The sequence below is a fragment of the Lotus japonicus genome, chromosome 2 (assembly GCF_012489685.1).
Source record: "Lotus japonicus ecotype B-129 chromosome 2, LjGifu_v1.2".
Classification (NCBI taxonomy): Eukaryota; Viridiplantae; Streptophyta; class Magnoliopsida; order Fabales; family Fabaceae; genus Lotus; species Lotus japonicus.
This window is the reverse complement of record NC_080042.1, coordinates 56,855,271-56,926,518: the sequence shown is the minus strand read 5'-3', so window position 1 is coordinate 56,926,518 and position 71,248 is coordinate 56,855,271. Positions and strand designations below refer to the sequence as shown.

At 35.8% G+C, this 71,248-nt stretch overlaps 6 protein-coding genes and 1 long non-coding RNA gene across 7 annotated transcripts in view; 2 read left to right on the top strand and 5 right to left on the bottom strand.

Annotated features, from left to right (window-relative positions):
- The window catches only part of LOC130738479 (pentatricopeptide repeat-containing protein At1g33350), a 2,682-nt gene extending 168 nt beyond the window's left edge, over positions 1 to 2,514 (bottom strand). Inside the window, exon 1 of the mRNA XM_057590464.1 lies at positions 1 to 2,514. This exon is cut by the window's left edge and continues 168 nt beyond it. Within this exon, the coding sequence (XP_057446447.1) occupies positions 755 to 2,368 (1,614 nt within the window). The 5' untranslated portion in view covers positions 2,369 to 2,514 and the 3' untranslated portion in view covers positions 1 to 754.
- Positions 2,515 to 6,193: 3,679 nt separating this feature from the next.
- Positions 6,194 to 10,188, bottom strand: LOC130738478 (uncharacterized). The gene is made up of 3 exons (XM_057590463.1): positions 10,055 to 10,188; positions 9,726 to 9,823; positions 6,194 to 8,799 (listed from the first exon to the last, which is right to left on the bottom strand). The coding sequence occupies exon 3, from the start codon at positions 8,632 to 8,634 to the stop codon at positions 6,436 to 6,438; it is 2,199 nt and encodes a 732-aa protein (XP_057446446.1). The 5' UTR covers positions 8,635 to 8,799; positions 9,726 to 9,823; positions 10,055 to 10,188; the 3' UTR covers positions 6,194 to 6,435.
- A 14,205-nt stretch (positions 10,189 to 24,393) lies between these two features.
- Positions 24,394 to 33,584, top strand: LOC130738477 (CLP protease regulatory subunit CLPX3, mitochondrial-like). Its single transcript, XM_057590462.1, has 15 exons — positions 24,394 to 25,718; positions 26,013 to 26,074; positions 26,305 to 26,402; positions 26,720 to 26,799; positions 27,101 to 27,151; positions 28,054 to 28,128; positions 28,269 to 28,346; positions 30,009 to 30,065; positions 30,532 to 30,602; positions 30,721 to 30,820; positions 31,274 to 31,378; positions 32,348 to 32,410; positions 32,599 to 32,721; positions 32,822 to 32,974; positions 33,182 to 33,584. Exons 1-15 carry the CDS (start codon positions 24,504 to 24,506, stop codon positions 33,254 to 33,256), a joined length of 2,406 nt encoding a protein of 801 aa, XP_057446445.1. The 5' UTR covers positions 24,394 to 24,503; the 3' UTR covers positions 33,257 to 33,584.
- A 5,749-nt stretch (positions 33,585 to 39,333) lies between these two features.
- LOC130738476 (uncharacterized) lies at positions 39,334 to 41,147 on the bottom strand. Its single transcript, XM_057590461.1, has 2 exons — positions 40,826 to 41,147; positions 39,334 to 39,757 (listed from the first exon to the last, which is right to left on the bottom strand). Exons 1-2 carry the CDS (start codon positions 41,011 to 41,013, stop codon positions 39,550 to 39,552), a joined length of 396 nt encoding a protein of 131 aa, XP_057446444.1. The 5' UTR covers positions 41,014 to 41,147; the 3' UTR covers positions 39,334 to 39,549.
- Positions 41,148 to 43,110: 1,963 nt separating this feature from the next.
- Positions 43,111 to 46,717, bottom strand: LOC130738475 (APO protein 1, chloroplastic-like). The gene is made up of 4 exons (XM_057590460.1): positions 46,350 to 46,717; positions 46,187 to 46,257; positions 44,373 to 44,740; positions 43,111 to 44,263 (listed from the first exon to the last, which is right to left on the bottom strand). Exons 1-4 carry the CDS (start codon positions 46,396 to 46,398, stop codon positions 43,429 to 43,431), a joined length of 1,323 nt encoding a protein of 440 aa, XP_057446443.1. The 5' UTR covers positions 46,399 to 46,717; the 3' UTR covers positions 43,111 to 43,428.
- A 9,852-nt stretch (positions 46,718 to 56,569) lies between these two features.
- Positions 56,570 to 57,187, bottom strand: LOC130736692 (15.7 kDa heat shock protein, peroxisomal-like). The gene is made up of 3 exons (XM_057588490.1): positions 57,088 to 57,187; positions 56,740 to 56,805; positions 56,570 to 56,694 (listed from the first exon to the last, which is right to left on the bottom strand). The coding sequence occupies exons 1-3, from the start codon at positions 57,185 to 57,187 to the stop codon at positions 56,570 to 56,572; spliced, it is 291 nt and encodes a 96-aa protein (XP_057444473.1).
- Positions 57,188 to 66,653: 9,466 nt separating this feature from the next.
- The window catches only part of LOC130738474 (uncharacterized), a 5,270-nt gene continuing 675 nt past the window's right edge, over positions 66,654 to 71,248 (top strand). The window contains exons 1-2 of the long non-coding RNA XR_009019422.1: positions 66,654 to 67,821; positions 71,210 to 71,247. This is a non-coding gene — a long non-coding RNA (uncharacterized LOC130738474). The remainder of the gene's footprint in view (positions 67,822 to 71,209; position 71,248) is intronic.

Below are 71,248 nucleotides of genomic sequence, written 5' to 3'. Positions count from 1 at the left end.
GTCCAAAATAAAAAGAGAAAAAACAAAATGTGCACTTCCACTCATCAAATAATCTTATATCTGACAGACAACCAAATATATAAGGTTGTGAATGAATCGGTCATGTACAAACCTTTGACAATACCCTCCAGTGAAAAAAAAAATTGCAACTGGACAAGATTCAGAAAGCATGTTAGTATATGATCCAGTAAGTGAGTAAGCTGCAAAATCTTGAAAATTTAGCAAACACATGTTTGTCTATCCTCCAACACCAAAAAAAGATAGAAGTGGTGAAACTGAAATGAAGAAAACATGTCCAAGACACGGGCTTGATTTGGAATGCTTCATTCTGGTTCTGCAGATTGTTATATTGAGCTGTCTTTTCACGAGGTATACTGGACCAAAAGTTTCAGTTTTTCTCTGCAAACTTCGTTTTCACTATGAAGTCCTTCAGACAAGAATCATCTTGCTGAGCATTAACTTAATCACGGTGAGTACCAAACCAACAGAAGTAGAATTTGTTTCTTTCCTTTCACTTCTCTTCTCTTGACAAATCTTCAAAACCGCAATACACCAGAGAATAATTCCATAAAACAATTAAGCGTCCCCTCAGAATCCTTGGCCACGTGACTACATGTACCAGGAATTAGTAGATAGCACCGGGATATGGTTTTTCTGATCAGTCTTGAGTTTCCCTTTTCTGAAGTACACTGCCTCTTCCTCTCTTTGTTTAACATGGTCAAATCTAGCCAGGTGAATTTTGAAAGTTAAGCAATTAAGTGGTTAAGGCCTGTTGTTCGATCATAACTTCATTTCCAAAACCAATGAGACTTTCCAAGACGCTATACAACTCCTCTGCTTTCGGGCTAGATTGATCAAGAGAAAAGAACTGATGAACCTGGTCATCAATCTCAATCCAGCTGCAGCCTGGAACTTTATAAGACTTCTGTTGCTTCAATATCCTCCACACATTCCTCACTTCATCCCACTTTCCTAACTCCCCGTATACATTAGCCAACATTATGCCATAACCACCATTATGGGGATCTATTTCAAGTAGCTTTTTGGCTGCAAATTCTGCCAAATCTGTACGGCCATAAACCTTACATCCATTAAACAGAGAACCCCAAACCACCTCATCTGGTTCCATGCTCATACCCCTAACAACTTCCATTGCCTCATCAAATCTACCTGCTCGACCAAGAAGGTCTACCAAACACCCATAATGCTCAATCTGAGGCTCTATCCCATATTCCCGAGTCATCATCTCAAAATAGGAACACCCTTGTTCAACCAATCCACCATGAGTACAAGCATTCAGTAACCCAACAAATGTGACCCCGTCCGGTCTCACGTCACCGCCACACTCCACCATTTGCTCAAAAACCGCAATGGCGCCCTCACTTTGCCCATGGAGCGCAAAACAGTTAATCATCGAATTCCATGAAGTCAACCCCTTATCGGGATTCATCTCAAAAACCTTCCTCGCCAGTGCAAGATTACCACACTTCCCATACATATCCACAAGGGAATTCGAGATAAACGAGTCAACGAAAAAATCATTCTTGTAAACATAACCATGTATCCACTTCCCAAGCTGAAGCATACTAGTGTGGCCACACGCCGAAAGTGCACAAACCAGAGTAACCGGATTCGGCTTGTTACACCTATACCCTCTCTCCGCAGCAAGAGCCACCATTTCTCTAAACAACCTAATCCCCTCAGAGAAGAACCCATTCTGAGTGCACCCGGCAATGAGAGCGTTCCAAGACGGAACATCCCTCTCCGGCATTTCATCAAACAACTTCAAAGCACTATCAACATCCCCAACCCTCGCATACCCAGAAATCATAGCAGTAAAAGACACAACATTTCTCTCACGCATTTCATCAAACACCTTCTCCGCATTCCCCAAACCACCCAAACCCCTCGAGTAGGAGTCCACGAGAGCCGTTTGCACAATTGGGTACTGCTCAAAACCGGTTTTTACGATCTGGGCATGCACCGCTCCGGTTGATCGCGGTTCATGGCATGATTTAAGGACGTGGGGGTAGATGAAGTTGTTGGGGCGAGTGGTGGTTGGGTTGGAGTTGCAGAGCATGCGGCGGAAGAGGGAGAAGGTGGAAGAGTGGTTGTTGGGGCGAGAAGCATAGGCGGTGATGATGGCGGTGTAGATGTAGATGTTGGGGGAGTGAAGGTGGTCGAAGATGCGGCGAGCGTAGGGTAGATTGGAGAGGGTGAGGGCGCAGAAGCGAACCAGTTTGAAGGCGTAGAAGTCGGTATGGGCGTGACCGAGGGTGGTGAGGTGAGCTTGGAGTTGCTTCAGGTGGTTGAGGTGGTTGCTTTTGCCTAGTATCGTCAACACTTGTTCGTTCAGGTTCGGCTTCATTTGCTCTTGGTTTACCTCTGCATAGCATTGTTTTTAAGAGAGTGTTGTACTGTTCTACTTCTCATGGTAAACAACGTGAGACTTGCATGACTACCAAACAAGCCTGCTCCTAAGTCCTAACACAATCATTCTAACATGGCTTCTATGTAAATGTTTCTGTGTGGAAAAATTGGTTATGTATTGTATACTACACATATGAGAAAATAAGATATGCGAAAAAGTAATTAATGTGATATATATTAAAATGTAATAAGAAGAGAAAAAGAGACACCATATGGAGTAAAACCTTATCAAACAAATGGACATATTGAGGTGTTTCAAGTGATCTTAAAATTTTATCAAACAAATGGATACCTCACGATTTTTTCTCTCTTTAACCTTTTGTTCTCCTTTTCTTACTCCATCGATCTCTCCTATTTTAGACTCTCGTTTCATCTAACAGTGAAGGTGAAGATGAGGTGTGACCTATTTCCCGCATTTTGTTCACGGTATGCCAATTTGTTATATATTCCACAAAATCATGTTTGTAGAATATATTGTAGAGTTCTGCATTTAAGATTGCGGTATGTGTTGTAAGTTCTGCATTTTAAATTGATGTGAAAATATAATATTTTGTTCTGTTTTTTTTTGTTTGAGGTAGCTAATAAACTTACATGCTACACTTTAAGCTAACATGAAGACCTAGTAATGAGGAGGGAGGTTGAAAGTATTATGTGGTATCCATAACCATGAAAGAGATTGGACTATTACTTAGTCATGCATATGTTGGTCGATTAACAAATCAAAAAAAGTTTTGGATAAGGATATGGTTGACAAAGTGGCTTGTCAAACCAAGCACAATGTTGATATCATTAAAGGAGAATAACACCGATAACCTCACCACCATCAAACAAGTATATATACAATGTTTATCTAGCGTGTTGTGCATCTAAGAGTAGTCAATTAACATAAATGCAACATATAATATGAAATAAACAGGTATAGGATTTCATTACTTGAAATAGTAGGTGCCAGATCAACTGACGTCACGTTCTTTATGGTTTTTTCTTACTTGCATTCTGACGTAAAGATGAAGTTATTTGGACATTGGATATTGATAGAGACCTTACGTTGATAAATATTGTGGAATATGTTTTTCCTATGTCAAAACATTTGTTATGACAGTTCCACATTGCTAAGAATGTGAAGGGAAAATGCAAGTTGCATGTATGTCCATCCACGTGACTACGTGAGCATTGGGACATAGTTAAGGCACATGAAATGATGTCATGGGTTCTCCAGCTAAGGACAAGTATGGTAATCGACTCAAATGCATCTAATTTCTGGATCATTTCCATTTTCTCGATGTATCTCTACAATACTTGGTCAAATTTGTATAGGGAAATACTTGTGAAGGTTTCGATTAAATATCGTCATGTATTTAGGAAACATAACAACTAACACATAGTTAAAATATTTTGTACATTTTATAATTGCTACATTTGTTTTTAAACAATAACTAAAAATATTCCATGTAAACCTTTACAAGGTTGAAGGTTTACATGCATGCTTGAAGGTGTTGCTTAGAGATAGCAATAGTGACTTGTATACTTCTTGAGATACCATAAACAAGTTAACAATTTTGCAACACACCAAGCATCGGTCCTTTTTTCAGCAATGTATATTTGTTATGGATCACAAGTTCAATTGCAATTTTACGCTAATTTGTGAGGATTTGTGTAAAAAAAGCACTAAAATTAACTGTTGGAGAATGAGCAAGTTCAGTATGTCAGAATTTATTGTTCCGAATGTGGGTGTACAGTCAGAGCAACACGTGTGTTACCTTGTGCTTGTGAATTTGCAAGGTATAATTATATCCCTCTACTATCAACTCATAATTTTTTTTTGGAAGAAGCTTTATTGGGCACAAGAAAATTCTGAAAACCCTATAATGGACTTGACACTAAAGCATGAGTGAGAAGCTTTGTCACATAGATTCGAGCAACTCGGTCTAGTGGGGAAACTAGCAATAAAAAGCTAAGGGCATGTTTAATTGCAGTTTTAGTTTTGAATTTTTAAAACAATTTTTAAAAACAATTTTTAAAAACAGTTTTCAGAAGAAGAAAACAGTTTGAATGACATGTTTTCCAACATTTAGAAAACTGATATTTGAAAACTAAAAACTGAGGGGTCTGTTTGATAACTGTTTTCAAAACAGTTTTCAGTTTTTAAAAACTGAAAACTTGTTTGGTAAGACTTGTTTTCAAAAACTGTTTTTTAAAACAGTTCTCATTTTCAGTTTTTAAAACTAAAAAACCAAAGCAGGTAAAAGATGTTTTCAGTTTCAGTTTTTAGTTTTCAGATATCAGTTTTCTAAATGTTCGAAAACATGTCATTCAAACTGTTTTCTTCTTCTGAAAACTGTTTTTAAGAATTGTTTCTGAAAACTGTTTTAAAAACTGAAAACTAAAACTCAAACAAGAAACTGAAAACATCTTTTACTTGTTTTTCTTTTTTAGTTTTAAAAACTGAAAATAAGAACTGTTTTCAAAAACAGTTTTCAAAAACAGGTCGTACCAAATAGATTTTTAATTTTTGAAAACTGAAAACTGTTTTGAGAACTGCAAACAAATAGGCCCTAAGTTCGGGAGATTGCATTCTCTGATAGCACTTCAATGTATCCTCCTCCTGACAAGGTTAAAACAAAGGGTAGAACAGAGGTTGTTGAAAACAAATCTACAAAACCATATCCTTCATATTTTGATTTAGTAGATGATTAGATCTACTCACTTCTAGCAATTCCATAATTCTTTCTGCAAACGCCTCTAAGAGAACCAAAATTCCATCCAGTAAAGTCAACTCATTCCTTGAACATTTTCTTTCAGTTATATTGATGTCATTATTGATGTTGCATCATATGGGCATTGTAGATTTAAGGTTGTTGCATCATTATTATGTATGAGTAAGACTTAGCTTGTGGGCTCACATTCGAAATGAATTGATTAAGGAGTTCCAACAATTTTAGGAAGACTATGTTGCACTTTATGGGTCTATGGCAGGAGTCATAGAAGTACTTGATACATTGTACACCGTTCTCGGAATGTTGCTAGCTCCAGCAAAACTATATGTCAATTCCTGATATTGGGTATCTTATTGCTACAAAGCTTAAAATTATTTGTCTTCTTATCAAATATTGGATGTATGATCACTTAGGGGGTTCAGTATTACCTTTGTCTAACCAGAAAATTATACTTGTTGGGTTTGTTAACAACTGTCACTTTATGCATGTATAACTAGTTTCCATTACATACAACCACAAATATCTGATGCTATTTTGTATGGTTCACTAACATGTTATGTTTTCATACCTATAGATGGTAACCAAGAGTAAACCACTGAGTCTAACCTAACGAAAAGTGGAAAACGAGTCTAGTAAAACCCAATTCAAACAAAGTCAAATACCTTAGCCAAGATTTTGTATTTAAATTAAAACAAAACTGATTAATCTCGAATTTACCTTCAACTTAAGAACTTCATGCATAAGGTTTTGCTTAAAATATATAGTTGCTATTGCTACGTGAACACAACACACTTGAAAGTTGAAACTGACCAAGGGAGAAAATCAAGCAGCCAAGATTTCGATTCGAACAAACATCATCTAAGCCACTGTTAGTAATCACTAACGGAGCTAAATATCTTACAAAATATACGGACAACAATAGATGAACATGGCAGTTAATCTGATTTAGTGCAAAACAAAATTGACTAAGAACCTAAAAAGAGAAAGGAAATGGCTTGGAGCCGAACCCAGAGAAAGACCCTTATGCAAAAACTTGAACCAATGAATGTTAGAACATGAATAATATATTCCCGCAAATTTTTCAACAGTAAACACTACAAATCTAGAAAATAATTAACAAAATTTACCCATCTTCAATGGTTATTGTTGGATAAGGTAAAGCAATAGGAATTTTCTCAACCATCCAAGAATTAATACAACGTCAACTGATACTTTGTCTAATTAATTCTGGCTATCTAGCATTTTCCATTTCCCAAACGAGCCAGAATGTCCTAAAGTTTGATTTCCATTAACATGCTAAACACCCTCCTTGCTCTTTCAATATTTCTATTTCCTGGATATCTTTACTCTTTCCCTCCTTTCCTTCCCCATGTTTTCCCACATCACTGATCAATTGCTCACAACTGGCTTCTTTGTTTTTATCACATGTTTCTTTCATAACACCATCCCCATTGTCCACCATGTATTCCTCCTCCACAACTTCTATTACCTGATGAAGTTCAAACGGAGTAGCAGCTGGGTCCAGCACTCTGCAACCCTTTGGAGCATTCTGAGCTTCTAGACCAGTAAGCAAGCATGAAGGTACCTGATGAGAGAACCGAAGCATCTCTTCCCTTGGAATAACTCTGATTTCTCTTGGATCTATGTGGTGGTGAAATACTGTCTTGAACCCAGCCACCTTGACCAGAGGAATAATAGTAACACCATGTTCTTCGCTAAAATCCTCAAGTACTTCAACAACATCGAACTTGTGCATAACCTCATCTGCTGTTAGCTCATTCCAGTCAGGAGACCAGTTCCTATAGATGGCCCAAATATCCCCTTTTCTGGGATATATACGAATGGCTCCGTCATTACCTTCTCTCCACCTAACCTTGTGAGAAAAAAAATGTATCGAGTTACAGATTTCATGTCTACCTATTCTGAAATCCCCACAAGTTTTTGAAAAGCCTGAAGCAACCCAATTTAGAGAGCCCAGTTCACTGTTGGTATTTGGATTGAGCAGACTGATCTGTATCTTGAATGGATTCAAAGAGATCACGTTGTGGACCATTGCATAACATCGAGGCATCCCATCATCATGATCATAAGCAGCCCATATTTGATTTTGATTTTCACCAAAAGATCTTTCAGTTCGATCCTTGTAAAAATCATGGAAATCAGGATCTGGAACATCTACTAGCATTGCATCCAAAAAGTTTGTACTGATTTCTACTAGCAATCCACTCTGTCTATCTTCTGACTTTCCAATGTTATTTTGAGCACACGTCTCAAAATTTCTTACAGATTTTTCTCTGTTCTCATTAGCTTTCTGGAAGCAATTTCCACTCTCTTTCACCACCGATTTATTAACAGTATTTGACTGAGTTTCCTTGAGTTTCTTGCTAATTTCTTTTCTAGCTTTCTCCATCAGCAGATTCTGAAGTTCAATCAGGGAGACATCCCCATTATATCCAAAACTACCTTTTCTACCCATTTGATTAACTGGTTCCTCCATGCCCCCCTTTCTTCTCTTGGCTGGATTAAAGTAACCTTTTCTAGAAACATTTTGCTTCCTTTTTAAGGCCTCTTCCCTTTTGGTAGCTGCTTGTGCCTCCTCACGATCTCGCTTCACCTTGTGATATGCCTGCTGAACCACATTTGCAGCTTGAGCCGCATTAGAAACACCAGAAGTTTTTGAAAACGGAGTCCACTGGAAACTGGTATTGCTATTTCCAGCACTAGATTTGCTTTTATTAGGTGCTTGGCCATTGAACTTTTGCTGGTTTTTTGAAAAACTCCATGATGCTCCAGGTCTAATACCACTTGCAGGAGGTGGCTCCGTTTCTTTAGCCAAAAATGCCTCATTGCAGTTGGGACACAAGAGTTTAAGGTTAAGATAAACTTTAAGATACTCATACTGCATTTTGCAACGATTGCAAGTAGTCCAAAATGTTGGTTTTGACTTATGGGTAGAAGATGAAGTGTTTTCTTTAGCAGTATTCTTCTGAGTCTTTGCACTTGAAGAGGTAGTCTTAGTAAAATTGAAACTTCCATTAGCCCCTTTTTTTGCTGATGAACCACCGAACATAGTTGAATCTTTCCGTGCTTTTCCCTTTCTCTTATCATCATAAGCTGCCCGTCTAGACTTATCTGAAAGTAAACTCCATGCCTCGGATATAAGTTTAAATGCCCCATCAGCCCCAACAGATTTGTTCTTGTCAGGGTGAAGCATGAGAGCTAGCTTCCTGTAGTGTTTCCTGACTGTATCATCATCGGCATAGGGGTTTGCACCAAGTATACCATACCAATCTGTTTCTCCATTTATTTTGTTCTCGGCAGAAATATATACATCAAGTGTTGCTATCAGCTGAGGAATACCCTCAAGGGCAGGAAATAAATTTTGAGCTTTCAAAGCAAACTTTTTTGCACCCAAAGTGTCCTTTGCAATAAACTTCCTCTCAGCAATTTCTTTAGCTCTGGTGGCCTCATCCTTATTGCACTCCATTTCTCTCAACTGCTTTCTTGATTTTCTCGTCTACTTTCTCAGAACGTCATTGTAATATAGCATCGAAAGTTCTCCATTTAAAGATATTCTGATGCCTTCAACATGTCTGCATAATTTGAATTCCCATTTTGCTTCAATAAGCAATTCATCAATGGCAATCAAACCCTATAAAGCAAAAGCAGATTTTAGTTAAGAAATTAATAACTTGAGTAGCGAATTGAATTCAATCAAATTCAAATATAGAAAATACAATGAGTGACAATATTATTTGGGTGAAGCTACAGTACTTGTGCATCCCCTATTCATTGCTCAGTAATTACAAAATAAGTGAGAGCAACAAAGTTTAACAGAGCCCCTACCCAAGTTCCAGAAAAGAGCGCCGCTATATGGCACGGGGCTCTATATGCACGATACAGCACACCACACGTTATTTCATTGTTTGAAAATAACAAATCATATTTTCATCGAATAAAATAAAATAAAAATCTTTTACAACACACTTCTAGTGCACGACAGCATTTGGTCCAAAAATTTATCAATGCAGCAATCAAACATTGCATACCGCAACAAGACCATTAACTATTTCGAGAAATACACATTGAAGCAGCGGATACAGCAAACGATTATGAATAAACTAAGTTTTGTCTTTAAGTGTTTAGTACCGGAATGGAATAGCATCGCATTAAATTCTACTATATCCATGTTTAAAAACCCTAAGCAAACCACCCAGTTCGACCAGCCAGACCGTGAACAGGCTGCAACGCTTTATCTCCAATCTGATTACTCCTCAACCATAAATTCAGCCAGTTAAACCAATAAAACCATACATTACGGGTCTCTACGGTTTAATTTTCCGAAACATTGCATTATGTTCTTACATTCGCCACATGAAAATGGAATCAAAACATTCAAAGGAACAGGAACAGCAATTGCTAGTTGCAACAACACAAAAAATAAATAAGAAAACAAAACCCCCAAATGAAATTACAAAATTAAACCCATCCCTCTACTTGCATACAATCCATGACTGAAAATGGAACATCAAATTTACTCATAAGAAGTTAATAAGCAGAAGAAGAATCCGAAATTACCCGGCACTCGAAACTCGAACTTTCCACCGCAAGAGCCTCAAACTTCTGCTAATCACAGCAAGTACACGGCAATCACCGGCGGCGGCGCCGGCGAGACTCTGAGAAAAACAAACGAAACCCTAAATTATCAACAAAAACAAAAAAGGAAAAAAAAATAGAAAAAATGGGTAACCCTAAAATCAGGTAAAGTTTTTACGACTTAGAATTGAAAAGTGAGAAAAAGAAAGGAATGAGTTGAAAGGGGGTTAAGGAATCGCAAAATGAAATGGGAATTGATTTTGATTATTTTTTGTTGGGGTGAAGATTGAAGAAGAAAGTGGGTGACTTACAGAAATGAAGATCGAAGAAGAAACGATTCGGTGTTGGTTTGGAAAATTGTGGTCGTTTCGTTCTCTTTTGTGTCGTCTCCTTTTCTTTGTTCTCTCATGTGATGTGATGATCGAGTTCACAATAAAACTCACCTTTCTTACATTCATTTTATTTTACCCTTTTTATGATTTTTGTGTGAAGAATTTTGGGGGATCTGTGAAATTTTTATCACTGTGTAGTATACGCGCGCGCGGGCTTTTTTACCGCGATGTTTTAGGGTTAAAATCTCTTTTTAGGTTGACGGCTGACCTTCATAGTTCCATTAGGTCTTTTCGTTTCTTTTTACTGCGAAGCTTTAATATTTAATAATTATAATCTTTTTTGATTTTATTTTTTATCTTTATTTTAAACTTTTAGTGTAAATTGATATGTTTTGTAACAAACAAACAAAATTGATATATGTTTGTACTAAGGTGGCATAATGGATTTGGCTCGTTGGGTCAGCTTGTTTGGCTCATCTTTTTTGGTGGATTGGGTTCGACTTTGAACTCAAAGGGGTTTGGCCCGATGGGTTAGCTTGTTTAGCCAAACTCAACCCGCCATTTTTGCTAGTTACTGGTGGGTTGAGTCGGGTTAGCCAATCAACCCATATTTCCACCCTTATTTGTAGTTTGTTTTTGTCTAAATTTTTATGTTCACGTGACATTATTGTATATAATTGTTGGTTTATTATTATTGACTGAAGTAAACTTTTGTTGGTAATTATATTACACATTTGTTGATGTTAAGAAGATTAAGTGAGTTTGTATTAAAGAAAAAAAATTACATTTACCAATAATTTGGTGAACGTCATTGATACTTACATTTGAAAGTTGATATTAAGATTACATTTACAGTTTTAAATAGCAACTCGTGGTAAATATTTATTTGATATAATCATCGGTGAGACTTTCGTGTTGAGCTAATAACCTTTAAAGATAAATGACAAGTATAATATTGTAATGATTCTAATTTCTACATGTGTCAACATATAAAACGTGAAAGATTTCTTAAAATTGCTCATTGTAAAATCTTTTTTATTTCACTACATTCTCTAAGTAGGCTAGCCCGCCGATCCGCCAAAATATGGGTTGATTGAAGCTTTGAACCCAAATACTAAAAGTGGGTTAGCCCAACCCAACCCGCATTTTGGCGGGCCAATAACTGATTGGGTCCGGCTCGTCCAGCCAACTCATATTGCCACCCCTAGTTTGTACATTTAGTGTTTAGTATTAATACATGGTTTTTTTTTCTTTATATATATGGTTGAATTTAGAGTGCATATAATCAATGGCGCATTTACGCGAAAGGGTACAAGGGTACATCAGGGAGGAGCAGAGCGATCAGATCAAAAACAATCGCCCAAATGCAGCGGTTACAAGGCAGAAACAGCAGTTTGAGGCGAAGAAGGGAGCGGTTGCGGATCAATATTCGAAGGGATGGACTGAACGTGGCAACGCATGGTATAACAATCGCAACCGTTATGACGGCCGATTTGATAACCGTTCTAATTTCAAAAATCGTGCTCAACCGTATGGAGTGCGTGGGCCAGGACATTCGATGACGTGGACTCGGAATCAAAATGATCGTGCAGTACATTTGGCGGTTAATTTGACTGAAGCTTTGCACACGTGTTTAGAGGCGAACGTTATCCGTTTTCCACGACAGCCAAAGCCGTCAACAGGTTATGTGGATAAGAAGAAATGGTGTGAGTATCATAGGATTTCGGGACATAATACTGATGATTGTTTCACTCTGAAGAAGGAGATAGATAAATTGGTGAAGGCTGATGTATGAAACAGCTTGAAGGACGAAGCAATTCAGATGAAGCAAGAACTTCAACAAGGCGAACTGAGGATGGAAAAGAAATTGAGAGTGATGGTCAAGACAGACAATCGGAAGGGAAAGCAAAGGGGCGGATTCATTCTATTTTTGGTGGATTTCGTGGTGGAGGAACGACTAATTCAGCTCGTAAGAGGTACGTTCATTCCATTAATGTTGTTTATTCTAACGATTGGGGAAGTTGGGCGACCAATCAACCCGATATAACTTTTATTGTGCGAGATTTTGAGGGAGTTCAGCCTCATGAAGATGATCCAATTGTTGTAATGCTAAGAATTGCTGATTATGAAATTGAGAGGGTACTTCTGGATCAAGGAAGCTCGGCGGATTTGATTTATGGCGATGCGTTTGAGAAATTGGGGCTAACTGAATCTGATTTGTTGCCTTATGATGGCTCTTTGCTGGGTTTTTCTGGAGAGAAAGTATTTGTTCGAGGTTATGTGGAGCTGAAGACTGTCTTTGGAGAAGGGAAAAATGCGGAGACATTTGCTATTGAGTTTTTGGTAGTAAAATGTACTTCGCCCTATAATGTACTCATTGGGAGGCCTTCACTAAACAGGTTAGGGGCGATCATTTCTACACGACACTTAACAGCTAAGTATCCGTTGAGTAAAGTATCCATTAGGGAGGTTAAGTATCCAACATGGTTGGCGAATGTAGTAATGGTGAAGAAGGCTAATGGAAAGTGGCGAATGTGCACAGATTATACAAACTTAAACAAGCATTGTCCTAAGGATTCTTATCCTTTACCGAATATTAATAAGCTCGTGGACAGGGCGTCTGGATTCGGAATACTTAGCCTCATGGATGCATATTCAGGGTATCATCAGATAAGAATGTATCAGCCAGACGAAGAGAAGACAGCTTTTATGACTAATCAGGCGAACTATTGCTATCAGACTATGCCGTTTGGGTTGAAGAATGCGGGAGCAACATACCAGAGGCTGATGGATAAGGTGTTTGACAAGCAGGTGGGACGAAACATGGAGATTTATGTGGATGACATGGTGGTCAAGTCAGAGGAAATGATGTCACACTGTTCTGATCTTGAAGAGGCATTCGGTGAGCTAAGAAAGCATAACATGAGACTTAACCCAGAAAAATGTTCGTTTGGGATTCAAAGTGGGAAATTCTTGGGCTTCATGATCACAAAGAGAGGAATTGAGGCAAATCCTGATAAGTGTAAGGCGATACTTGACATGCAGAGTCCAACCTCAGTTAAGGAGGTGCAGAAATTAACATGAAGAATAACAGCTTTGTCCAGGTTTCTTCCGTGTTCTGGAGAAAAATCAGCACCATTTTTTCAATGTCTAAGGAAGAATAAAGCTTTTCAGTGGACTGAAGAATGTGAAGGGGCGTTCAAAAGCTTGAAGGGTCATTTGTCCGGCCCGCCAATTTTAGCCAAACCAATTCCAGGTATTTCACTGTCAATGTTTATTTCCATATCTGATAATGCAGTTAGTTCAGTTTTGCTGCAAGAGAATAAAGATGATTTGAGGATCATATATTTTGTGAGTCACGCTCTTCAAGGAGCTGAGGTTAGATACCAAAAAATTGAAAAGGCTGCATTAGCTTTAATCATATCTGCCAGGAAATTAAGACCTTATTTTCAAGGCTTTCCAATTGTGGTCAAGACTGACTTGCCACTGCGCCAAGTTTTGCAAAAGCCTGATCTGGCTGGAAGAATGGTCTCTTGGGCTGTTGAGTTGTCAGAATTTGCAAACACTTTTGAAAGGAAAGGTTTGGTTAAAGCACAGGTATTGGTAGATTTTGTCAACGAAATGTCTTCCAGTGAGAACACTATGGAGGTTGGCGAATGGAGTTTGTCTGTGGATGGATCATCCAATGTCAAGGGAAGTGGAGCTGGAATAATTCTAGAAGGTCCAGGAGGCGTGACAGTTGAACAGTCACTTAAGTTTGACTTCAAAGCAAGTAATAATCAGGCAGAGTATGAAGCTATAATTGCGGGATTGAAGTTGGCGATCGAGATGGGAGTCAAGAGCATAATGATTAAAACAGATTCTCAGATAGTCTCCAGGAAATTCAAGGTGAATATCAGGCAAGGGACGCACAGCTGGCTAAGTATTTACTGAAAGCTCAAGGATTGATAAAGCAGATAGGCAAAGTGCAGGTCAATTATGTTCCGAGGGAGGAAAATACAAGGGCGGATGTTCTGTCAAAGTTAGCAAACACCAAGAAGCCGGGGAATAATAAGTCAGTTATCCAGGAGGTTTTAAGCAGCTCAAGTATCGAAGAGGATGAGACAATGATGGTGTTGACTGTAGCGGATTCAGATTGGATAGGGCGCATCAAAAAGTGTTTGGAAGTAGAAGGCTCAGATTTGCTAAAATTTTCTAAAGATCAAGTTCGTGAGGCAAGTCATTACACGTTGATGGGCGATCAATTGTACAGAAGAGGGATTGGAGTTCCTTTATTGAGATGTGTCTCTAAAGATGAGGCGGAAAGAATTATGTTTGAAGTTCATGAGGGCGTGTGTGCAAGTCATGTGGGAGGCAGATCTTTGGCGGCGAAAGTGCAGGATTCTATTGGCCCACTTTAAGAGGGGACTGTATGGAATATGTGAAGAAGTGTGAAAAATGTCAAGTTTATGCAGATTTACATAGGGCACCACCTGAAACTCTTAGTTCAATGAGTTCATCGTGGCCATTTGCAATGTGGGGAGTAGATATCCTGGGACCATTTACTCCAGCAAGTTCTTAGATTAGATTTGTTTTGGTTGCAGTAGACTACTTTACCAAGTGGATCGAGGCGGAGTCAATGGCGAAGATAACAGCGGAAAAAGTCAAAAAAATTTATTGGAGAAAATTGATTTGCAGGTTTGGCGTACCAACGACTATCGTCTCAGATAATGGAACACAGTTTACTAGCAGGGGTGTGAAGAATTTTTGCGCTGAAATGGGAATTGAAATGCGCTTCGCCTCAGTTGAGCACCCTCAGACAAATGGTCAGGTAGAGTCAGCGAATAAAGTTATTCTCAATGGAATTAAGAAGCGGCTAGGCAAAGCTAAAGGATTGTAGGCTGAGGAGTTGATCATAGTGATTTGGGCTTACAATCTACCCCTCAGTCAACTACTGGCGAATCACCTTTCAAGTTGACCTATGGGGTAGATGCTATGATTCCGGCAGAGTTGCAGGATGTAACTTTCAGAGTGGCAACTTATAATGAAGAGCAGAATGACATGAATAGATTGGTCGATCTCAATTTGGCAGAGGAAACGCAAGCAGAAGTTCGTCTGAGGCAAGCAATGGTAAAACAGAGGTCTGAAAGGCGGTACAATTCCAGAGTGGTTCCGAGGCAAATGAAAGTTGATGATTTGGTGCTGCGTCGAAAAGCAAAGGGACCGGATGATTCGAAGTTATCACCTGATTGGGAAGGACCTTATAGGATTCTTCGAGAGCTTGGTCAAGGGGCTTATCATTTGGAGGAATTATCGGAGCGAAGGGTTCCAAGGGCTTGGAACGCACAGCATCTCCGTTACTATTACAGTTGAAGTGCAGGGTGTTCGTCCAGTTTGCTTGGCGTTGTACAGTTTGATTCAATTTATGTGTGTCTAAGACTATGTTAGTTGTTTCAGTTTGTGTGTGTTGAAGACTACGTTTGTTCTTCGTATCGTTTAAGACTATGTTTGTTGTGTAAGACTAAGTTTGATGCACTCTTTTCTCTACCCCAGGCGGGAGAGTTTTTAACGAGGCATAACCTTTTTAAAATGTTCAAGGGCGTAACATTTTATTTATTTGTTAATCTTTTCCCATAGCGGAAACTTATCAACTAAGGTCTATCAATTGGGCGACGTCAGACAATTGAGAAAAGAGTAAGTCTCTTAAAACAAGAGCATTCGACCATGAATTCATAAGCACAGCCTTAAATTGGATTTAAGCTTGTCCAAACTAAGCACAAGTCTCCACGCGAGCATACTAATGAAATCAAATATCGTGACTTTGATTTCCATGAATAACTATGTCAAAAATTGAAAAATTGACTAAGTTATATACACAAAGGCCTTATGATTCCAAAGTAGTTGATTAAGTTTAAACTTTACAAAACTTTTGAGCCTCAATTGAGAGTATTTTACTATATACAGTAAAGCAAGAAAGTGATGTGCTTGAATAATGATGAAGGCGGATCAATTCTGATGCAAAGGTTAGTGATTGAAATTTCTATTAAGTTATGTTTTGACCTTTAAATATGTTGAAGTTATATGATAGCTTTGGTGACTGTGGGAAATAAGGCTTAGTCATAGAATAAATTATTTTGGCGTTTTGTTGTGTGAATGAGGGAATAATATTATTATTATGGAAGATAGGAAAGTTATAGGCGACACAGGTAGATTAGGTGGAATGTTTGAGGGCAAAGAATTTAAAGCACTCATGTAATATTGAAAAGAAATTCATAACGTTAAAGGAAAGTTTGTTACATAAAGCAAGGAACATAAAGTAACTTAAGCAAAAGAAAGCCTAGATCATTTAGATAGTTTCGCCACCTCCTTCCTTGTTGTGGGCATTTCCTTCTTCATTTTCTTTGTTTCCTTCTTCCTCTTCTTCTTCTTCTTCATCAACTCTTTCCTCATCCGCGTTATCCGGGTTGATCAATTTTCCATCAACAATGCGAGCATAAGGGTCTGTTCCCGCCAAGTTGATCGCCAGGCCAGGATTAAGGAAAGTAACTTGAGTAATTGCTTTAGAAAAGCCAACTTCAAACTGATCCATAACGGAAATTTTCAAATCAGCGATTTCTGTTTTCATCTGGGAATTTTCTTCAAGCACTTGATTGTGCACAGCAGTCAGTTGGGCGCAGTCAGCCTTCATTTTTTCATTTTTTTCATTCAATGCTTGGATGGAAGCATTGTTTTCGTCAGAAGTTTTCTTCATTTTTTCCAACTCTAAAGCCAAATCCGCGGCTTTCTTTTCATTAGCGCTTTGTTTGACTTGTCCAGCAACTTGAGTGTAGCCTTCATCTTTCCAATTTCTTTTTCCTTCTCTTTAACAAGCTTGGTTGAAGCGAGACCATCGAATCCGGCGGATTCAAGGTCGATCATCTTGGAGATTGCAGCAATCTCCAAGCCTTTTGTCATCATGGCTTGACAAGCTTCCTTCAAGCCTAGTTTCCTCATCTTGTCACGGTCCGCCTCGAACACCAGATTTGTCTCCACCAAAGAGTTGAAGTCAATTTTGGAATCCCAGATTGAGGTCACATCATCCGAGGATAATTCCTCAAATTCTTTCAGCAAGCTTTTCCAGCAAAGGGGTGGTGTACTCGACGAACAACCTTTGTTCGCCACAGCGGATTCGCCCTTGCTCATGAACTTTTCCAGCGAGGTTTGGTTCGAAGCTTTGCTTTTGACAGAGGCAGGATCTTCATTCTTCTTTTTCTTCTTTGAGGGGCGGCCCGATTTAGTACCGGAGCGGCTGGTGGCATGTTCGACCGCAGATTTCCCGGAGTTTCTTTTCTCGCGGGCAGCCTGTTGTTCGCGGCGGAATCGAAGGATGTCTTCCTCGGATAGGCGAGCCATTGTGCCTGAGAATAAGTGAAAAGAATTAGAACTTAAGAAAGTTTTCTTATACAATTTAAGAAAGGGGCGAAAAAAGTTAAGATGTCTTACCAATGTATTTACCCACTGCATTCTTAGAGAGAGCAACCATAAAATCTTTAAGGTTCAAGCCTAGGCCAGATAGAAGTTGGCAATCTACTAGTTCCTCTGGGGTAAGAGCATCATCGGGAATTTTGATGATGCCCTCGTATTGGTTCGTCCAATAGAAGGGAAATTTTGGGCTTCCATCGGCAAAATAAAATATGTCTTTGCAGGCGTCAGACTCGCGAAGTTTAAAAAATTTACCTTTGAAGTGTTTGTAATGGCTTTTGTACAAGGTGAATAATCCTAAACCCCTAGCGGTGGCAAGTGAGACATATTCGCCCCTCACATTTCGTCTACATGTTTCAAAAAAGTAAAAAAAATTGTTGCTGGTGGCTATAATGTGTAAGGTTTGACACAGGACTTCAAAGGCTTTTAGGTAAGCCCAGGCGTTGCCATGGAGCTGAGTGGGGGCAACGTTTAAAAGGGTTAGTACAGAGCAGATAAAGTCAGAGAATGGCAGGTTGTATTTTAGATCGGAGAATAAACTTTCGAATAGATAGGTGAAGTTTCGCCCTTGACCATCTGTTTTCCCAAAACAACATGGTTCATCAGGGGCGCAAGGAATTATGTCTAGGTGGGCATCTAGGCCATCTTTCCTAAAGTTGTATTTAGTGACTAAATCAATGACAGCTTTTGGGGTACAAATTTTAGAAAATTGTTTTTTGATTTTGCTAGAAACCCATAGAGAATCAGCGGAAGACGGAGTGGTAGAGGCAGGAGCTTCTTTACGTGTACGTTTAGTGACCATTTTTAAAGGGTCCTGAAAGTAGAAGTTTCAAAGTGTGAGATGAAGAGAGAAATTAGGTTTGAATTTCTGGTTTTGAAATGTAAAACATTGTTGTTGGGTTGTAGGTTCAGTAGGATAAGATGCTCATTAGAGGCTCAAAAGTTCAAACGCAGAATAATGCAAAAAGTTAAGAGAAGAAGAGAGGGGAAATTTACCTTAGAAGGATGGAAGCTTGGACGATTTCTGGGAATGTCGTTGGTGAACGCAAGGAGAAGTGTTGAAGATTGAGTGAACTCGGGGGGAAACAACAAGGTTTCTACTGCGTTGAGTGATTAGAGAGAATGTAGGTAGGAGATATGAAAGTAAAGTGTGAAGAAAAGGGAAAAGGTGTTAGACTTTATATAGAAGAGTAAGAAAAGGTGAAAATGTGAAAATGTGAGTTGAAAGGGTGAATTAATTGCGGCATTAAATGCTCAGCAGACGCGTCCTTTCGCATGCGTACTCAAAGGATGGAGTTTGACGTTTGGATTCGAGGGGCACATTGGTCCAAGATATGATTTCGAAGGGATGTGATCGGTGGTGATTTTGATTTGAAAGGACACTTTAGTCAATTGGATGTGACGTTTCAAAGACGAGCAAAAATTTCATAGAGTAGAGGGGGTGCCATTGATCTGGGGAAGTGTACATTGAGAAAAAATTGTGACTTTTTGTATGCGAATTTAATTGTTAAATCATATTTATGTGTGTACTTTGATGATGAGATTAGGGAGCTTTAAAGACGCATGATAGCATTTGTGGCACAAGTTCCCAAGTATTTGCAGATATCTCTTTGATGTGCTTATGACAGGTAAAGCAATAATGACTTTGAAATGTGCCATGGTAAGGGCATGTGAAGTGACAGCTGAGGAGAACTGACAAGCCCGATTCAACACGCAAAGATGATTATCATTATCTGTTTTATCAAAATTTGCAGGAATCAGAATTTACACGCCCTTGTTGGCTTTGTATGTGATGTAGCGTTTGAGGGCTTATTAAAGACACATTCGCCTTATACTAAGTCTTAGTGTCTTGAGGGCTTGTAGTCTGGTATGGGCGGATCAATGTAACTAATAATTGGGCTGATCAAACTTATGTATCAAATGGGCCGGGTAACCCATGATCCAACCGGATTGAAACCCAAGCTATAAATAACAGGCACCGCCCAAGCGGCGAGGGAACCTATCATTTTCACACAATTTTCTTAGTTTTTCATTTACTTCGTTTGCTCTCAGTTTGATTAGCCCACGTCTAAGGTTCTACACCGGAACAGGACCCATGGGTCGTGAAAATATATAAAAAAAAGTGTGCTCATTTATATTTATTAACACATCGAGTTAATTATTAACATATCAGCAGCAAAACCTGACCATCATGTGCGATTTGCCTTCCTGCTAATATTGAAATGAAGGAAACCAAGAGGAATTTGGGGGGTAAGATAATGAGAAATCAAGAATATAAGTAAATGAAGAAAATAATATGAGAAATTAAGAATAAAAGATTATGATGGACAAATAAATGTAGGCCAAAATATTCATGGTGGCATATAAAGCCACAAATGTAATAGAAAACTAATGCAACTTCAATTATAAGAAAAATATATACTAACAAATATTTCCTCCGTCCCTAATTATAAGCTAACATTGAGATCTATATGGTGTTACTAAATATAAGCTAACTATGCAAAATGTAATATTTTTTTCCATATTTATCCTTGCATTTATTGGTTTTTCAATTCCAAAATTTCTGAAATTGAAACTCACATTTAGACGGGTCGAAGCTCTCTCTATGCGATGGTCGATGATTTTGGCTAGGGACCTTGGTTTTAGACGGGTCGTTTTTGAAATAGATTGCTCTCTCTTGGTTCAAGCTTGGGAACGCAAGGGTGGTGGTTGCTCTTTTTTAGATTCTATTGTGAGGGATTGTATTTTTTTGCTTTCAGACTTTGATGTTTTTTCCTTACTGTTTGTCCGCCGTACAGGAAACTATGCGGCCGACGCTTTAGTGTCCTTATCGTTTTCGCAAGGTGAGTTTGTGTGAATTGAGGATGTCCCTCCTCAGCTTATTGGCATTATCCAATCTGATGTATTGGCCTCAGTGTCTCCTACTTCTTCTTAATTGAATGAGTTTTGATTTAAAAAAAAAAAACTCATATTTATTCTCTTTCCTCTTAGTACTACCCACTTAAATAAGGGTAAATATGAAAGATTGTACCATTTTTTTAAAAAATAATGCGTCAATTAAGACTTTCTTAATACGCGAGATTTTTACAACATAGTAATCAAAACACAAGTATGAAACAAAATAGTTACCAAAGTCAAATGGAAATAAAATGACTATTGTGTATGAAGGGAAATGTATAACGAAAGTGTATCATCTATACATATAAAGGGAAAATATGTCAATGATAAAAGTTCACCACCAGCAAAGCGAGAAGTATGTGTTAGGCAATAAGAAACAAAGAAACACTATCAAAAAATTTTAAGGAATATCCTAAAATGCCATGATTTACAAAAAATTGAAAGATTTTTTTTATATTGTATCTATTAGTGTGCAACTCAAAGCCAACTCAGGATCCAATAGAGGGGTTGAGGGAGAATCATGAATCGTAGCACACAGAGGCATAACAAAAGAGAAATTCTATAAATGTATACCAATGAGAAGACCACGAAGTAATACTGAACCAACAAACTTATCTGCCATAGAAATCAATATATAAATTATAAGATTTCCATCTTTAAATCTATGAGCACAAATATAAAACTATCAAAAAACTAAGAAGGAAAAGGCTAAGGGCTTGTTTGGTACACTATATAGTATAAGGCTTGATAGTATTAGGCCTGATTGTATTAGACCCGATAGAATAAGACTTGACAAAAATTTAATACTATACAACGTTCAGTGATAACCTGTCTAACTTATCATATCATTTAAATCGATATAAACATATATTTGGTGGACGCTAGTGGTGGAGAGTGGTAGTACTAGTGTGGCGGTGGCGGTGATGATGGAGTGTGGTAGCGTGGCAGTGATGGTAGAGATGGCGGTAGTGGAGGGTCGTAGTTGTGGCCGTAGTAGTGGCGGCGACAATGATGGTGGTGGGTGGTGGATGGTAGCAATAGAGTGGTGGTGGTGGTGGTGACGATGATTGTAGTGGAGAGCGGTTGAGGCGATTGTGAGGGGGTAGTGGAGTTCGTTGGCAGTAATGGTGGCGGTGGCAGTGTTGTATGGTGGTGGTGGCGACGGCGGTGACGAAGGGTGGTGGTGGAAAAAACGACTGTTGTGGTGGTGGTAGCGGTGGAAGGTGGTAGTTGTGGAGGTAGTGGTTGTGGCAACAGTGGGTAGTGGAGTCGATTGTGTCAGTCCATTTTGTTGAAATATTTTTCTACACCAATACTACTTTTAAAATCCTCAAGATTCAATTGTAGTATAGCATAGGGTTTTTGTCGTATCCACAAGGAATTGCTAATACAAATGTCGTTCTCTAGTGAAATTACTCAAGCAATGGATTTCCAAAAGGGTTGATGGTTTTAGTGATCAAAAGCTAATGTAAATTAAACAAAGCGAGAATAAAAGCAATTGGATATCAAAATGAGAAAACTGTTGGACTTGGAGTTCACCGTTTAACTACTAGTGTCCTATGATTCTATATGAAAATTCATTCCTATCTATGATTCATCTACACCAGTTCTACCCTACTTCATTGATTCCTCACATGAGTGGATATATATAACTCACTTTCCTAAACATTGATTCCTCACATGCATAGAAAAGCTAAGTTATCTTTAAGCTTAGGTGTTTAAATGACTAACAAGCCTAATTCAATTCCTAGACATTAGGTTTATTAGATGGTTAATCTTAGGTCGGACTCTAAACACTGTAGCTTCCGCTCTTACGCCGAATCAAGCGATGTGTTATAGGTGCGCAAACTAAAACATAGCATTAAGAACAAGAGACAACCATTGAATCATGTGATAGAAACTATATTACATATAGAAATCAAGAAGAACACATCATAGTTAAAGGTTAAATCCAAATCCAACAAGAGAAACTTAGAAACCCATGTTCATGGTTTCCTTCAAGCTTACAAGAGAAGAACTAAGATGACAGTGATGATCTGTGACGTCCGTGAACCATGTCCAGCTCGTTAGAGGGTCAAGAATCCTTGTGCTCAGCTTCCCTCTTCGTTCTCTCTGAAGTTTTTCTCTAAAAAGTTCCAATCCCCTCCAAAAAGTGGTGAGCTTTTGTTATTTAAATGAACCAGAGTCGTGGATTTTCGCTTAGCAAGGATTGGATCGCTAAGCGAAATCCTGAAAATCTCCTTTGAACCGCCTTAATTTCGCTTAGCGAGCCTTATTCTCGCTAAGCGAAATCCTTTTCCTTCATGAGAAGGTTTGCTTCCTTTGCTAAGCGAGAGAGATCATGGCTAAGCGAAATTCTCCTCTTCAAAATACCATTTTCTTGGCTTGAATTTTCTCTAAGTCTTTTCCTACATCAAAAGCTCACAGTTAAAACACTTATAAAGCATATTATAACTAAATTAAACATATTACAACTAAAAACTATATATTTACCAAATCTAATCAAAGGAGAGTCAATTTGATAGAAATTTCTCATGATAAGTGCCTAAATTGCTGTGGAAAATTAGGTAAATTATGCACTTATCAAGTGGTGGCAGTAATAATGTTGTAGGGTGGCGACGAAGGGCGATGGTGGCAACAACGTCGGTGGTGGTGGTGGTTTGACGGTAGTGGTGGCGGTGATGGTGGGAATTTGTGTCTTTTCCCTCCCGCTGCCCGACCAGGTTGATTGAAAAGAGTAAATGTTGAAATAGTTGGTCTTCAAAACCATCATCATGGGGAAAATATAAGTTCTAACTTGCACAATATGATTGTGATTTTTTTTTCCATTTGATCCAAGTGATCAAGCCCTAGTTTTGCTGAGCAAAAGACCTCTAAAGAATTGACTCAACTCCACCAAAATATTCCAAATATGCTCTGGCAATGAGCTACATGCTGTGGGAAGCAAACGTTCCATGAAATGTGATAATCATGACTCTTCCTACCCAGGATAGAAAGATTTCTTTCCACCCTTCAAGTTTTTTTCAACACACTTTCATTAACAAAGCTAAACATTTGGATCTTTGACTTACCAATAAGAGTAAAAAGTCCTAGATATTTGTTAAGGGCTTAAAGCTTTCTACGAACTTTACATTCAGAAGCATTTTCAGCTCATCAAATAGTTGATTAGGTACATTTCTGGTGCATTAAGCATAAACTTATCCAGGTTGATCACTTGACCCGAAGCTCGTTCATAGGAGCTCATAACCTTCTTAACAACTTCGGCCTCCTCAGAATCTGCTCTAGCGAAAATTATATCGTCATCTGCAAATAATATATGTGAAATAACAGGAGATAAAACACAACTCATTATGAGTGATACCCAACTTGATGAAACAGAGGTGAGAAAACTTCCCCATATAAAATCAATAAATATGGGAATAAGGATCCCTTTGTCATAAACTAAACCCTTTGAGGTGAAAAAGAAGATTGAGGGTTACCATTCAACATAATCGAAAACCTAACAAATGAAACACAACTCATTATAAGTGATACCCAACACTAAAGAAACCCGTAAAAACTAGCACACTTTGTAAAAAGGGTCACTCAACTCTCTGTAATAATAGGCTTTAAACATATGTAATTTGAGAGACATTGTACCATTTATTTTTCTTCATAAAATAAAACATTCAAAAGCAATTACCATTGATTAGACTACCATGGGCAAAAAACACTTTGCTTTTGAGATATAATATCAGACCAAATTAATTTCAGTACATGCCGAATTTCTTTTATTAATCCCTGACCCTATTATGGATAATTACCATGAGTACCACTAGATCTGAAATAATTATCATCCTTAGCGGTGCACATTTTTTAATTTATACATTTTTTTTTTGGTGTACACATTTCTCATACAGGGAAAAATAGAACCCCAAAAACTGCCAAACCACACACAAACAGTAACTGGTTAACTGCATCACATTTTCAGTTTTTCACGCATTATCTTCACCCACCACGCACACAACACACCACACCACCACCATCATAGAGAGAGAAACAGAAACAGAAACAGAAACAGAAAGGGACAAGTGTTGTGTGTGCATTTCGTATGTATGTGTCTTTGCGTTTCGCAGCTTTCTTTCTTTCTCCGATAAACACTCTTAAACTTTATCTTACTCCTCAATCTTCTCCCCTCCAATCCAATTTTCCCTTCATTTTCTCCCTCTCTTTCACTTCCTTCCCACTCACACAACTCATAATAAATTCACGCAAACCACGCTTAATTCAGATCCAAACTTCTTCCTCAATTCTCACTCGATCAATCCATTTTTCTTCCAAATCAAAATTCTTCACATCATCCATGTATCGAATCTTCTCTAGATGGAGAAACGTGAACGAAATCACGTCACTTTCCGGTCGAACCGGGTTCAACAGGGTTCGACCAATCTCGACCCATCTGAATCACTTCATCGTCTCCGGCGGCGCACATCGCCGCCGTGAGTCGCTGGTTGGCGTTCAGGAGCGGTACAAGTGGGACCGCGGTGGCTCCGATGACGGTAGTACCCATAACACGACCCGGAAGATTCGGGCTGAGGCGAATTGCCCACGTTGTACCAAGGACATGAACCTTATTTTCTCCAATCGCCATTTTCCTGCTACCAGTGATTCTGATTGTGGTTCCAATTCTGGTTCTTCTGGTGGTGGTGGTGGTGGTGGAGGAGGAGAAGGTGGTGGTTATCAAGCGGTGAATCTGTGTCCAAGTTGCAACACTGCTTATTACTTCAGGCCTAACAATACTACACCTTTGCAAGGTACCTTTGTGGAGATTGGTAGAGTCAGTACTAACAATGGTAGTTACAATAGTGTTATTGGCAATCCCAATGGAAAGTCAAGGAGGATTGGGAGAGGTGGTGGGAAAGAAAGTGGTGGTGGTGCTAGTAGTAAGAATGGTCATGTTGGAGAGGATGCTGGTCTTAGGGGACTTGCTAGTAATTGGCTTGAAGTGTCATTTTGGGACACTTTGAAGAATGGAGGTGCTAATGGTAATCATGGTGGGGAGCCACCTGAGACATGGCCTCCACCAGGTGATGGTAAGAATGGGAATGGTCTGGCTGTGCATACTCCTCCAGGCCCTCCTTTTGCACCGGATATTAATGTTATCCGCGCTTCGGGGCCGCGGGAACGCGGTTCAGGGGGTGGAGGTGGGGGCATTGGAGAGAAGACGACGTGGGGAGGGTCTAATTTGGGGAAGGATTTGCCATCACCAAAGGAGATCTGCAAAGGTCTTGACAAGTTTGTTATTGGCCAAGACAGAGCCAAGAAGGTATCCCCTGTTTTCCTGAGTTCTCATTTGAAGATTGATGCACACTTTTGATCCAGTTTTTGTTTTTATGCTTAATTTTGATGTGCAATTATGTGTCCATTCTCCTATTGTGGATAATTTGGGAAGCAAAATAAGGATAGAAAGAAAATTATTTAGATGCAGAATGTATGTGTCATGTCTAGATTCATTATTGTATTGTTGATTCCTTTCATTTTTCTTCACCTACTGTAAATGAATTGTTCTAACTTATGGCCTTTGATTGAACCTCATTAATGGTTTATGTTTCTGTTGAAGGTGCTTTCTGTAGCTGTTTATAACCATTATAAAAGAATATACCATGCAACTTTACCGAAAGGGTTAGTTCTTTTTCTGCCCCTTTCATTCTCTTAATTTGCGATTCTTAGTGGGATCATAATCAATGCTTCTGATCTCCATACTTCCCCTTCTTTATGTAGTTTTCTTCGTTTGTGTAACCATCCAATATGTTATGATAAATGTATGGGGAATTTACAAAATGTCAAACTCAGTAGTTTGTTCTTTTACATCATCTATTTGCTGTGGTTGAATTGGTGGATCTCCATACTAGGTCAGTCGCAGATGCAGGAACTTCACAAGCATTAGATGATGACGAAAATGTGGAGCTAGAAAAGAGTAACGTTCTCTTGATCGGTCCAACAGGGTCAGGTATGGCATTCATTATAGCGTATTTTTTCAATTTTTCTTGTCAAATGACTTGTCAACACACTCTTTTGGACACACTATTTAACACACTTTATAATTGGTCTATTCTGAAAAAAATTCAACCCTTTTTTAAAGTGATCAACTTACTAGGCAAAGCTGGTTGATTTGTTTAAAATTTGACCAATCATAAAAATAGTGTCCAAAAGTGTGCTGCTAGTATTCCTCAATCAGAATTAATCTCATTCACATTGCTTTGTCCTTGCACATTAGTATCTGAAATATGTCATTCCTGGTATGCTAATCTAACTTTCATTATATAGGGAAGACATTACTGGCAAAAACACTAGCTCGATTTGTCAATGTTCCGTTTGTCATTGCTGATGCAACAACCTTAACACAGGTAAAGCAAGCTTTCATTGATGAGATAATATTAGAATTTGAAAAACCGAGAAATCAGCATAAACAAGTTAATGATACTGAAATATCCATTTTCATGTGCCTAAGATCTGAAACTTTTACTTGCGATAGTGATAAAGAACATATTTGGTATATTGTGCTGAATGTAATCAATTTTACTTTCAAATGAAACTCTTGGCATTCAGTAGTAGTTACTGTTTCTCATTTGGTTTCTTAGCTGTCTTATATTGTCCTGGGACAAAAGTTTGCTGTTATTGACCTTAAAGCAATGTTCTAATTTTCAGGCCGGTTATGTTGGAGAGGATGTTGAATCGATACTACATAAACTACTAGCGGTATGTACATTTTTCTGTATAATTATGATGTTTGAATAAGTTATCAAATGATTTCTTATCTACGAATGAGGCTATGTATGAATTTTCAGTATCCTAGAATTTTATCTTAGTTTTTGTTTAGTTTGTTATCCAGACTTCAATTTATCTCAGTTCATGATGAATAGAAGTTCTTAGAATAGAGCTTGTTACTTTCACGAAATCTTTCATGCTTTAGAAAACTTTATTGAAAATAGTAATGGACCGCCCATATTAGCTGGAGGCAGGATTTTTTTAGCATGTTCCATCATTAGTTCGTCAATTTCTTTCTGCTCATTCAATTATCAATATCAATTAACTGGTTCGCAAGTTAGAAAAATGCTAATTGGTTAAATATTCTCATTGTTTTTTTTTTTTCTTTTTTTCATTTTACGTTTCATGTGCTCCTCATAAATGATCTAAGTTGCCTATCTTGTGTGGTACTTGTTAAGGTGAAGTTATTCTCTTTTTGTTGGTATTTTTTATGGATGAGCATTCTGTTCAGTTCAAGTCACAACAATGAGAAATTAAAATGAATAAATTTGCTTGTGCATAATAAAAATCTTCTTACTGTAAAGCTGTGGAGAGTGTAGACCTTGAATTAGTCTATTCTTTTAAAAACTGAATTTAACGAATAAACATAATTTTTTTATATAAATATATAAAGCCTTCCGACATTTATTCCTTTTATGGAGTAATAACAAATATTTGAACTACCCTTCTTTCATGTAACCACACAATACAATTATAGAAATCAGTTAATTTTGGTTTATAGAAATAAAAAGGCCCCTTTGACTTCCTCTGCATGTTCTCTTTTCTTAGATTGTTCTTTCATCTCATTTTTTGAAGTTGTACCTTCCATAATGCTGATTACTTATTCCATATAGGCAGCAGATTTCAATGTTGCAGCAGCTCAACAAGGAATAATTTACATTGATGAAGTTGACAAGATAACTAAGAAGGTCATTTGCTAATTTGATTTGATAAGTTTGTAATTTCTCTTCCACTATAGATTTATAAGAAGGTCTTTTGCTAATTTGATTTGAAAAGTTTGTAATTTGTCTTCCACTATAGATTTTAAATCTTATGGTATATTTTACAGGCTGAGAGCTTAAATATCAGCAGGGATGTTTCTGGCGAGGGTGTTCAGCAGGCATTATTAAAAATGCTGGAAGGAACTGTAAGTAAAGGAATTCCAGACCGCAATTGGATTTATCTGCTTTTTAATAAATTGTCTTAAAACGGAACTGATTGTTTAGTTTCTACATTTTCCCCATTAGCAGCTCCATACATCCATGACCTTAACAAAGACATATAGTTTGTACTGCAGCTAAAATCTACATTTTGACTAGCAATATGTTCGCCTAGTTTCTCATAGAAATTGCATCTTGAGGTTCTTTTCCATTATATGGGTGACTCTTAGGTATTTAATTGATGATTTACTGATAGAAAATAGCATTAATATTTAAATTAGATTAAGAAAATATAGAATACAGATACATTATATTTTTTTGCTTAGTGGGTTTTGAATTTCAAGATTCAAGGGACAAATTCTTCAATGAGAGGGTGCTGCTATGCTGTATAATTCTTGGGCATTGATGACTAAGTAGTTGAAACATGAGGTAGTTTGGAAGAGTTGAGTTGGCACAATGGCATTGGTCGTATATAGTAAGAGCAAACATGTTTCATCTGTTCCTTGTAGTGTACTTGTGTATTCTGCATAAAGAAATGATGTGGTCAGTATCTCATCAGCCCAAGTAACTCAAACTAGCAGTAACGTAATTCCTTTTGAACTGCTGTTTGGGAAAAGAGAGATACTGATAAGAACCTTGGGAGAATGGAGAACCACACTACAAAAGCTAGCTCTTGTAGTTGGAGAGCCCAAGGCCTTATAAACCCCACCTTAGAATCCCATACCTTGCAATTGTGTCCCTAACATCCCCCATGCTCCGCAAGCCCGGCGCCCATGCAGGCTGGCTTTGCACTAGCCCTTTGACTCGGGCGAACACTGCAATGCCGGTGTCACCACCCGCGCCGCTCGTTTGCAGCTGAGAGACATGGTAGAAGACTCTGATACCAATTGATAAGAACCGTAGGAGAACCATAGCACAAAAACTAGCTGTTATAATTGGAGAGCCAAAAGCCTTATAAACCCCACATTAGAATCCCATACTTCCAATGTGCGACTCAAGTCCCACACCTTGCAATTGGGTCCTTAACAGACTCCTTGATATTCTAGATTTTTTTCTGGGGAAAATTTGTATTTTTCGCCAGTTAGTTAGTCCCTTGTAGAGAGCTCATTTGGCAAAATGTGTATGTCATTTAAAATCACCACAAAAGCATCTGCTGCAGTATTAAACAAACTTTGAATTATCATGGTGAAATCATAGTACAAGGTGGGAAGATTTACCTAGACATTCCGTAGCGAAAACAAAAAATGATAACTATAATAGTAATAATGATGACAATAAATGAAAAGAAAAAATACTGGAACTTGAATTATTTGAGTTGAGAAAAATTTACTCCATGATCTGTTATGGTTAGTTTTATTTGCTTCAATGATTCTAAACTCTTGAGCATATTTTGGGAAGTCTGTTTTGGCCACTTTTTTTAATATTCAATGTAATAGATTTTTTTATACTCTAGTTTGCAACAAAAATATAATTTCTCTCGATCCAGATTCAATAAATTTTTTGTAATATTTCTTGTGTTTATTGGAATATTTTCACATTTTTACAAATTCATTGATTATTTGTGCTGGATGTTTTTAATGAGATGAGCGCTAAACTGGTTAGTGCCATTCTTACAGTATCATAAACTTGGAATATTTTTTCTTGTCTAGATAGTAAATGTTCCAGAGAAAGGAGCCAGGAAACATCCACGGGGAGAAAACATTCAGGTATGTTGTTTTGGAAAGAATAGCATTAACAGTTCGGCATTCTTTTTCATTTTATATATGTATGTACTATGATGTTATTAGACAAATCCTCTCACCATGTTCTTGTTTGCTACTGTTTAGACTTCAGACTCCTGAAATCTTTGTTTTCTGTTTGATTCTTTTAAAATTTTATTCTTATTTGGGAAAGAATGAAAAAAAGGGGATAGTTCAGTTACCTAATTGGTTGATACATTAATGCACACACTTGCATAAGAAGCTCTTGATAGTTGGGAGGAACTAGATGGGAGAAAATGCAAAATAGATAGTTTCTTTCATAATTGATGTTTATCCCTTCAAAGCATTTCTCAATAGTCCTATCAATGTGGGTAGCTTCAGTCATCGAGTGATTGGTACATAAATATAAGTCTAGTTAACTTCGAAGTATTAATTTTTCAACAATCTTCCATTCATTTTCCATAAAATGCAGATGGACACAAAGAATATTCTTTTTATATGCGGTGGAGCATTTATTGATCTTGAAAAAACCATTTCAGAGAGGTAAATCATTTTTGTCTTGGTCTTGCAAAAATATTTGTTCATAGGTCATAGATGCTTTACATACGTCTTGTTTTCTATGTAGTATTGGTTAACTTACATTATCTATCAAATAATCCAGACGACAGGATTCTTCTATTGGTTTTGGAGCACCAGTTCGTGCCAACATGAGAACTGGTAGAATAGTAGATTCTGCAGTAACATCATCTTTACTTGAAACGGTGAGAATTGGCTCTTATTATCTGAAATTTTGTTCCATCTTTTTTTCTTCATAAATGTAAATCAAAGTAGGTAATATATACTTTAAGCAATTGAAGCTAGTAAGAGCATATTTGTGACAGCATTTTATTTTAAAAACACTTTTACAATATTCTTGTGCACTTCTCTAAGTTTTGAAGAAAATTGGTGATTATTCGGAAAAGTTCCTGGGTACCTTTTTGGAAAAAGCTGAAATTATAACTGTCGTAAAATAAAGTGTGTTTTTTTCCATAATTGTGTCCAAATGAAAAACAACAACTACTTTACACATCTTTAATAAGGACTTAAGCTACTGCGGTACTAGGTGTACTTTAAACAAGCCCTCCAACACCACAAAAGGGCGCAAAAGAGTTAATGCATTATAATAGCCTAAAACTTTCCAGATGAGCCTTAAATGTTGCATAAATAATTTTCAGGTGGAAAGTGCTGATCTAATTGCATATGGCCTCATACCAGAGTTTATTGGACGATTCCCCATCTTAGTTAGCTTGTCAGCTTTAACAGAAGACCAACTTATGCAGGTATTGCGACATTGTTTATATTTCTCAAAGCAGTTTAGTGTTTCATGATTTTGCATGCATGCTCTCGGATGATGATCTTGTTCTGGCACTTCTGATGCTTCCTGCATATGAAGACATGAATCATGATGGTCTTTTAGCCTCCTGAAGGCATTAAATCTCCATTGTTTTCTTACTGTATCAAGGCTTTTGTTATATACTTAATATTTATAGATTTTAAAGAGTTAAATGCTAGTTTGACCACTGTATTTTGAGTTTAATAATAATGTACTTTGTTTTGTTCATAACAAAGTTAATAATAAAATTGATAAAGAAAAGAAAATATGACCGATTGGCATGTGCATGCACATGGTTCCTGTTTAGTTTACGGAAAGCAACAAGAAAACTAAATTTGAAATTTTATTCAGATAATTATAATTTTTTCAAATCTTAAAAATGAATGTAAACTGATTTTAGTTTGAAATTATTTATTATTTATTAGAATTTGGGAGACCTTACTCAACCACAAAAGCTAGCTCAAGAATTGAGGGTTGCTCTACCCTTTATTAAAAAATATGAAAACTTCCTCAAAAGTAGGGTAGTTGTAAATGGTGTGTCTTTTTGTTTTAATTTATATTGACGATTTGGTTCTCTCTTTTCTGTTATTGTGAGAATGAGTATTGAGCATTTTGGAAAGTAAAAAAGATTCCAAGAGAGGAATCCCTTTTCGATATTGATTGCTTAATACGTAGACACTAATTTTTCAGCCATCAAGTCTTTTTTGAAGCTTAGTGTGGGTGGCTTCTAGAATATCATCTCAGGTTTATCTTATGTGCTGCTTGCAACATGTATATGCTGGTTTAGAAATGCTGTAATGTGGAATACTTGATTTTATCCTTGCTTGAGGAAGAGTTATTGTTATGACCTACTATAGATTTTGAGCAGATATATCATATACAACATATGAGAATGAAAAAATTGTTGGGTTTACAGGTCCTCACAGAACCAAAGAATGCTCTTGGCAAGCAGTACAAGAAATTATTTAGTATGAATAATGTAAGCAGCTCTCTTCTGTGTGTGTGTGTGTGGGCGCGCACATGCGTGCCTGGTCAAAGCTGGTTACTGGTCAACTTGTTTTTGCTTTTATGCAAATAATTTAAATTATCCTGTTAAGTGCAAGTGAGTAGCTGGTAGAGTGGAGAAAGAGAGATCTATTAGTCTGAAACTTTACACCTACACTTCAGGTAAAACTACACTTCACAGAGAAAGCTCTAAGACTTATAGCGGAGAAAGCAATGGCCAAAAATACTGGTGCCAGGGGTTTAAGAGCCCTAATTGAAAGCATTTTAACTGAATCCATGTTTGAGGTATGAACAGTTTATTTTTACAATATCTGGCTATCTTCAAGTTCACAAACTGTATCAGTCTCTGTTTTGTACTAATACATACAATGCTTATGTGGACCAGATTCCAGATATTAAGACCGGAAGTGACCGGGTTGATGCAGTTGTTGTTGATGAAGAGTCAGTAGGATCACTAAATGCCCCTGGATGTGGAGGGAAAATTCTTCGCGGAGATGGTGCTTTGGAGCAGTATCTAGCTAAGATGAAGGATTCAGTGGTACACTCTTACATCTATATGTGTGCTGGTTAATGCATAAAATTTGTGTTTGGGTTTTGATTATTAATGAAATCCTGTCAAATTTCCAAGTTAACTTGTAGACTTTTCTTATAGAAGATTCCCTACTCTAGATGTTATCCTTCATTAGCAGCAGTTATGGGGTATGTGAGGATGTAGTTTTGACCAAATTTGCTTAATCTTTTGCAGGTAAATGTAGATGTAGCTGAATCAGACTCACAAGAGGTGGATTCAGATCTTTCATCAAGAGCCATGAGCATGTAATATTATATTTCACCATGTTCAGTGTATAATTTTTCAGTGTCATTGTTATTTGTAAAGATAGCATTAAAAAAGTTGCTGTAATTATCCCTTGTATAACAGCATAGCTTCTGGTCTAAGTTCACTGGATAGGAAGGAATAAGAAAAGGAAAAAAAGAAAAAGAAAAAGAAAAAGAAAGGTGTAGTGTAGCAATGCTAATTTAGGCAGCACATTATACAGAATTTCAATTGTTTTTTAGCAAGTCTTACTGAAGCCAAATTTTCTCTTGTAACTGGAATGTCCTACTGAGATTTAAGATCAATTTCTGAAGGCACCAACTGATTAATTTCATCTTGCGAATTCCTTCCTCTTCCCACTATCTTTTTTTTTTTCGAGTAATGATATATACACACTCCATTTTTTAAACACTTCATTTTCATCTCTTTTTATTTCTATCTTTCTCATCTTATCATCTATCACATTTCATATTTTTTCTCTCTTATTTTTTCTTTTCTTCCTATCTCTCTCACTATTCTACCTCTCCACCTCTCGGTGTGGATGAAACATTATCCTTTTTTTTTCCTTTATGGCATGCTATCCTATTGCTGACGTCTGCATAACCTGGTAAGTATACCCAACTTTTCTAATAACTGGTGTAACTTGCACACATGCTGTTTCCAAGTGTAAAACCCGGATTCAAAAAAGAAAGATGGATAATTGGTTGTATGCCCAGTTGGGGCCCAGTTGTGAAACCAAATCTCGTTGATTTTATCAATAATTATTTATTCACACCTCAAAATGAGGTGGAATGAGGTGGAGAAAGAGAGAGATAAGAAGAAAAGAAAAAGTAAGAGTGAGAAAGTATAAGATGTGATAGATGATAAGAGGAGAGAAATAAAAATAAAAATAGGTGGAAATAAAGTGTATAAAAAAAGAGGTGTGTATATATCATTACCCTTGATTTTATCTATAGGCGGAGGTGGAGGTGTGAGTGAGTCTTTTTCCATTTTGGATGTAAACGTGTTAGTGTGCCATTGCTGTTTCCTTAATAGTAGAGGAAAACATAAATCAATGTCGCATAAGGTTTGCTTTTAATAAAGGAGTCATATTACTATAGCTGACCGGGAGCCCCTTCTTATCCATATAATAATGATCAAATAGTTCACAAGATGAGCTTTTTGGAAGACATTGTCATTGACCTACTTTCTCAAATCAATGTTTCTATATTTGATTTAGGCTTAATTGCACTTTTAGTCCCCCAACTTTGGCCTTCCTGTGAAAATCGTCCCCAAACTTCAAAATTAGCAAAAAACGACCCTGAAGTTTACACTCGGTTGTAAAATTGGTCTTCTGTTAAATTCCGTCTAAAATCTAACAGAATATTCCGTTAAAAATGAATTAAAAAATAAAGAAAAAAAATTGAGAAAATAATTATTTTAACGTTTTCTGGGTAAAAAATAAAATAAAAAACCTATGAACTTCATCATCTTCATCCCTTTCTTTAAGCATTCTTCATCATCCAGAAATCACAAGCTTTCAAAAAAAAAAGTTCATTCAATAATTATCTTTTTCTCCATAATCATAATTCTTCTCGTTCAAACCTCACTTTTTACATTTCTTTCTTCAAAATCCGAAGATATCCAACCCCTTCACACCCTGTCATCAATCAGGCTTTCTGTTCTACTTCCAAATCAACACCTTCACCAACCAGCTAAATCAAAGTCCTAGTCCGAACCAGCCACCATGATGCAAATCGAATAGATTGGCCAGAGAGATTTGAGAGAAGAGGAACAAACCTGAGAGATTCAAAAATCGGGGCCAGATCTGGATGCATCAATCTCTCAACAACGTTCTCCCTTCTACGCTCCTCTTCTACCTTTGTTCTGGGTTTGTTGGTGGTGGTGGGTCAGTGTGGGTTTGTTGGGTTGCGATTTCGAGGTGGGGGCAATGGAGGTTGTGGGTTGTGATTAAGGGGTGGGACGGTGGAGGTTTTGGGTCAAGATTTGGGGGTCGTCGTGATTTGAGGGTGGCAGCGGCGGTGGTTATGGGTTACGATTTGGGCGTGAAAGAAAGCTCCATTCATATCAAGCTTCAACGTCAGATTCATAGTTTGACTAAGCTCAACAATGTTCCAATTTTGTCCATTCTCAGAGCTTCAATTTCAAACTAGAAACAACTGGTAGTCTCTCATATTGGTTGTTTGTTTTGAATTCATTCATTTAGTTGATATATATTGGTATAATTGTGCAACTTTGGATTTGATACATGGCAATATGACATCCTTTGGATTTGTAGTCTATTCTGTCCTCCTAAATAATTAAGTGCTCAAGTTCTATAATGGATTTATACTCTCTGTACCTTGATGCTTGGTCTCGTGGTGTTTGGATTTGGGTACGAAAGTGGTTGGGATGATGTTGGAACCAAATGCATGTATTGATGAAGATGAACAATAATTGATGAAAATGGAGATGAGGATTATTTTAATTTTAGTAGTTACAAATTTTCTGGGTTTATATTGATGAAGACTGAAAAAGTGAGGAATGAGGAGGGGAGGAGGAGTGGTGATTATAGAGTGGGGACTAAAAATGCAACTGACTAAATGTTATTTCATTAAAAAAATTATTTTTTTTTTCAGTTAAAATTAATTTAGAAATGCCATGCCATCATTTTCAGTTAGATTTTAGACGAAATTTAACGGAAGACCAATTTTGCAACCGGGTGTAAACTTCAGGGTCGATTTTGCTAATCTTGAAGTTTGGGACGATTTTCGCAGGAAGGCCAAAGTTGGGGGACCAAAAGTGCAATTAAGCCTTTGATTTATCATTCATATCATAAAGAGGACCGACCTTAGCAATGGAGCTTTGGTGGGATATATTTTTGGTACACCAAATCCTCATGAAGAGGCAAGTGTAGAGTATACTTTATATCTCTAAGAGTTATCTTCTCTTGGTCTTAAGGATCTATGTCATACTAGTAAGAGTTAGGTTTTCAGAAAGAAAGGGAAAGAGTTTAGAAAGACACTGTTAAAACACACTTATATTTTTTATGAGTAGGAAACTTGATGTCTTTCAAACGAGGAGGAGAGTTCCTTATATAGGCAAGGGAGCTCAAATACAGCAAAATGCATCCTCAAGAGATTCAAAATGTACATGTGAGGCCATGAAAGCACACTTTGCTACCTCATCATCTTCATTATCATCATCACTATCTGTCAATCTAGCTCGGTTTCCCCTAGTTTTGGGTTTGATTCTGCGGAGTTGATGAAGGCTTCAAAGTTGATAGGAGAAAAGGACATGAAGATGAAGGTCAATGATTCACCTCGAGTGTGGCAATCATTAAAGGAGAGGTTTGTCTCTACTTCTAGATCGTGGCGTGAGGTTTTGATTGGAGGACCTGTTCTGCAGCATAAGGCATTTTGTGATCCTATTGAGGATGGTTTGTTTGATGCCATTTCTAGGTTTTGTGGTATGGAGCATAGGATCCCGGTTTCAGCTCTTTTTCTACAGATTGTTGCCTTGGATTCTAAGGTGGTAGATGATAAGGTGATGGAGTTTGGGGAGAGCGATGATTTTCTTTTTCCAAGTTATCTCTACTTTGAACCTGAGCTCTATCGGTGGGGGGTTGTCTAATGCTGAACCTTCCTCTCTTGATTTGGGGACTTGTGGGGATCTTGGGTTTATGGATGGACTTGGCGCTTCTGCGATTCCATGTGTTATTACTAAACCGCGCGAATGTGTAGAGGTTGTCAAAAGGGAGAGGGGTAGACCCAGGAAAGTTATACCGAGCGGTAGAAAGAAGAAAGATCTTGCTGGGGATTCTTGTGACGCTGCTTTCGAGGAGGCTCCAGACGTAGATATTGGATCTGAAGGGAGATAACTTATGCTTTTGCCGGCAGAGCTTTCAGGGCCTATGAGTGTTATGACTAGGCGCAAAGTGCGCTTTTGATGGGGAAGCGCTTGAGGATGGTTTATGATTGTACAGATGCTTTTTCCATCAACCAAATTGCGGCCCAAACCAATGCAAGGAGAAGGCCATAACTTATTCTTTATGCTATGTGTTGAGGTCGGGTTCTTGATTATCGGGTGTTGTCTCCGATTTTGCTTGGTTAGAGGCTTTTTGGGTTTTTCTCTTTGATTTGACTATTTGAGGCATTTTTGTTGTCTTTTCCCTTGTCTTTTGCTTTGGGTGTTGGTCCTCGGTCTCTTTTGGGTTGGCTCTCGGGTTTTCTTGCTGGTTGGTTTGCTTATTTTTAGGTTACCTCTGGGTTTGATGGCCTTTGATCTCTTTGAAGTTGGTTGTATGTTCTATCTCCCCATTATTTATATATATTATATTTTGCTTTCTAAAAAAAAATAAGGAACGGAGATAGTATTGCATAAGTTTCTTCATCAATCCACTCTTATACATTAAAATGATAAAATATTTAAGCTACACCTACAACCACCGTCACAACCACCACCACTACCATTACCGCCACCGCAGCGCCATCTCAGCTGCCATCACCATCTTCACCTTCTACTGGCACCATCCTCATTTTATACTATTTATCATTATTCAATATTTCATTAAGCATATGATTATATCAATTTAAACGAAATAATAAGTTATACAGTGTATAACCAAACATTGTATAGTATTAAATTTTTAACAAACTTTTTTTTTTGATTGTGAAATTTTTAACAAACTTAATACTATTTAGGTTAATATAGTCAAACATGATATTATCAGACATTATACTATACAACGTATCAAATAAGATTTAGGCTAGATGTGAGTTGCACGTTGAAGTGATGGAAACACTAGAAAATAGCATCAGGATTATAGTAGTGGGTAAGCTACACTTGCTACCCAGTCAATTAGATTAAGATTTCCTGTAATACAAATGTGAGTTTGAAGGGATATTAGATTATATAGCTTTATTTTATTATTTGTACCAGTGTTGTTAATGGTGGATAGCGTCGCGTAGCGGCAAGCTCAAAAACCGCAATAGCGCTATGGCCGCTACGCTGAAAAAGGAGGAAGGGGAGGAAGAAGGAAGAAGGAGGCTGGAAGGAGGAGGAAGAATGAGTAGATCTTTGCTTTATCGGGAAAAACAGAGGAGGAGAACACAGAGGCAAGGTTGAAGAAGGTCAAAACAAAGTGCAATTAAACACGTGAAAACACCAGAATGCCCTTAAAAAGTTTGAAATAATGTTTAAATTTGGGGGCATTTTGGGGTGTTCGTCCTGAACACTAGGGTTTTTATCCTTCACGTGGAACACTGTGTTTCATTAAAGATATGAAAACCTCAAAATGTCCTTAAAAAGTTTAACCTAATGTTTAAATCTAGGGGCATTTTGGGGTTTTCGCACCTGGAAAGTAGGGTTTTTGTCCCTCTTTCTTCCTCGCGTCGTTCCGGACGCAATTTTGGCCGCAATCGTGACCGCTACGCGATTTCCGCTCCGCTATGGCCTCCAGCGTCGCGGCCGACCCCTGATCCGCCACGCTCCGCAAGTGCTCGCTATTGACAACCCTGATTTGTACAATATTTTACTTGTTGTTTATTTATATTTGTTCCTTCGTTTTCTATTGTAATAATTATTCGCAATATAAACCCTAACACACTTCTCAATCCCCTCTTTTTCCTTTTCTTCCTCTTCTTCTTTTCTATGCATCGCTTCTCTTTAACTAATATCTCTCAACATATAAAGTGTAACATTTTCATTTCTAATGAAAGGAGACTGTAAACTTTCAAAAATAAAATGAAAGAAGGGTGTGAAATATGCTGGTTTTGGATTTCCAAGTTCACCCTAACACAGGGAACCTCCATTAAAGTCTAGCTTTATTATTCATACCCTGTCCTCTTTTGGAACTCATATCTCTCGCTCTTTCATGCATGTGAGAGATGAGACTACCTCTTGATATATACACTTGACTAAGCAAACAATTTTCTGTTGGCGTTGAGAAAATCCAACTAAAATGGTGAAATAGCAATATATCAATTGCAACAAACAATTCAAATGAATCTATCTGCAAAATCTCCTCTCCTCATGGAAAAGGAATCTGCAAAAATCAATCCAAGTATCAACCAGCTAGAGTGTATATAATAAAAAGAAGCATGTGATGAAAAGGTGAGAATTTGCTCCATCCATAAACATATTAAACATAGTTATCAAATATTACTTCCAATAGAATTACTTCAACTGGATGCGAAGGCTTATGTGCATTAATCCGGTAGAAACTAACAACCAAACTATCATAGTCAGTGATGATTACTTCATCAAGTTCATGCAGGGCATCATTAGGCCACAGAAATTAAAAGGACTACAGGCATATGCTATTTTTTCAAGCTATAGTGCTTTTTCACAGCTTCAATAACTTCCCAAGTAATGTTCATTCCTTTTGGGAAGACAGCTAAGTCACCAGCTCCAATTTCAAAGGACCCTTCAGTCCCGTCAACAGTAACCTTCACTTTTCCCTCCAGTAGATACATAGTTTCTTCTTCTTTAAAGGACCATGGAATTTTGGTAGGACCTCCTTCCCACCTGTTGAATGTTTAGGCCCATGTGTCAAAGCAACTTATGATAGTAACAAAGATAAATATAGGTTAGAATCAAAGCGCGTAAAATGAAACAAAACCAAGTGAAGATATAATTTGTAAACCTGCACAAACAAATGCAGGTTAAGCATGATTAACTGAGTCTTTGGATAACAGTTGAGTGAAATGAGAACGACTTTCATCTTTATCTATAAGAAGTGTTTCATTCACCAGGTAAGCATTTCAGGGGTAAAGACTTTCATCCCAACGCAGGTTAGGCATGTTTAATATGTGCAAGCCATTTCGTCATGCTGTCGCAAAATTTTCAAGCTGTGAAAAGAAAATAACTCCTTACAAAAATTCAACTGCAAAGTGTTTGTGAGGTTTTCCATTAATGCTAAAAATTTGCAATTGCATTCCTGTTAATAAATGACTAGGCTCCTGTCTTTAAATTGACTAATATATGTGAAAATTTAAAAACATACACTTGCTTCATTTTCATCTCATCTTCTGTTGGCTGATGGTATAAATTAATTGTCTTTATGACATAAATAACATTCATCACATTTTCACCCTCAAAATTGACTTGAAGTGAAAACATCACCAAGAATCAAATAGAGGGGAATTTTGAAGGGGAACTCAACAACCTACTCAAATAAAATAGCAGAGGGAAAAAATAGTCAATAACAGCATGAGATTTTTTGTGTTTCATCAACACCTTCTAATATAGAATATCATTATAACAACTGAACCAAAAAATGGCCAGCCAACTGAAATACAAGATAAACCTCCCAAGACTGTTGATACTGCAGGTTGATGAGTTCAATAGCAAGCAATACAACACAAGTAAATAGTACCCCCTTCCCCAACACCCAAGAAAAGGAAACAAAATGCTACTACCCCTACAACAACTTCTGAAATAGGATGTCAAGTGAAGTTGACCAAGACCCAAAATTTGTTTTGCAGAAAAGTTTGAAACTTTGAAGGAAACACATCATTAGAATTTAGAAGCAGTGAAAAATTTAACAGCATGAAGATGTTTGTGAAAGAAATGTGAAGAGAAAAAGGAAGTTACTTGGACCAAGTTGAGACTCCAAGCTCAGTGAGTTTGGATTCAGGTGGGTTCTTCTGTATCTTCACTCCAAATACCTCACGGGTTGTTGTTGACATCGCAGTTTTCTTTGGTAAAAGCACCACAAACAAGAGGGAGAGAAGCAGAGGAATGAAAATAACCAGTGACAAACGCTGCACAAGGGGCTTCATCACTTTACTAAATTGTTGTTTCTGCAAAATTTCTACACAGACAACAAATGCAGACTGCAGAGTACTATTCCACTTTGAGGAGTAATTGGTTGTTGCACTTTCACTTTTCAGGGAAAATATTTGGATTTTCAAGTTACACTATTGGGAGTTGGGACTTTATTTATATTTAAGAGATTAATTTCTATGTACCGACGGCGGTGTAAATAAATTTTACACCATCATTCAATCACATCCTCCATTTTGTTAGCTTACAATTAATTTTGAATTTAAGAATATCTAAAAATTGGAAATGGAAGGTTGTGATTGAATGATGGTGTAAAACTTTTTACACCGTCGGTGTATAGAAATTAATCTCTATATTTAATTACTGCATTTCATATTCAATTTTTATTATTTTTTATAAATTGGATCGCACATATTATAAATTAATCGGCAAAGAAGTCATATCATCCGAATTCTGAAATTACAAAAGATTCAACACCCACAGAAACTTCTTTAATCCAAACTAAATCATAATAAGAGGAAACATTCCTCACTAAATAATTTGCAACTGAGTTGCTACTTCTACGAACAAAAGTCATGGAAAGTCTAATTTTTAGAGTGCTAAAGATGAAAGTTTTTAATGAAAAAATTACGATATAAAAGAAAATTCATTCTTTTATTTTTAAAATTTTCTTAGACTCGGAAAATCGGTCAAATTCTTGATTTTTTAATACTAATTAATGTATTAAATCTCATAAAATTATTAATTTCGTTAATAATATTGAAATTTTTATTATTTAATTTTAATAAAATAATACATTATTTATTTTCTGAAACCAAACCGACACTGGTGAACAAGTAGAGTATACTAGGGCGCTTGAGAGAACCTTATCTTCTTCTCGCCCTAGGAGTAGGAGTAGCCCTGTCCGGATCTAACAAGAGGTTCCATTGCAATGCCTCCCAATCAGATGATCTCTTATTGGTCGTTGAGAGAGTCAGATTCTTTCAAGTCCTCAAAGGCTCGCTGAAACTTGCCCGATGCCCTTAAAAAAAAGCCAATGCCGAGGCTGCCAATTCGAATGAAGAAAAAAAATTATTTTCCCTAACGAAAGCATTTATTTTGCAGTTCGTCGAGAGCCTTCCATGCGGATTCCTTCAAAGAGAAAGGGTTTAGGAAAACTATCACTTTTGATTCATGAAGAGGCGGCCCCTCCGCATCAAGATAGTCAATCGATACATCAAGATAGTCAATCGATAGAGGTGTTGGGGTCTTCTTCCTAAAATCGGTTATCGGTGAAACTATTAAGGCTAAAATGACAAATAAAATGAAGCCTTTCCATAGCAGAATCTTATTTCCTAACCTCGTAATAATTAACATCTGGAGGCGTAAAATATATTTTATTAAATGTATGAAATCAATCATTGTTAAACAGAATATTTTAATACTATATTTTATCTAAAAAGAAGTGATATTCCCCCACTATCATATAAATAAATAAATGACAAAATAACCGGCGTGGAATCAATAAAGCAGAAGAAAGGGATGTCCCTTTGGTGCATTATCATTCATAGCACGGGTTCGAATATTTGCAAACCATAAAAGTCCTGGTCTGCACTCTGCAGCCTATGGGCAACGTTTGTTGGAAAAAAAATCATTTTATTAACTATCTGTTTGAAAGTCATTTTATTAACTATCTGAAAATCAATAAAAGTAACTATTTTTTATGGATCTGAAAAATAATTCCTATAATTCACCTAATACCAACCCACTTAAAGCATGCTACATCATGAAGTTGTATATCTTAGGAAATTCTCTCTTCCTGTTGGATTAATTATTTAGCCCTACCAAGAAGATCTTTGAGTACCACATGTCTTTACAAATCCTGCTAATGATTGAAGGGTTGCTATCTTCCTCGCAGGGAGAAAACCCCTTCCAAATTTCTAACCCCAACAAGGCAAAAAGGGAGCCATAAGCAGCGACCTGGACTTATGAGTCGTACACACACTCCACTGAATGTTTAGATAGAAGCTACAACTTAAAGCTTCAACTGGATCATGTTTAGTCGTTTACAACATTCCAGACGCGGTTCCAAACAAGCACCAAGGCGGAGAAGATTATGCAACCATTTGACTATATTGTATTTGTAATTGTAACATACAATCAATTGACACATGCACTGATCTTCCCACAGAACTTTTCACTAGTTTATGACATCATTATACAGACAAATTGACACACCAAAATTTAGTGATATAACCTACTTGTTTTGCTATTTGCTTATATACATGACAAGCTAGCATCAAGTCAAGGACTCACAGATGTCTTGTAGTTGAAGATTGTATTCAAGGCCTCCCCTTCTGACAGCCATTGTGTGCATTTCTCATATTAAAGATTATGCATGTAGAAGACATCCTGCATTTTGTGACATTTCATCAAATAATCATTCTTGTCTCATCACTATCCGGGATTACAATGTCAAGCCTCATCATGGGCTTGTACTCATCAGAGATCTTCGCACCAGCTTGCATGCACACTTCTACCACAGCTGGAGTCTTACCATAATATCTCTTCAGTGAACTCCTCAAGGGAGGTCCACTCGGGTCCCTAACATGCCACACATAATTTGGAGGAAAAACTTCATCCACAGTCGCGTCCTGCCAACCGTGCTTCCCATCCCGCCACTGGTGCTTGAATGCTCCACAAAGCTTAGCGTTGTGGCCCCATGGTCCGACGTGAACTTCCGAGCAATAACCGCATGCTTTCACGGTGTACTTCTTCATCAACTTCCTGACACCCTTTCGAACAGTTTCATATGCATAAAGTGTTTCTTCAGCAATTTTAGGTAAGTCTGCCAATGATGGACGCGGAAACCGCTCACAAACCCTGTAAGTATCGAAGTCAAGGAGTGAAGAGGACTCCGCTGAGCGCCATGGTTTAGGTTCCTCTATATGTCCGCCTCTGTCAAGTATTTTCCTCCCTAAAATTCGTACTGGATTGGTCCTTCGGCGTGAAGGGTACTCTGGGATATCTACCCCGGCTTGAATGCATAACTCAACAACAGCTGGGATCCGGTCATACTCAAACCGTGTTTGATGCTTAATGCGCCTACCAAAGGGGTCAAAGAGATGATAGGACTCAATTGGGACAAGTATATCGTTGATGGAACCCTTGACCCATGCATGAGAGCTATGACGCTGTGAACTGGTAGGACCTTCACAATCCAGAATGCAGTGACCAATTGGAGCCACATGAACTTCTGAGCATTCACTGCAGGAATTGAATTGGATAAAACTTAACTCCTACGCCAGCAATAAAACAAAAGAAAACAAATGCAACATTCACAAAAAAACTAGAAGATAAGCACGATATAATCTACCTACAGCCATGTGCAGGAATGACATGCAAGAGCTGGGAAAGACCTTTAATCAAAAGCTTCCAAGCATCAAATACTCCATAGGCAACAGGAACTAGGTCTGGAACAAGCAATCCATTCTTCGGAGGTTCAAGAGGCTTCTCTATTCCCATGTGTGCAAGTTTCCAGTCAGTCCTTGCAGCATGTTTGATTTCCTTAAAGGGTATTGGGTATGGTTTTTTCTTTTTCTTAGGGAACTTTGGTGGAAAATCAACATTTTGGGTTAACTGTTCTCGTTTCCACACAGCTTCATCACCTCTGAACTTCCGATTAGCACAAAGTATAACTCCAGGCAATGTTGATCCGACCTTGTGAAAATGTTGACAATTAAACTGCAACAAAAACTAAAATGTAAGTTCCAACAAGGTTGCTTCAGAAGATAAAACAAAGGACAATATTATATTTGCAAGGCTTATATTACTTTCTTCAGTTTCAGACAAAGGCTAACAATCCTGAATCCTCCACAATGATTTCTGTAGTTAATCAGTAGAAGCAAGCTTACAATCACTACTGAGAAAGCAAAAACACTTCAAGAAAATAACATTCCATAAATTTTGAGAATTGATAAGTAACTTATGATTCTTTTTTTTCCCTCTCTGACTCTATTCCTATGTACCAAGTTTAATTGAACATCTCAATCTCTCTAACCGGTGTCAACGACCAATATTTATAATGATACAATACATTCAATTCATGCACCAACAATAAATAATCTAATCTTGTCAATGTCAACTACAAAGTCACAAACCAGTAGCTGCCATGATATAAATCTACATGGCAATACTTAAGTCAGGCAGCCATGGAAGGAAAATCAGTCATTAGAATCACTATATCAGAAATGAATCGTATTTTGATGAAGGTTCAGCCAGAAGGATTTGCTACAACTCAGATTTGGAACTAAAAACAAATTCAATTACCAGAAGGATTCAATTATCAATATGAGCAGAGGACTAATTATAAATGCATAACTAGAAGGCATTGTAAGAAGAAAAATAGCTTTTACACATAGATAAGAGGAGTATTACAACTCAAGTTGCGTCAAAGTTAGTACATCTCAAATAGATGTTTCTGGATGCCCGCTTGAGGAAACATAACAAATTGGATTTAGGAACAGGAAAAACTTCTAGGACATCCTAATCTGTAGGAACAGGAAACAAGGGTCGTGTATAAAAACCATTCAAGGTGCAGCCACTGCTCTTGTAACATCTCAACAGTCTATAGTACCTGAGATGAACAATGAAATCAAATATGTACTCTCGAGATTACCCTAGTCTATAAGACACTAAGATTGAAATCCTCATCCAATCACACACATAAGGAAAGTGAGCCAATATCAACATCATTGGTAGACAAATATCAGTAATTATAATTTTATGCTGAACTTTTATTTCAGCTGGTAATTGCTTCCACTAGGTTTGTATGACGAAAATTTAATGGATTTATTTTAATTTCTCCAGAGCGGGGATTCACTTTAGAGGGTAAATTGAGGTGCCACTACATTTCATTAAAAAACCTAATTGTTTTGATTTAAACAACTCCGTGATTTGCTATAAAAAAAAAAAAAAGATAAGCATGCATGTATACTGTTACATTCTCAACTAAAAACCAATTGCTATTACACTTCCCTTTACCCTCTAAAGCAAAAAAAGAATCCCTCACCTCAAAAGAGTTAAATCCAATTTCAGTTCAGGAAATTCAATGAACCTAGAAGATTTTGGAAGGAAATATCTACAATATTAAGTACAAAATATGCAGGATAAAAGCATATAATATAAAACCTTCAAAGCAGGAGCATATGACTTAGAAGCAGATAGGTGAGACCCCATAAACTCCATGCAGGGGAAAACACCTGCAAACAAATAAATAACAAATTAATATCAAAACAAGTAACATGGCCAAAGAATATACAGAATGAAATTGAGAGAAAAAGAAGTAACTAACGGTTATGAGGGAAATCCAATAGTGCAGAAGAAACTAGTGGCAGCCCCATGTTTGTTGGAGTATCCTGTGAAAGAGGAAGATGGTAAAGAAACGAACTTTAATGTTGTTTGCTCCTGTAACTCACAGCGGTGACATCAGAATCAAATGACAGAGAGAAAGATCGAGGACAGAGAAAAGGGAATTTAGGGTTTAGGTTTTTTGTGAGGAGGGATTAAGAGTCTACTCAGAGTAGCACAAATGCTAATTCTGTGTTTGTTTCTCTCTGCTGCAATTATAGCTTCATGTCTTCAACATTTGTTCGGATAGAATGAGAATGAGATTCAATGGAACGGAGCCAGCATGAGTATTGAGTAGACTCTAACTTTGGGATTTTTCACCAATTTAGAGTGACTTTCTTTCATATTTTAAAAAAATTGATTTTCAGCTATTTTTTGAAAAACATTCTTTTTAGAGAAAATTAAAAACATAAGCGTAGTAGGAATAATGTTTCTTTTACAAACTAAATAGTAAATACTAAATACACCTCCACCTTATGAGACAATGAAAGAGAGAAAATAGTGATATGATATGTGATGTGACAATAAATGCAGAGATAAATAAAAGGAGAAATAAGTGGAAATGAAATGAAAAAAAAAAGTGAAGTGTGAATGAATCATTACTCAACGAAGTAGTATTTAGTTACACTAACTCATTTTTAATCAAATACAGTCAGAATATCTGAATGAATACAAGAAACAAAACAATCAGGAATATTATCTAAGCAACATGCATCAAAGTGCGAAACAGAGTAATTAGCAACCTTATTTGCTTCTCTAAAAATGTGGGAAACGGAAATGATTTAAAATGATTTTTAAAAAAGATACAACTATGTATAAGCTTTTTTTAGGTATAAAATTACAATAATTACATAAACATGTTTGTATTAATTATGCGTAATATACCCATGGGCAATAGGTTTAAGTGGTTCATGCTTCATTTCCCTTAAATAATGTCTCAAGTTTGGTTCCTGGATATGAAAAAAATCTCATTAAAAAAGTTAACCTCACTATTATGTGAATGTTCCTTAACTAGCACTGAAAAATGTAAATGTATTCATACTACCACTTGGGCAATCAAAGTTTGGGACAAGCATTGGGTGTCTGGGAGAGTTGTCCAAAGAACCTAAGAGGTGAATTCCTCATTGGTGGAACAGTCAGGGGCATATGAGTCCCGTGAGTACATATAAAATTTAGAGATTAATATATATGCACTGACAATGTAAATAAGATTTACACAATTACACAATTATTCAATCACACCCTCCATTTTGCTAGCTCATAATTAATTTTGAATATAATAGTATTTAAAATAATGCATTAATAATATAAATAATAAAATCTAAAATATTATCTATCAATCTTAATAATATATAAAGCTCATCCACCAAAGTGGGTCACATTGCTACATAATTTCCACATGTTTGCATTCTATTGGTTGTTACCATTGAATTTCCAAATGACATCGTTTAATTGGTCCACATGTTTAATTTTCACTGGTCGAATTTAATGAGTCAATAAATCAACAATTAAATAAATCAATTAATTAATCAATTAATAGTTGATCCCTTCTGATGCCTTTCATGTGGGATCCATTAATTTGATACCATTGGTTTGACTTTTTTTTTTATTAATTACAAATTTTAATCATTCAATCAACAAAATTCTAAATTTGAATCATTTCTAATTATGAATATAGATAGTGATAATGGCACATGATGAATCATTCCAACGTGAATGTCTACTCTATATTTTTTGCAATTAACCGTTAAAAATTTTTAAAAGTAAAAAAAAAAAGCATATTAAAAAAATTGTGAACTTGAACGTGAATGTCTACTCTTTTTTGAAGAGATGCAGATCTGATACCAATACCACTATACCAGTGCTTCTAAATAGGATGACTAAAATGTAGTCAAATACTATATATAATGTCTAATTATTATCAACTTAAAAAAGTTATCATTATCCACTAAAAATTTGAAAAAACAAATTAATACAACATCTTAAGATATTCGATTATACCACTATATAACTTTTCAATTTAAATGTTACCGTAAAAAATTAAATTTGTAATTCATAATAAAGAGTAAAAAAAAAATTATCAATTTTTACAATAAAAATATTAATTTATTTTTGAGTTTTTATTTCAGCAAAGTCTACCTTAATTTCTTAATTTTCGCCTTGGCTTTTTCTTCCTCCCTTCTAACTTCTAAAATTACTAGTTTATAACCCGTGCCTTGCACGGGGAGTTTAATTTCAAATTTTACTTTAAATTTCTTTAAACAAATATTTTATATTTTTTTTATTAATTAGAGTTATGTGCTTTTTTGAATTTTTTTTGCACATTTGTGTGTCTCTTTTTTTGCACATGTTTCAAAAAAAACCACGAAATCAATTGTGTTGTGAACACTCACGGGATCAATAATAAAAAAATACCCTTGATCCATATCCATGAAATTGTTATTTTTAGCGTTTATAAGTGTAATGAATGAATGTCATGTAGGATTTTTATTGAATTTAGCCAATCATGAGGTGCCACGCAGGCGATGATTGGACCTAGAAAAACCCCTGAATGTATATATTATGGATTAATTTACATTTTTTATTTGAAATAGAACCATTTTTACTCTTGTAAAATAATAATAAAATATACCCATCACATTCAATCTCAATTTCTTTAATTTTCGTGAGCACCCCATTTCTGTCATATGAGTTGTCGGTTTCAACGTTCGTAAGTGAACCCATGATATCTGTGATGATGTTAATATCAACAGTGGTAACTGATAATTTCTTGACCTTACTCTTGAGAGAGCTACATAAAATTGGCTGTGTGAATACTGGGCGAGAAAGGTATAGGCCAACATGGGACAATGACTAACCTTGACTTTTATTTATAGTCATTGCATAGCACAGACTGATTGGAAATTGCATCTTTCAAACTTAAACGGGTAACCTAAGTCATATGACATCATGTCCATTCTTGGAATGCAAATGTTATCCCCAATGTTGGTTCATGTTATTACAGTGGCAATGTTTGTTCCAAGATCATCCACAATTAGTCATGTCTTATTGCATAAACCGGCTATTTCATCTATATTTCTCAAAAGCATTATAGGACCACATTTCTTCAAAGTTATTTTGTGATTTGGAATTTCGGAGCATGAAATATCATTTAAGAACTCAGTAGTAAATCACTCGGACTCTAGTTCGGTGTCCTCATCTGATTTGCAAGTGCTATCGGAGCTCAAGTACTCCATAGTATTTCCTGGAAGTAACTCAAGGATAAAATCACTAACCTTCTCAACATATTCCAAGGTAGGGCACAATATGCATTGTTCCTCAAAAAACTTGTCATTCTTCATGTTTTGCAACAGATTGGGGAAGGTGAAGTCAACCAAATCGAGAAGAGAATTTTCACTATCATGTATTAAAAGATCTGCTGAAATTTCAATATTTGATTCACCACGCTTATTTGAATTGAAATCACCATCGCCAATTTTGAGAATTCACTCAGCAATTTCTATTATCACTGATGTGTGTTATGGTGACACTGCCATTCCTAATCTTATGTTTCTAGTGAGCTTCCAAAGATCAGAAGAATTTACAGCAGCATATACAATGTCTTTCCTACCCCATTTTGAAATGGTCGGAAGAATTTGTCTGAAGTCACCACCAAGAACTACAACCTTACCGTCAAATGACTTGTTCTTGTTGCTTTCATCTTCTTGTCTCATGATTCTCTTAAAGTCCTATTTAGTGCCTCAAAACAATTCCTATTTAACATAGGAGTTTCATCCAAAATGATTCATACCCATTGAACGGATGACCACATATAAAGTAATCCAGATGAAAGTTTTTCCAGTTCCTCCATATCCATACAAAAATACAAATCCACCATTATCAGACAACACTGATTGCATTGTGTTGTCATACACACCATTATATTCATATGTCATCATATTTAGAAAGGATGCATGTTTAGCTGTCATTTATTCTTTACTATAGTTAAGCTCCTCCACTATGAACTTGTTTTGAAATTTTTCCACATCATCCAATATCGAATATGGTAAACAACTAAGATCCTTCATCCTTGTGCCATTTCGTTGGAGGAATTTTTCTATGTCAACCAAACATAAATTTTTCAACTGATTATTGTCTATAAAAATATCTAAAAAATGTGTTAAAGGTAAATACACATTAAAGTGAAAAAATAAAAAATAAAAACCACAAAATTAATAGTAATATACAACCTGATATTTGAACTCTCCTTTTTTCATACAAAAATTCGCCAGCTACTAATCTCCGTGTAGCATTCCAAATAGAAGAGCATGCATCCTTTTTGGATAGTGACCAAAAGTCTCGTGTAAAAAATTTCTCCACAACCAGGAGGGATATAAGTCAACCTTCCAATTGAGGCTTCACATCCTTGCCTCATGGTTATAAATGAACATTTTATTGTATAATTTATTAATAATATTTTTTAAAAGTTTATATTATTATTTTTTAATTTAAAAGTAAAAAAATTGTATCTCCGGAGTCCTAACCAATTGGTTAGAAGAGCATGCTAATCCTGAGAAGTTTTCGCATCGGGTGAATAAACTCTTAAGGACAATGTCAAAGTGTCAATGTGACATGCCTCACACTATTGTGATTATGATTGTAATCTTGATTTCATATTAATGAAATTTTATTGAGTTCCTGCTGCAATATTTACAACATATTTGAGGATATTCTTCATTGGTTAGATTTCGACCAGCTTCAAATTTTTTTGTTTGCTTCAAACCATGCTACGAATATTGTATCGAGATCCTCATTCTGTCCAACAACCGTATCAATTCTTTCTTAATCTCTGACTGTGATATACTGCTCATTTAACAAATGAAATGATAGCATATAAACTTGAGGCCACTTATCATGAATATAAAATTGGAAAATTCTCCACACTCCTTCGCATGGGGATGAATACGTGTTGTCATAGTACTGGTTTATCTCATCTACAGCTTCATCTTGCTTTCGGTCTTTACCTTAGTTAGAAATCTCAACGGAAACTCTATCAAGACCCTTGTTCACATACTTGAACAAATATTTAATAGCATTTAATTTGTTGCAATGTTCAACGTTGATATGAGCTTGATACCTCATAAGAAGTTCAGGGTTGTAGGTGACTACATATCTATTATCCAACTGCACTCCTTTTTTGGTTACCTGAATTCCAATTTGCTTACTTATATACTTTGGATACCCATCCTCATCAATTCTCGTTGAATCTTCATAACCTTTTGGGAAACATTCCTCACAATGACACCTTTCCTGCATAGAGAAGACTTGTTTGCTAAGCCACATGGACTGTGCATCATGAAATTGAAAAAAACAATTGATAAAGAAGAATACAAAGTAGGTTCCGATAACTCAGCTGAGATGATTTTGTCAATGTCATCCTCTGTTTTCAGTTTTGCATCCTCTTCCAACAATATCAGGATATGAGCATATAGAAGTCCCCCTTTTTGAAACTGAACTATATACATACATGTATTAATAAATAATTATTAATAAGTATTAATAAATAAACTTGAAAGATCAAACTAAATAATAAATAAATATTACATAAATTAATAAATAATTTTCCCGTAAGATCATCTATAATGATATGCTCTAAAATAGTAATTATTTTTATTTGGGTTTCCTTATTAATGGGGCAAATTTTAATTGTATTTATGATTTTTATATTTATATTTTAGTCAAACCGTTATAAAGGTGAGTTTTACTTATTGAAATCAAATGATTTATTTTATAGTAATTATGGTATATTTATTTTCAAATTTTGCAACTTTGTCGCAAATTTTAATTGTATTTATGCTATTTAATTTTTGGTCAAACCATATTCAAGTTTGTTAATTAGATAAATTTTAATTTTATTTATAGTATTTATATTTTAGTTAAACCGTTATAAAGATGAGTTTTAATTATTGAAATCCAATGATTTATTTTAATAGTATTTATGGTTAAACCGTTATAAATTTTTATTTATTTTTAAATTATGCAGCATTCATGCATATTTATTGAATTTTTTCTAAACATAAAATTTAGGCATATAATTGGGTTTATAAAATGAAAAATTATCATAAATGAATATTTATAATTTGGAAAAGTTTTTAATTGTACAAATTTTAATTGTACTTATAGTATTTAAACTATTTATATTTTGTTCAGCCTGTATTAAATGTTGTTAATTTAGTAAATTTTAATTGTATTTATGGTATCTATATTTTGGTCAAACCGTTATATGGATGACTTTCACTCTCGTGTGAGCTTTTTATAATGTAACTTGTATATAATTTAAAGTTATCTAATCCAAACATAACAAATTTTCACTATCAAATGACACACACGCTTATATATATATATATATATATATATATATATAATCCAATTTTCATACTTTGCAAAAATTATTTAAGCAATTATGAAAAGTATTCAAATTAAATTTAAATTTATTCTTCTATTACTTCTAAATTCAAAAGTGTTTTCATTTCTTTTATCAACCAAATTTCCCCTCTAAGGATTGATCCATGTACATTTCTCTCCCCAACCTATATGCTTTTCAGTGTTTATCACTTGAGCTATTCTTTAGGGAGTGAATGTGTTTTCATGTAAGTACAATAAGTATAACATTCCAAATGATAAACACACCTATGGGAACACATCCCTTACACCATCTTCGTAGGTATGACTATCAACTAATATATCAAATCAATTACAATAAAACTCTAGGAATGCATTATAAGTCATTGGGAAAAATAGTACATGAAGCTATCGGCCTTATATCAAAGCATCCAAGAGCATTCTAAAAAACCTGCTCTAAACAATCAACATTACTACTCCTTTTTCAAGTCAATACATGCTACCGGCCTTCCTATATTTTTCCTGTCCTATTAAACCAATTGAAGTCCTGAATCAAATGTACACTTGTACAAATAAATATTCGACTCATAAAAATATTTGTTTTACACTACTACCATCATGGCAAGGAAAAGACCGAAATAAAGTTAGCCACTGCAGATAGCCAGCAAAATTTGGTGCAATGAAGATCACATAAAATTGAGCTCCTCTTTCTTCCATTCAGACAAAAATTGAAAACTGCATAAAGTTCAAAACTTTATTAGGCATGACAGAACTGAGCTTTAAATTTACATGTTTAGTTGACAACAAACAAAAATAAACCATACTCCAAATAAGGAAACAATATAGAAGAACTGGGTTTCAAAAATCACTTAAAAAACCATACTACACCCTTGACCTGATTCACCTTCTCTTTTTTATCTCTCAAGAAGCAGTTTAAAGCAACGTACTTAATAAGTTTAACATTATATGGAGTCAAATGTAGGAAAATGTCAAATGCAATTTCATTTTAAAGTATTGCAGGGGCATTGAATTTCACATACCACCATAATAAACTACAATGTTATAAACTAACACACATATTTTCACCTTAAGAATCATGCCACCTAATTCATAAGTCAACGAACAATCCTATCATTCTAGCCATTATACATAATGGTACCTAGCAGAAGTACAATCTTCTTACAATATTCACCCGCTAGGGAGCCACAATGCTTGATATTTTCTGCATTGATATCTTGCTAGCGGAACCTTGCACAATGTAAAGCGGCCCATTTGTGATAAATTATACAATCTAGCAACTTATGATACAAAAAGAAGGAAAGAGACAACAATCTTTTCATTGCTCATTGAAGAGCAAGAATGAATACCGTCTTTTAAAGAGGCATTCAGATCAGCTAACACTTGAAGCCATAAAGCTTGATGGAGGTATTGTAGAAAGCTAACTAAAAGAGATATCAAGAAATAAGATGCATAGACCGACATTCAAGCATACAACTTTAGACTTTAGAGAAACTTCATTTATAGATACCAATGCAAAGGCTATAATTCAGGTCATCTTAAAAGTCATTGAGTCTATATCACTCCATCCATGCTAGTAATATATAGATAAATACCAGCATAACACCATAGATAAGCACAAACTAAGAGAGGATAACACTCCAAAATTCAAAACACCTACAGTTTTCAAGGGTGATATGATAAACCTCTTCCATTTTACTTTATTTTTTATAGCAGTAGTTGTACCGTTAGGTTCATGTATTCCTTCTTTTTTCAAGATGCTTTCCCCCTTGACCTTGACCAGAGACTCCTTTGCTGCACAATCTCTTGCACTCATCACAATCCACCTATATCACATTGAATAGCAAGCATTGTGCTTAATGAACTCAATGCTTTTTCAAATGTGTTGATGGTAATTATTATTATTATTGAATACATATCAAACTCTATTACCTGTTGATACTTGAAAAAGATCACAAATATCTGAGCAGTTCTGAACACCTCCAAACTACAATCTCCAAAGTCTAACTCAACAACAATATCAAATCCAAATTAAAAAACCAAACATAAAGTCTCAAGAAAGAGAAAATATGGTTAAAACCTAACATGTAGAAGAGGTACTTCTTGTTGGTGGGCTCGTTGAGTTCTAGATTCTCTGAGAAGATTCAGAACTTGCCCTTCGTGTCTTTGGTACAATGTTGCATCACACATAGTAGACATCAACAATTGCGTTCTCTTCAAGGACGACATGAATATGCAGGCCTATCATTATATTGAAACTTGCTGCTTTTCGCGAATTTCTTCATCATAGAAGAACTCGCCGAAAAAGAAACTGATGGCATAATTCAATGTATAACCACTTGCTGCTTGTCACGAATTTCTTAAACATAGAAGAACTCGCCAAAAAAGAACCCTAATGGCATCTGTACATGCTACACTGTCTTGCAAAACCCAAATTCCACAAATCAAAATCCTGGCAATAAAATTTAAAATTTAGAGCGAATATGAGATTTACAGGTTTGGAAGAGGAGAGAAATTGTGGGGAAGAAGCAAATACCTGATGGGAAGGATGGCAACCACAAAATTGGAGTTTTGGCTCCTCTTAATCGGCAATACCTGAAGATGCACAAAACATTACAACTGAGAAAAGTTTTGGCTCCATCGAAGTCCAAGATCATTATCAGCACCAGAAAGTTGACTTAGCTACTAAACAAAAAGATAGATATGTAGACCCAAAACTAAGGTTAGGGAAATGCAGATATTTGAGTTTGAATTATGGCAGCAATGTGCATGTTATGAGCACTTAGAAAAGTTCAGAGGCTCTTGAAAATCTAGCTCTATTTGACTCTGAACAACGTATAGCAAAGATCCTGTATAAAATAAAATTGTAACAGGTTCCAATTTCTAAAACTTCCATCTAATCCTTTATTTTTTAACCAATCACATGAGTTTAAGATATATGCTTGCTCAATAAACTTATGATCAATAAACTACTGATCCCAACAAAACTCAGGTATACCTGTTCAGATTTCATTTCCTCTCCTCCTGCTTACGGGCCTGCATCTGCAACACTACGGAATAGCAGACTGGAGATTGGAGAAAAATAATATTGTTAGCTTACTTAACATTGATAAAATTAAATGTTATTGCATTGAAAACTCAGGCCCTTGACAGCAGAACCAATCTCGATTATGTCATATCCAATGTATCCTTTTCCAGTTCCTTTAAATGGGATTTTGGTGCTCACAATGCTCACAAAGACACCAATGTTATCTTGTATCTGGTTGATTTTGTAATTACTACAACTGAAAAGGTATTCAGTAAGAGGGAAAAAAATACTAAATCTAATTACAATTAAACAACACACTGGAGTAACACTTCCACCACAAAACACATCTTATGTGACATTGTTTCCCAAAGCTGAAATGAAAGTACATCAAGCTTTATAGGTAGTAACCTTATAGGATAAACACCACTTTCTAACTGATTGTGTTTGGTTTTTACTTGAAACACACATTCAACTGATATATTTGACTTTCCAAAACAGTTTTTTCCGACCGAACAAACTGTTTGAATTGAGAAAAAACACATTCACATCCAACACAATGAATAAATGAAGACACATTTAATCACATATATATCCATTGTTTACATCACAAGATACATTTTTTCCCCAATTCTTATTGCTCTTCATATCAACCACACACATGGATTTCCATAGCTTAAGCCTTAAAACCTGCTAGTGATGCTGACATTTCTGACTTTAGGCGATTTGGGTGCTGCATCTTAAGGCACAACAACAGTGAGCACTCCATTTTCCACATGTGCCTTAATCTGATCCACCTTCACATTCTCTGGCAACTCAATTGCCCTTAAGAAATCACCCTTTCCATTACCAATCCCTCTCTCAGCTACATGCCAAACAGTGTCCTATGCTAGTGCCTCTTCTTTCCCACCTTCCCCTTTCACATGCAGAATATTCCCATCCTCAATCTGCACTTTTATTTCATCTTTGCTGAATCCTATCCACAGATACCCATCACCCAAAATCAAATTACAATCAATGAAACAATCCACTAATCAAGTCAAACCCACAAAAAGATTCTAACTTTACCTCCAAAACACATAATCACCACTAAAAATTCATATGGGTCATTAAAAGTGAAGAAATTGAGAGAAAGTGAACATGGTACCTACCTGGAACATTGATTTTGAGGATGTGGGCAGTAGGGGATTCAAGCTAATGATACTAAATCAAAATCACTTTTAATAGAATTAACACTTTAAACCACAAAGAGTCATACCTTGCCATCCACAATCGAAAACAGGGATTTGAGGCATTAGAGGAGAGAACGGTGATGGCGGTGATGAAGAGGAGAGAACGATGATGGCTGTGAGGAGCATGGTTAGATGAGGATTGAAGTGGAAGAGTTGAGAGAGAGAGAAAACGCAAAGCAGGGAAAGGAGAAAATAAAGAAAGTGATTGTGGAAACGAAATTGAGGGCGGCGACTGAGATGGCTGGTAATGGAGGAGATGAAAGCGAGGGAGGGATGGTGATCTCAATGTGGCTGTGAGAAGAAAATCCAAGTTGCATGAGCGATTCAATAAATCGTAGGCTATCCGAGTTCACAGATGTAACTGTTTGTACTTTTCCTTTTGAGACCAATGGATCTAGATGACGTTGAAGAAGCTTCTAAGATGTCGAAGTTGTATGAGGAAGAGTTGAATGGGGAGGAGAAAGAAGAAGAAGTGAAGAAACCGTGAAATGAGAGGAGTGGAACAGATTGATGTCGAGAGATTTTGGAAATCGCAGACGGTGATGAAATTCTGGAAGAGATGAATTGCAGGGTTGAAACGGCAGAGGAGGTTATGCTGATGAGAGAGGGGAAAAACGCGTTTTGAATAAATGATATTAAGGAGAGATGAGTGAAGGATAAGGAGAATGGTGTAGGATAAGAGGAATGAAGGATTGAGTGCCATGTAGGATTTATTTTTGAGATTAACCAATCAGGAGGTGCCATGTATGTGATGATTGGACTGAGATCTTTTCCTGAATGTATATACTATGGATTTAGTTCCTCAATTTTCGCCCAAATTCTCAATCCCCATTCAAATCCCTAAATTTCATAATTATGCCTTATTCTATTTTGGTTCACTTACACACTATATAATGAATTATATATTCTCAACTATATTGGCGTACACCAGGAGTGTTTTCTTTTTGAATTTCGTTGAGTTTTTTCAGTCTTTTTCTCCTTGATGATTTCTTTGTCCCGCGGCAATCAAACTTGCTTTTACATAGGGTGCCTCTATTCTTCATTTCTTAATTTATGTTTTGAAATCTCACTCTTCATATTTGACTTACATTCTCAAAACTTTTTTGTCCGGTCATTCATTTTCTAGATATTTATGTTCATGTCACCTTCTAAGTCATTCATTTCCCTCTAAAACAAAAAACTCATTTCTTCAAAAACAAATCTGACCTAATAATTTTGAGGTTTTTTTTACAAAGGAAAACATTAATTTTGACCATATTCAATTAATTAATCCAATTTCTTCGAAAATTTTCTAGCCCATTAATTTTGAGGTTTATACTATTTATAATTGTATTCAATACATTAATATTTTTGTTTACTCCAAAATTTTCCAAAAAAAATGTAAAATATTATTAACTCAAAATAAAAGTAATAAAAGTTTTTATTTTAAAGCTAGGAAGTTTTTTTTTTATTTTTTTTCAACACCTCGAGCATAATTCTTTTATTTGTTTAAAACATAATAATATTTTTAAAAACTAAAAAAGTCTTTTAAAAAAAACTAAAAAAGTAAGGATTAATTTAACTAAGTATTATTTTCATCCACTACAAAATTTTCAAAAACATATAGTAAAATATTATTAACTCATTAAGTTGAATTCGAATTTGAATAATTAATAGATGATCAATAGTAGTTTTTTAATTAATAGCCTATAAATAGCATGTTTAAATATGTTATATTTATATGAAAATTTATTCACGTTATTTTAAGTCTGAATTTAATTGATTAACAATCTCATTATTTCAAAAAAAAAACAATTTAATAATACTTAATGCAAAATTTGTCAACTAGAAATGTTTGGAAGATCATATTAATTAATGTAATTTTATTCAAATTTGAAATCTTAATAATATATAAAGTCAATCCACCAAAGTGGTGAAGGTATGAAAAACGGTAGAAAGGGGGGGTTTGAATAACGTTTTCAGTATAAAACTTCCACCTTAAAGATTTTGACAAATCTTTCGAGAACTTAAGTGCTAAAGATAAGAGATAGAAAAGCACACAAGGATTTTATCCTGGTTCACTTGATAAATCACTCAAGCTACTCCAGTCCACCCGTTAAGGTGATTTCTTCCTTCTTAGAATGAAGGCAATCCACTAATCAGGTAAGAGTTACAACTGCACTTGAAACCTACAAGTGACTAACAATTACACTGACTTAGCTCACACTAAGATTCACTCTCTTAGTCTTCTCTAGGATCCGATCAGCCTTGATCTCCTAAAGGAACTAAACAAACTGTTTATCAAAGAATTGTTTACAAGAGATTTGCTTCTAAAAAGCTAATAGTAAACTCAATGAATTTCATATGAAAGAAAGCTTAGAAGAATTTAAGTTTGTCTTGCGCGTATATGAATGCTTCTAGCCGTTTCTTTCAGTCTTCAGCCTCTTTATATACTCCAAGGATTAGGGTTGAGCGTTGCATGGGAAATGCTACCGTTGGAGGGCAGTTCTGGAAAATCCAGCTTCTGCTGTGTCTGAGACTGTTAGGTAGGTCGTCAGGAAGGTACAGTTGCTTTTGTACTTGGATAGCGACTTGACCTTTAAACCTAGGAGACTTCTGATCAGGGGAATGCTTCATATTGGAACTTGTGAAGCCGGTTGATCAGAGTCAGAGGGAAAGCCCAGATCCTCTGACCATTGTTTCTTCTGATTCTGAACTCAGAGGGAAGAACATGGTCTTCGGAGTATCTTGCTTCTGGACAACATAATTTCACTAATCAGCTTCTAGATCTTCAGAGTCTTTTACACCATCAGAATATCTGAGCCTTCAGTGTTTCTTGGTTATCAGACTTTCTGGATCTTCAGAACTTCTAGTGACTGAGTCCACATCAGAGTTTGTATAACTTCAGAACTTCTGAAGCTTTTCCACTGTTCATACTGAACATGGTGAATGCGAAAGCGTTGCTTGGGTTGCTCTTTATACACAGTGCTTCTGATTTGTGTGAGATTGAGTTGAGGTCAGAGCCTGTAAATAGCACACTCAGAAGAACACGTTAGAGTACCACAATTGTTCATATCAAAAGGTTAACTTGTAATCATCAAAACATAGAGTTGTACTACTAGATCAAAACTTGATCTTACAAGTGGGTCATATAGTCACTTAAATGACACATGTTTTAATTTTCTTGGTAGTTAAAATGAATTTTCAAATGTCTTCCTCTGATTGGTCCAGAATTGATGATTTCTCATTAGTCCAAATTGATTACTAAGTAAATTAATAAATTCAAAATTTAATTCATTCAACCAATACATTTAAAATTTAAATTTTGAAACATGTTTAAATAGGAAATAATTATGTTCGACAAATTAGTTGCTAGAAAACAGGACTAAAATATTTCTTCTTTTATGTTCTACAAATTAACACTAGAGATAAACAATCAAGAAAGATAAAAAATTATTATCACTTAACACATGTGATTTTGACTTTTTTGCTTTTAGCCACCACGCAATTTTGACTTTTTTTTTGTTTTCTGAACGTGACTCTTTTTTTTTTACAGTAGGAAAACAAGCAATTTTAACTATGAAAATGGAATCTTTCACAAATTCACCTCAAAAGAAAAGTTATTAAATATGGCTTCATTTATATAACCAAATCTACCAACATAATGAGAATGAAATCAATTCCCAAACAACCGCACCATAAATATTTCTGATTTAATGAATTCAAACCTGTTATCAAATCCTAGCACTGATTTTGGACACACCAAATGACAATTTGAAACATGACGCATTTCTAAATTCTAATGCAAGTTTTCTTTCAATAGGTTAAATCAAAAAATTAAATTTCAGCTGGCAATAGGTTAAATCACCGAATGAATAGATTAAAAAAATGCTACAAATCAGGACTAGAATAATCCTGCCTTTATAAATCATATAAATCACCAGATGAACGAATTTGTAGTCTTCTAAAATGAGAACACCCCAAGTTTTTGGAAAATAACTTCCCTCACCTTTTTTTGAACGTAACTTCTCTCACCTTGATTCTTCTATTCGTGAATTTTTTTTATTTGAGTTCCTGCTTGTGGCTTTGAAATTTGGTGGTGGATTTCCTCATGTGTTTATGTTTCTGTTTTGGGGATTTGGCTTTGATTCGGTGCTCTTCAGCTTTAAGATTTGGGTTTTATGTTTGTGTTGGGAGAGATATTTATTTTGGCTATAATTAAGCTTCATATGAAGTTTGGTAGTGAGGTGATGATTGGAAGAAGATGAAGGAGAAGGATTTTTGCTGGGTGTGTGATTGGGAGAAGAAGATGATTCAGAAGAGTTTTATTGGTTAATTAGTTTAATTAACCTAATTAAATAATAGGCTAAAAAACACTTTTGGCCCCTGATGTTTCAAGTTTGTGCAAATTCTGCCCCTACTATTTTTGTCGATATTGCTACCCCTCATGTTTTCAAACAGTGCACCGTCTACCCATCCATCAGTCAAACGTTAAAAAACGAACAGAATGAGCTAATGTGGCTTTTTTTTATATATTTTCTGGAACTGCCACGTGGAAATTACAAGTGAAATTGGAAAAAATGGGCAAAGGAGATTCAAACTCAAGACCTATAAGTAGCAAAACATGCATTTAACCAGTTCAATTACATGCATAATTGATATATACATCAAGCAAATTTAATTTATATCATTTCATTAATCATCATCAACTTCATATACTCTTCTTCATATCTTCAATCCACTCAGGAACCTCTCCTAAGAAAGCCTGACTGGCGGAGGGGTAGACAGTGCACTGTTTGAAAACATGAGGGGTAGAAACGTCGACGAAAATAGAGTAGGGGCAAAATTTGCACAAATTTGAAACATCAGGGGCCAAAAATACTTTTTAGCCTATATTTTTTGAAAGATTAAATAATATTTAATTATATATTTTATGATGTATAAAAAAATTAATTATATTTTGTTAATAAAAAAATGAAATGGGGTTTTGGTTATAGTCCTTCTATTAGCCACGTCATCATTTTTTTACGGACATTAACGGTAAGGGCTAAAAGCTCACTATTATTTTCGAAATAATTTTTTTTAGAAGGGCCTAAACCAAAATAACACTATAATAGAGAGACCTACAACATATTTAAGCCTTGAAAAGAATTAAATTTTCAAAAATTGTGCCCTTTTTCATACTCTCAGTGCTATAAAACTCCTCAACTTCATTACAGTTCAAGCACGAAAAAAAATTTCTTCAATACTGTTGATTTCATCTTTTCCCAGCAATTATATATCTTTTGCTCCATGGCTTTGCAAAACTTTGTTGTTCTACAAGATATCGGAAATGTTTAATCTTACCTATTTTTTTATGAAATGGTATAAATCTCCTTTGTATTGGCTCATATATAATTTTAGTTTTTGTTTTAATTTGCAGGAATTTGTCTTGGTTATTGAATACGAGGCAATGCGGCTTAAACTTTTCAATGTCGGGACGTGCTACATTGTTGACCCTCTAGGAAAAACTTTAGTGTTGATGTCCGAAATTCATGATGGGTTTGCTGTAATAACCGATGGATGGACTGACATTCGATCATTTTACAAATTCAGTTTCAATTATTGGTTTCTTTTTTGCCAAATAAGAAAATCCACCTTTAATATCTCTATTGAGGCTTTAGACGAGATAACGTATCACAGTTATCCTGTTGTCACAAAACCTAAAAATCTTATGTTTGTTCGTGCTTTAGTTCCTTTTACTAACAATAGAGATATTCCTTCTAAATAAAAAATTGATAGCGATCGCCGAGCTCTTATCATATAAGAGGAAACTTCCTGAAATCATTGTGAGACTTTCGGCTTATGAGGCTTCAGGAGTCCAATTCGTAAGTTGGACTTTCCATTTGAGTATTTGTCGCATTCTTTATGTTTTTATTAGTAACATTTCGTCCATTTGATTGTTTGTTGGCTTAAAGTGAAAACTGCTATTTATAACAGTTTTTTACATCCACTATTACTCCATTCCTTATGGAATTTGGGCCAGCCCCGATTATCCTGCGCACACAAATTTGTAAAGACGTTTGCGACAATCTTGTGTCAACCAAAAGAGGAGAAATCGGACTTGGAGTCGGTTGGAATGAGTTATGTTACCTCATGAACGTCCGTGAAGGCGACTTCTGCGGTTTTAATATTTCCAATAGTATGTACAGAACCATTGGTGTGAAAGTTTACAAGGGTGAAACACTGTTAAGGTTTTGTATGAGATTACCAACTTTTTTTCTTCTTCTTATTATGCATTTTAAATTTTGGAATCTTATTATTATTATAAAAATAGTATCATGTTATTCCATTCTAAGTTTATAAACTTGATTTGTCTTGCATGACATGTTTTGAATGTGGAGCTATATATTACCCATTATTATTATAGGTTTTACCTATATTATTATAACTTTATATTACCTATTACCACATAAAATTGTGATAAAAATAATGAAAATTCACGAGTAAATTTTGTTAGAATATGTTCTTAATAAAAATGTGATAACAATAATTGAAAATAGTCCATTTTATTCTAAAATGAAATAAAATAAACTACATCATTATTATAGTACTTTTTTATTCATCCGCTTTCCAACTGCAACCCAATTCCTCCTTACTCGCTTGATTTTGAGTTAGGCTCCATCTGTTTTCCATTTTCGCTCGAAACACTTCCGCATCAGGTGCTAAAACTAAATTTTAATCTTCTAAATGAATATTTGGTATATAATAATGATGATGAAGACGTTGGAGATGTTCTTGAAAAGAGTGGTACAAAATCCATAAAGTTTATGGCTTGGTTTGCAGCTAATGAGAAATACTAGGACGAGCGGAATCTAACATATGTTGAATTTTCAGTAGATTTGTTAATCATAAAAGGATAGAATCTGAAAACCAAGAAAAAAAGGTTTTGGAAGACTACAATATATCTCTCCAGGCATCAGAGAGTTATATTACATGAGAATCCTGCTAACTATGCAAAAATGTTGTACATCATATAGAAGTATCAAAACGGTGAAGGGAATAACATATGATACTTTTAAGGAAGCATGCGATCAATTGAGATTGCTAACAAATGAGAAAGAATATATAGATGCAATTAAAGAAGTCTTTGATTTAGCTTCCGAAAAACAAACAGGGAAACTCTTTGTAAGAATGTTAATGATGAACTCAATCTCAAAATCTAATGATGTTTGTGACGCATGCTGGCTTCTCTTATCAGAAGACATTCTACACCAGAGAAGAAAAACATTTCATAATACAAGTATGCAGGTTTTCAAGTTATATGATTTAGATTTGAAATGTTTCTTTAATAATATAATTATTGCTTGGATTTAATTTAAATGAAATTCAAAATTTAGAAAATCACGTTGCGCATAATAATTTCGCAAAGTGTGTGAAGAACATTAGTTATCTTCGAAACCATTACAAAACATTAGTTAATCTTCCTTCTCGACTACAAAACTACAAATCACAGATACTGATTTGAAAAATTTACGTGTCATTAAAGGTACAATATGAAGAGTTTCTTAGTATGCTTACACCTGAGCAATAGTCTGTATATGAGAGAGTTGTTATATCTGTGTTGTCAAACTGAGGAGGCTTCCACTTTTTATATGGCTATGGTGGAACCAGAAAGACTTTTGTTTGGAACACTTTATCTGCGTTACATAAATCCATATGACTAATTGTGCTTAATGTTGCTTGCAATGACATATCATCATTACTCTTGCTTGGAGGCAGAACAACCCATTCTAAATTTTACATTTTATTAGTTGCTACAAAGACTTCAACATGCAATATAAAGCTGGAAAGTCTACGAGCAAAGCTTCTGCTTGAAACAAGCCTTATATGGGGCGAAGCTCCAATGTTGAAAAAGTTATTTTTTTCGAAGCCCTAGATGTTGCATTACGAGATTTAATGAGGTTGAAAAATGAAGACAACGTACATAAACATTTTGGAGGAAAAGTAGTGATACTTAAAGGTGATTTTAGACAAATACTACATGTAATAACTAGAGGAAGTAGACAAGAAGTTTTGGAAGCTACTGTAAACTCTTTATCGTTGTGGAAGCATTGCAAAGTTATGATATTGTCTAAGAACATGCGGCTAACGACAACTAAGACGATTGATGAAGCAAAATAAATCAAAGAGTTCGCAGATTGGATTCTTAAAATTGAAAATAACGAACATCCTGATTCTGGAGCATGAGAGTATAATGTTCAAATTCCGACAGATCTTCTCTTCCCAATTAGTCCTGACCAATTAATGAAATTGGTTAAATATACACATTTTGACATTCCGCACAAAATGAATGACCCTAATTTTTTTCAAAATAGAGCAATCTTGGCCCCTACACTTGAGGTTGTTGAAATGATAAACACTTACATGTTTGGCATGATAGTTGCACCAGAACATGAATATCTGATATCTGACTCTGCTTTTGCAATATGTTGAGTATTCTGAAATTCAAGGTGAGTGATTTACCACATAATTTTTGAACGACACTAAATGTTATGAATGTCAACCCACAAACTATTATCGAAAGTTGGTACTTCAGTCACGCGTTTGAGAAATATAGACCAAGCAACAGGTTTATGCAATAGAACTAGGTTAATTGAGGATGAACTCGGTGAACGTGTTATTGGTGCAACTGTGATCACGGGAGCAAATGTTAATGACAAAGTGCACATTTCAAGAATGGATTTGGTTCCTTCTCATTCCGAATTTCCAATTAAATTCAGAAGAAGATAGTTTCCAATTGTAGTATGCTTTGCGATGACCATTAACAAAAACCAATGACAAACACTATCTCATGTTGGGCTCTTCCTTCCGAGACTCATATTCACTCATGGTCAGTTATATGTACCTCTCTCTAGAGTACGCTCAAGAAAGAGTCTTAAACTTTGTATACTTGATGAGTCGGACAAACAACAGACCAGTATTGTAAATGAGGAAGTTTTTGGAAATGTTTGATGTATACATCACAATTTCATTTATTTATTCTATTTTTCTCTCATATATTATTACACAGTTGACTTATACACGTTTAACTTAATGATAATTTAAAAATTACATATATATGAAAAGTAATTTATTTATTAAAAAATTTCAACATAAAATTCCGTGCAGCGCATGAGTTATTGCACTAGTAATTATAATACTACAAAAATGTTATTATTACTGTTCCAAAAAATTCTATTATTATGCTTACACAACAAAATCATAAGTTATATTTTGAACGGCAATTCAAATTTAAAATTAATGTTCAAACTAAAATTAAATATTGCATCTTGCATCTTTACTTCAACCTCAAACGTTACCGATACCGCAAATAGTTTTCAGCTCCATTCACACTCTTCATTTTGTCTTTCTTTATTTGCTCTCATTGTTTGTTTCATTCTCTTGTTCTTGTTCTTGATGGTGTAAATACTTGGAATAGTGTTTTTAATTGTTGATTGATGATTAGTGCTATGTTTTCAGCTCCATTCATACTCTTCATTTTGTCTTTCTTTATTTGCTCTCGTTGTTTATTTCATTCTCTTGTTCTTGTTCTTGAGGGTGTAGATACTTGGAATAGTGTTTTAATTGTTGATTGATGATTAGTGCTACGTTTTCAGCTCCATTCATACTTTCTTTATTTGCTCTCATTGTTTATTTCATTCTCTTGTTCTTGAGGGTGTAGATACTTGGAATAGTGTTTTTAAATCTCAATTGTCAATTGATGATTAGTGCTACCTCTACCAACACTAGCTAAGCTTTTTGTGATACCATAATTGCGCCTTATCCCACTGTGGAAGCAGTGGGAAAGCTTGACAAAGTTAATGAAAGCATTAGCAGAACAAATGACTTTCCCTTTGACTTATCCCACTATTTTAAAGCGATCTATTTCTTAATTTACCACACTTAATAAGTATCTTGGATAAACTAGCTATTAGGCATGAGTTATATTTCATTTTCATAATACAATAATACACGTTAGGATTGAAACCAATACCTAGGAGGCTAAGACAATAAGAGACTAAACGAAGTGATATATGTTTGGGATATAATATCAAATTTTTGATTTCTTATATTCTAGCTGGAGATATTTACAATGATTTGATTGTTCAGCTTCATTTTGGGTTTCTTCTTTAGATGCGATAAATTAATGGCTGATAACATGAAACTCAGCCTCTAAAGGAAGAAAAGCAATTGATTTCAACATTTTATCCAAAATGGTTGTTGAATTGGTGTTACTGTTGAGCTCTATGTGATACTTTGGGGGATGTTTATTTATATTCTGATAGTTTCAAAACTGTGCCTTGCTTTATCAATTGTTTGTTTGTAGGTGTTTACGCCGCAGAAGGTTCAAAGGTGATATGTTTGAGATCAAGGAAGAATACATTGATGGAGTCATTACCAAGGACGACAAAAGAGAAATAATCAATGGGGAGACATCCTATTATGGTCAAGTCTGATAAGTGGTGAATGAAAATAGCTTGAAAAGGGGGATTGTGCATTTGATCACAGAAGGTACTTTTAATTTAATACTTGCCAATAACTGGGAAATATTTGCTTATTGTCATTGCTTTTAATATTGTGCTTAAATGTCTTTCAGAGTTAGTAATTTAAAGTAAAGTGTCTCAGTGTTATCAAATAGCGGCTATAGCGGCGCTATGCCGCTATAGCGTAGCGGATTTTTGGCTAATCGTGACGCCGCTATTGCCCGCTATAGCGCGCTATTCCCGCTATTCGCGACAAGTTTAAGCTTTATAGCACAGGTAATGTCTCATCATAGACCGCGCTTCAAAAATTATAAATAGATTGTACAAGAAGTTTTGGTGACTAATTACTTGTAATCTATCTATTATACATAATTAAAAATGTTGATGTGACAAGTTTAAGCTTTATAGCACAGGTAATGTCTCATCATAGACTGCGCTTCAAAAAGTATAAGTTGATTGTACAAGAAGTTTTGGTGACTAATGCACTTCCTCCATTTACTTGTAATCTATCTATTATACATTTAGAAAAGAAACCCCTCCTGGGACACGTGTCAGCTTTTGGTTTCTTAGGCAGTGTTGTTTTTATTTTTATGAAGTTCTTTGACTGGGTTGATACACAGGTTATTTGGGTTATCTGTCAGGTTGTTTGTTTGTACTGTTTGTTGCCTTCTAAATATCTTATCATGCCTTGATTTACTTATATGCTGATTTCTCTTTCATTTTACCATATTTTGAAAAACATTTCATGCCACGGTTATCCTGAAAAAAATATAGTAGTTGCTGCTTTGCAACAAAATATTTGATAAAAATCTGAGACATAGCTAATTGTGGTTTCAGTAGCTGAAAATTGATCTTATTTGGGATTGGTCCTGGTCTCCTGGAGACTACCATCATACTTTAGCTTTCCTGAATTGGAAGTTAATGAAAAACCAAATATTATCATGGCAGAGCCTTGTGCTCGGGGGTTGGTCAAATCCAAGGTCTAGGATTGAAGCCAATACTTAAGAGGCTAAGACAATAAGAGATTAAACAAAGTGATTTATGATTGGGATATAATATCAAATGTTTGATTTCTTATTTTCTATCTGGAGATATTTACAATGATTTGATTGTTCAGCTTCATTTTGGGTTTCGTCTTTAGGTGCAATTTAAATTAATGGCTAGTAACATGAAATACATGATCCAACATGAAACTCATCCTCTAAAGGAAGAAAACCAATTGATTTCAACATTTTATTCAAAATGGTTGTTGAATTGGTGTTACTGTTGAGCTCTATGTTCAAATTGTTAATTGACATGTGGTTCTTAGTATATCCTGCTTTTCTCTTTGCAGGTTACATATATTAAACCATTGTTATTTTTATGTTGTTGTTAACTCTGAAGATCATGGTAATGCTTTTAGTCTAATGGCATTATTAGCTCTGATAAATTATTTATTTGTTTCTTTTAAAATCAGCTGGGCTGTACTTTTTGAAGTTGTTGGATTTCACAAAATATATAGGTGTTGGGTGTTCTGTTTATGTTTGTAAGGGGTATGCATTTAGCTCCTCATTTTCTGAAAACCAATACTTGGGGAACCATCAACCCTCAAGCATGAAGCACCCTCTTCCTCTCTTATTCGAATACCTATCTCTCACTCTAGAAGTCCAAGCTTTTGTTTTTATTCAAAGAACCAAGGTTAGGATCAAATCCTTTTGTTCATGATTTCTTAAAACTTCTTCTTTATGTTGGGAACAACCTCTCTTTCTCACAAATTATTTGCGAAAATGTTCTTAAGGATTATGAAAAACTACGCTCAGGCTGAGGGAGGTTTGGTCGAGGAACTAAAACTCCTCTGCCCACCCTCTTGAATTCATAATGCTGAAGGGGTGCTTGATCTCGTGGAATGTACGAGGTCTAGGAAGTGCGCGGAGAAACGCAGGTCTGCGAAGGAGTCCATTAAGAAGGCTAATCCTCAGGTGGTGTTGCTGCTAGAATCCTAGTTATGTGCTGCCAGAGAGTAGGAAGTTATCAATTTTTCAAATTCTCTTCATATGTCCTGCGCGTTTGTACCAGCTGTGGGGGCAGCAGGTGGCCTCAACTATTTGCGGAAGGATGGGTCAGTGATGGTTGAAGAGGTGATCAAGGACGGGAGATTTATTAGCTTGAAGGTAATTTTGGCAGAGAAGAACGGCGGTGTCTGATATTGAATGTTTATGGTTCTGTTTTGAAATTGTCCCTGAGTAACTAAGCATTGGCACGGTTTGCTGTGCTTATGGAGGTTTATTATTGCCATGGAGGAGCTGATTGTGTAGATGTTTACAATCGGTTGGAGCACTTTGGGTTTTAATGAGTATTTTGATGTGCTGGATATACTGCCTTTGCTTGTGTCGTTTTGCTGAGATCTGATAGGTGTTGTAGAGTTGCAGATTAGTTTTAGGTGGAAGTCTACTGCTGCTGTGTCTTGTGGTGTATATTTATAGGCTCCTTCCTTTTTTCTCAAGCTGTCGCAGCAATTAGAGATGCTTTGATATAATTGCAGTTGCTTTTGAAGAGCTACTGTTCTGCTGTTTTCTGGAGTGGGTGTTGTTTTAGGTTTCTCTCACTTGTTGGGGTAATTTTCTGGTTGTTTGGTTTCTGTTTTAGGCTGTCAGCTTTGGGAGAAAATGGCGGTCCTTGGGCGATTTCTCAAGAAAGAAGACCCTTTGCTCTTCTAAATGATCTTAACCATTTTGATTTTCTGGTTAGTCAAGTAAATTGCTAGGGAGTCGTTCACATTTTCCGGGAAGCCAATGAAGAAGCTGATAAACTAGCTAAAGATAGCTGCAATAGACCTGAAGCTTTATGGGTTTGTCTAGAGAATCACTCGGTTTAGTGGTGCTGTCTCTTGAGAATTATGTGTTGCTTTTATTTCATTGTTTGAGATGATGATAAATTTGTCAAGGGTTGGTGTTTGTCTTCTCCACATGGTACTGCTGAGTTTGTTTTTTCACTCAATGTGTTGAGATGACGACAATTATGTGAAGGGTTGGTGCTGTTTTTCTCCTTCTTGGTGCTGCTGTAGGTGGTTGCTGATTTGGGTCAGTTGTGTGGTGTGGGTGCTGTTTTTGTTTGTGCGGTTGTGATGCTGAGGCCAGGTCTGTTTGGTGCTGAGGGATGTTTCTGTTTTGATGCTACTATTGCTACAGCTTTGTCGTTGGAGGGGCCTTCTATGCGTTGTGGCCATTTCTTGCTTTTTGTTTTTGCTGCCAGGATTTCCAATTTCTGTTTCTGTTACTGACTTACTGTTGTAGTTGCTTGGCTGTTTTTTTAATTTCTACCTGTGTCTGTTCTTGTTTTCACCCTCTTAGACTATCTTTTTTCCTTAGCCTTTGTTTTGCTATTTGCTGGTTGTAATATCTTCTATGTATCTTTGTACTTGGGGCTCTTATTTCCCTAAGTAATTATTTATATATATATATATATATATTTGGTTTTTCCAAAAAAAAAAAAAAAGGATTATGAAAAACTATCTTTGTTTTAATTATGAAATTTTTTATGAGGAATTATATTAGTCTTGCCTTGAGTTTTTGAAAAGAAAATTCCTCGCCTTCACTTATTTTGGGGTTGCAAGTGTATAGAGGTTGGGGTTTGATTTTCTTTCATCTAGAACTCGTCTTAATTAAATTATGTTTCCTTGTTCTAGGTTCTCAACGTGTATGCTATGCACTACCACTTGCGAAGG

What these genes read in the sequence shown, in the direction of transcription:
- LOC130738478 (XM_057590463.1), bottom strand. Translation starts at nt 8,634, where the DNA reads ATGGAGTGCAATAAGGATGAGGCCACCAGAGCTAAAGAAATTGCTGAG.
- LOC130738477 (XM_057590462.1), top strand. Translation starts at nt 24,504, where the DNA reads ATGTATGTGTCTTTGCGTTTCGCAGCTTTCTTTCTTTCTCCGATAAAC. An exon ending in GCCAAGACAGAGCCAAGAAG is followed by an intron (nt 25,719 to 26,012) that starts GTATCCCCTGTT and finishes TTTCTGTTGAAG; the next exon opens with GTGCTTTCTGTAGCTGTTTA. An exon ending in ATGCAACAACCTTAACACAG is followed by an intron (nt 26,800 to 27,100) that starts GTAAAGCAAGCT and finishes TCTAATTTTCAG; the next exon opens with GCCGGTTATGTTGGAGAGGA.
- LOC130738476 (XM_057590461.1), bottom strand. Translation starts at nt 41,013, where the DNA reads ATGAAGCCCCTTGTGCAGCGTTTGTCACTGGTTATTTTCATTCCTCTG. An exon ending in GGAGTCTCAACTTGGTCCAA is followed by an intron (nt 39,758 to 40,825) that starts GTAACTTCCTTT and finishes AACATTCAACAG; the next exon opens with GTGGGAAGGAGGTCCTACCA.
- LOC130738475 (XM_057590460.1), bottom strand. Translation starts at nt 46,398, where the DNA reads ATGGGGCTGCCACTAGTTTCTTCTGCACTATTGGATTTCCCTCATAAC. An exon ending in CATATGCTCCTGCTTTGAAG is followed by an intron (nt 44,741 to 46,186) that starts GTTTTATATTAT and finishes TTTTTGTTGCAG; the next exon opens with TTTAATTGTCAACATTTTCA. An exon ending in ATTCCTGCACATGGCTGTAG is followed by an intron (nt 44,264 to 44,372) that starts GTAGATTATATC and finishes CAATTCCTGCAG; the next exon opens with TGAATGCTCAGAAGTTCATG.
- LOC130736692 (XM_057588490.1), bottom strand. Translation starts at nt 57,187, where the DNA reads ATGCTCCTCACAGCCATCATCGTTCTCTCCTCTTCATCACCGCCATCA. An exon ending in TTTCGATTGTGGATGGCAAG is followed by an intron (nt 56,806 to 57,087) that starts GTATGACTCTTT and finishes ATCTGTGGATAG; the next exon opens with GATTCAGCAAAGATGAAATA. An exon ending in TCTGCATGTGAAAGGGGAAG is followed by an intron (nt 56,695 to 56,739) that starts GTGGGAAAGAAG and finishes TTTGGCATGTAG; the next exon opens with CTGAGAGAGGGATTGGTAAT.